A 72,089-nucleotide genomic window follows, 5' to 3' on the forward strand; every position below is an offset into this window, starting at 1 on the left:
ATCACAGTTCAGCAATTCACTAGTAGCTGAAAAACTCTGGTCTTCCATTCCAGAAGAAAGAGAAACTTCTGCAGATGAAGGTTCTTCAGCTTGCTGCTCTAGCCTGTTTGGTGTCTGCCACTGAGGAACCCTTACCGGTACAATGATGGGTTTTCGGGGGGTTTATGCAGGGGCAGAAGTGGTGAATTTGCCACTTTTTAACCAGACAATCAACATGATTCTATGAAAGTATTGGTGCCCCACTTTTGTACTGTAATATAGTCCCATGTTTTTGTTTTTTTTTTAAATATTTGTTTTAGTTTCAAGGTTACAGTGACCTCACTTGGGCTTCCTATGTTGCCTAATTGCATTTTTATTGGATTGGGGATAAAAAAATCACTTTTTAAAAAATGTCATGATTTTTCTTAATTTCATATACACTTTACCATATATCTTTCTGTTTTTTCCATCACTCCCTGGGATTAAAGGATCAATTCTTGGGATTAAAGGCATCTGTCACCAGGTCTGGCTGTTTCCAATGTGGCCTTGAACTCACAGAGATCCAGAGGGATTTCTGTCTCTGAAATGCTAGGATTAAATGTCTGAGTGCCACCATTTTCTAGCCTCTGTATCTAGTGGGTGTCTGTTCTCTGATCCAAGATATGTTTATTAGGATGCACAATATTTTGAGGAATATAATAATACCACATTCTCATGAAGAAAAATTCTTTCTTTCCAGGGCCAAATGAATTTGTAGTTTTGATACATTTTGTCTTGAAAACCACAATTCTATTCCATGTGGTGAGATGTTCTGTATGTCAAATGTATTGCTCTGATTGGTTAATAAATAAAACACTGATTAGCCAGTAGCCAGGCAGGAAGTATAGGTGGGACAAGAAGAGAGGAAAATTCTGGGAAGTGGAAGGCTGAGGCAGAGAGACACTGCCAGCTGCTGCCATGACAAGCAACATGTAAAGATACCAGTAAGCCACAAGCCACAAGGCAACTTATAGATGAATAGAAATGGGTTAATTTAAGATATAAGAACAGTTAACAAGAAGCCTGCCATGTCCATACAGTTTGTAAGCAATATAAGTCTCTGTATGTTTAGTTGTTTGGGTATGAGCAGCTGTGGGACTGGCAGGTGAAATAGATTTGTCCTGACTATCGGCCAGGCAGGAAAACTCTAGCAACAATTGCAAGCCAAATATATTAATGATTTGGGGAACCTGCATTGGCTGACCACAACACTTGGTATGTAAATCTGACATAATGTTTTTCCTGATTGTTAATTGTAACACAGCGGTATCCCTGCATTTTATTGCATTGATGCACTGCTGTGTTTTCAAACATATTCCCAATTGTGTGAAACTTGAGTTGAAATGTACAGGGTAAATTTTTTTCACATAATTAGTAGTCTTGATTTTTAAATCAGCATCTTAGATATAATGAGGTAGAAATTTACTTGTATATCTGCAGGAAGAATGTTTGATGCGACTTCAGAATAGTTTATCTGACAGGTATCATCATTAGGGAGGGTGGGATGAGATAGCAGGATTTCCCAAATGATAACAATTTGATGAATTCAACATTTAGGTGTGATTATAAGGAACATCCCTTCTGAGTTTTTCTCCATTTAATGCAGCAACAGGAACAAGTATCACTGAAGAAATGTGGAAAGACTATATGAACTGGATGTTTTACTATGAGATCCCTATTGAAAATGTTAAAAATATCTATGAAGAAGGTAAGTCACAGTTTCTGTAAATTGGCCTGAAATTAGAGCAAATCCCAAAGATTCTTGTTTTCACTTCAGCAATGTAAAATATTTACAGAAAATATGAAAGAAATCCAATTATCTTTTTAACTTTTTTTTTGTTGTACCTCATAGATGAATGCCCTAAATTGGAGCCTTGATCTCATGTGCAGAAACAGGATATTTTATGCTGATCTTGATCATTGAACTAAAAATTTGAGAGTGATTCAATCAAGTAAACACAAACTATTCATATTTGTCACTTTGGAACTTCTGCATACCCTCTTGTTACCAAAAATCATTACTGGCTTAATGTGTGATTAAATGTATTGATTTCACATATTAGAAAATATTTTCAATAAAGTACCTATCGTGCATTATACAGTGGATTCTACCAGGAGTTGAAATAGTGTCTCATCACCTCATAGTGAATGGGAATTTTGAAAATTAGCGGCTAGAAATTTATAAAGCTTGTAGGGATATCAGGTGTTTTATTTTTCTGTGTGTGTGTGTGTGTTTCAGAAAAGTTTCAAATATATCTTAAAGGAATACACAGTGTACATTGTCCCTGTGATGATGATTACTCATATATATACTTTTGAACTGTATAGAAATCAAATATATACATGAATATATAAATTATATATGAGTGTTTCAGTAATAATTGAAAATATTGTTTTTATTAAACTTAATGGTAGAATTGTTTCATAATGTGCTTGTGAATATGCATATGCATAAATGCATGCTGAACCAAATAGTTGAAAAAGAGCAGAGGGGACATATGGAGAATATGGAGGGAGAAAAACTGATATAATTATATTTTAATATTGAAAATGAAAGAAGTAAAAATCAGTTGTCACTACTTGCAAAAGAAGGTCTTGAAACATCAAATGTATATCATCCCTCACACCACTATATAGAGAATGACGGAGAGTGTGCTTTTAACCATAGCAACAGCCCAAAGTCCACTTGTCAGTCAGGTGCAGGAAGACCCTGTCTCAAAAAATATGGTGTACGGTGATGGTAAAACAAACAAACAAAAAAACTTCTTTCACACACTTCAATGCTTGGATACATATATATCTCTACAAACAACACACATGGTCTAAGGTACACACATACAGGAGTCAGGATGTCATTAGTACACACCGGATGCTGCTTTTGGAGCTGGCATGCCCAATACTGTGAAGAAATTCTGAGAATTTTATCAATTGTTTAAACAAGTTCATTGCAAGTAGGTTTTCTCATACCATATTCTATGAATACCATTTTCTCTCCCTGAACTACTCCCAGAGCCTCCATACATTTCCATCCACCCCAATCCACACCCTTTCTGTTTCTTCCTCTTTAGAATACATATCAATGTTTTATTAAAAACATAAAGAACCTCTTACACCAGAGTGTTCTCTGGATGTGAGTTGTTATAAGACACATAGGGTTTTGATTGAGGCTGACATAAGAGAGGGGAAATGACAACATCATTAGCCATGGTAGCTTGAAAGGGGGTAGTGGGTAGGGTGTGTGTGTGCATCACACAGGGCCCACAACACCTGTTGTCATGAATAGAAAAATTTTCCCTACTTCTATGCCTTTCAGTGCTAAGGATAATAATTCATCTAATTTTTTTCCTAAGTGGTGTTGATTTAAAATAATATTTTACTCTATAAAAACTACAGGAAAATAAAGAGCTCTGAGAGGAGAAGAATTATCTGCCTCAGGAATGAGATCTCTCATTGATTATCCACTACCAGGTATTAAGCCCTGAAATCTTATACATCCAAACAACACAAAACAGACTCAACATGCAACTTTTATACATTTATGTAGACATACATGTTTATGTATATAACAATAATAATTCAAGAAGTCTGTGACTGTGAAAAGGAGCAAAGGGCGAATGAGGGGTTGGAAAGAGTAGAGTGTGGGCGGTCAATGTAACTATATTTGAATATGTTTTGTATATAGTTATACAAATTGTATTTATACTTTATATTATACATAATATGTATTTGTATGACTAATATATATAATTGTTAATTGTTCAATTATTTATGCAAATATATAGTTAAATAAAGTTTGATATTTATATATTAATTTAAATATATATTAAATATGTTATATATCTGTGTATTAACATATAATTGTACTATGGTGGTAGGAATAGACCCCACAGGCTCATAGATTTGAATACTTAATCATTAGGGAAAGATGCTATTTGAGACAGATTAGAGTCCTTCCTTTGTTGCAGTACATGTGTCCTTGTTGGAGGAAGTGTGTCACTGGGGATGTGTTTTGGGATTTCAAATGCTCAAGCTAGGCTCAGGGTGTCTACCTGATACCTGAGAATCAGGATATAGAAATTTTCTCTCCTTCTCCAACACTATGGCTGCAAGTGGCCAATCTTCCCACCATGCTGATAATGGACAAAACCTTAGAAACTGTGAGCAAGTCCCAATGAAATTCTTTCCTTTATGAAATTTGGCATGGTCATGGTATCCCTTCAGAGCAATAGAACTTTGACTAAGACATGAACCATAAGTGTTTTTTCCTTAGAATTAAGAACAGTCTAACAAACAAAAACAGAAAAGGGTTTTGTTGTTTGTTTGTTAAAGGAAGTTGTCAAAGTAAATTAAGCTGAAATGGAAAGTCTAGAAAGTTCCAGATATAAAAAATGTAGGTCACCAGTGAAAAAATATTTGAGGTAGCAATCTAATGATCATGAGGTCATCCAAATATGTAGACAGCTGTAGAATGTGGGTGTGCTTCAGTTTGTGAGTCCAGCTCCAAGAATCCTTCCTATCATATATAAAACTCCTGATTTGATATTCACCCTGAAAATGTGTAACTGTGTTTGGAATCATTTTACCACACTGTTATTCTTCTCTTTGCTAATGTTGAGAATTCTTGTATGAAAGAAACAAATCCCTGACAAAAAGGAAGGGCAGTTGCCTTTCCTTTCCTTCAGTAACACCAGCCCTAGTCAATGCATCTAGTTTGGCCAGTAGAGAACGCAATTCCCCCATTCATGAGCAATGCATGGCTCTACTCACCAATTCCTACAAAAGGAAATAATCAACCTGGTTGACAGTTTGGGAACAGATGAGTCAATGCCATTTAGAACTTTGGAAATTCCAGCCTCACTCTGATCTTTTAAAACATTGTATAGCTTGAATCCAATCTGAAAGTAAAACAAATGAAAAGTAAATCAAAAACAAAAACAAAACAACAATAAAACAATAAAAAACAAAATCCAGAAATGAACTGGGTTTATTGTTGATTATAAATGGGTATAGGTGGATATTCCTGCTTAAAATTGTGGTTCCTGATTTAACCTAGAGTAACTAACATAAATGGATGTGCAGAATTTCCACCACACCATCGGTGCAGTATTTATCCCATCACGTCAGCCCAGGACTCTACCTCTGCAGCTCTAATGTGAGGGACAAACCCACATCAGTAAAAAACAGGCTGAGAACAGCAGCTGAAAGCAGAATCTTTGCTTTGCTGGACCTTGCCATGGCCTCTACATAGAAGCACTGATTAGAAGAATAGTCAGGGGGCTGCCTTGTTTACACTCTTGTGTCTTGGTTGGCTTTGTGGATTCAGGTTGCCAAGGCAAATGTTCACTGAGGAGACTAATTATTATGACATGGCTGCAGGACAAGATTAAGGCAGGAGGTACAGAGATTAACTTTTCTCTGAAGGCAACAGATATTGGGATAAATTGCCTATAGCCAGATGGATAAGCCCACACATAAACACAAGTGGGAAACACTAATTGGATTTAGTGGGTGAGAAAACAAAACAAAACAAAACAAACACATAATGTTGAGACAAAGATGGGAGATATTTGGGAATCTGGAGGGCAAGGGCGAGGTTAGATATGACAAAGATACACTATATACCTTTTCAAAAATATAAAAACAATATATAATCCCCCTTTCATAAATTAGATATTGTCATGTATGTACAAATTTGCAAATTCCTCATAGACTCCTCAGTTTATTGTGATGAGATTTTTTCAAACTGGTTCTTCATTTTCTTTTCATATTCACAGGCTTTTCATTTTCACTGTTCTATTGCTGTGAAGAGACACCATGACCATGGCAAGTATTATAAGAGAACATGTTAACTTGGAGATTTGCTTCCAGTTTTTGAGACTTAGTCTGTTATCATCAAGGTAGAGAGCATGGCAGCAGGCCTGGATCTGGAGCAGTACCAAGAGCTACATCCTGATTCCTAGGCTATAAACTTAAATCTGGAACTCTTTCAGAGAACACATTGCACACAGGACATGGAGGCATCAAGCTGGACCTTACCAAGAAGCTTCTTCCCTAAGATCTGTCTCACATAGTATCCTAAGTTGCTATTTAAGTACTCAAGTGAGAAAAAGAACCAATATTCCTACCCAGCTCTAAAGCCAATGAGCCACCACAATGATCACAAAGGAAAAACAAAACACCTAAAGGTGCAATAGTGCCATTTATATTTTGGGTGAACAGGCAGCTGTCTTTTTTTAGTCTAGTTAATTGGATTTTTATATGTGAATAGTCTATTTACATAATTCCCATTCCCAACCCACTTCAGCTCCTCCTCTATCTCTCTACCCATCTCAAATTCATTGCCTCTTCTTTAATTGTTAATTTCAAATATATACTCACATAAATATATGTTAGTGTGTGACTAAATCTATAAATACAAGATTATCTGTCTACAATACAATCCTTACATCTAAGGCTCAGAAATTCTACAGAATTGAGTGCAGAATGATCATAGGAGAAAGATGACCAGGACACCTGCTCTGAGGTTGCATCTCTTCATATGTCAGGGAAGTTACATCAATGAAATCTCAACAATATGGATGCCTATACAAGACTTCATAATGTCTAGCCTAGTTGACATGTCAATGTAATTTTGGGAAATTTTTTAAGACTTTGCCTTACATGAAAAGGAGAGGTATCCAATTAGTGAGTGATGAAGAGGAGAGAGAGAGAGAGAGAGAGAGAGAGAGAGAGAGAGAGAGAGAGAGAATTACTTTTCCCCAACAATGAGCCACATAACTCTTTATCCTATAAAAAGTAGTCAGCCTTAAAAACAGATGTATGAACAACACTGAATAGGCACATTAATTGCATTTATGCAGTTAATCATGGGTTTGTGTTTGTGTGTGTATGTGTGTAGATAGATAGAATTGTAGATAATCGATAGATGATAAGTAGGTAGGTAGATAAATGAATAGATAGACATAAGATAGATGTTCCAAAGAAGATTGATTGAAGACATATAGGTGGGTAGATATATCAATATATAGATATACAGATAGACAGACTGATTATATATATGTATATTTTACAGATAGTTTTAACTGTCAAGTTGACACAAGCTAGATTTGTCTGAAGGATTGTGTATATTAGATTGGCATTTGTGCATGTCTTAATTATTATGGGAAGACCTAGTCCACTGAAAGCAAAGGCTCCCACTCCTTTCACTCAGCTTTAAATTTGTTAGCCTGTAGAGTCCCGTGGGTATATTCTTGTCCTATACACAAAAAGTCCACTTTAAATCTTAAATTATGGATGTCTGTCTATATTACAGGAAGCGTCTACAGCCCTAAGATTTTCTATGTGATTTTTCAAGATGTGAACCTTTTGAGCTACAAAAGGAACAATATGGACAAAATGTATCCATTGGTGCAAGTCCTGGCTAGGTTTTGTCTACTTGATACAAGCTCAAGTCATCTGGGAAGAGAGGACCGCAATTGAGGAGAATCCTCCATGAGATTGGCTGGCTGCAAAGCCTATGGGGCATTTCTTTGGTTGATAGTTGATGTGAGAGTTCATTAATTTTCAAATGTGTGTGAATGAATTCTTCTACTGCTTTTATCAGCTCAATTAAGATAATTATATACTACTGTTAATGTAAAAAATAAATGGTATTAATATGTAAGTGATTCTGTGAGCAGAAAAAGGGACATTGCTTACAAATAGTTAAAATTAATCAAACTTTGGGTTCTTATAAATCACTTTAAATATAATGAGCATGGAAATCTGAATTTTTTAATATCTCTCTACTGTTGGGAATAAATTATTCACAATTAGGAATTAGTCTTTTCCTATAGTATATGAAAGAATTCACTTATCCTATGATTTTATAAAACTGTTCCTCAATAATGTTGTCATGTCCACTAACATTGCTTTGAACATGATTGAATACCTTGAGTCAAACATGAAACACATTGAGGTCAAAGTGCATCATGTGCATCTTAGTGATAACATGGGAAATAGACCTTCTTAGCCTCTCAAACAGATCATGGAAGACATTCAGTCATTATTAAAAATATTTAGAAACCTAATATATTAACCTAGTCTATATGATGATGAAATAATTCAGCATGCATGAACATGTAATATAAAGGCACCAAAACTCACAATTATTGCCCCCAGAAAAAGATAATTAAAAATAGTTGGAAATTAATGTAATATAAAAGAAATGATGTTACTGTAAAAACATATTGCAATAAGAATAATACTGGCCAATTTGAATTCCATATTCTACAATTTTTCCTGCTAAAATTAAATACAGTATCATTTGATGATGAAAATCACCAGGTGCATTATAGCTGAGGAAATTTCACTATTAATCCCTTTTGGTTTAGAGAGTTCCACTTAACTTTTGTTCTTCTCACAAGTCCTTGATTTATTCTCTCAATTGTTACAGCGAGTTCCATTTGTTTCTGTAAAATTTTATTGAAAGAAAATAAATATAAAATTACAGAAATATTTTAAAGTTTCTTTTAATTTTGGTTTCAGTTGTTATTGTTACAGATGTCCACTTGAGACATGCATATATATGAATTATTCGTTGGAGGATAAAAGAAGAGTTTGTGAAATTCATGCATTTCAAAAAATTTACCTGATAGTCAAAAATGTAAGTATGGCTCCTAAATGGACCAATGTTATCTAAAGAAATATTGACTGTTTTGGACCAAAAAGAAACATTTCAACTTCCTGATAACCAATTACCATTTGTAGAATATTTAGTGTAGACTCTGCATTTTCCCGTGAATTTTAGTTCACAAATCTCAGCTCAACCTTGGCAATTACTGAGCTTTACATTATACAGTTTTGTGTGGAGTAGGTACATAATGAATTTTCTGCAGGTATCAGTGTTCTCTACCCTTGTGGTGAACTTTAATCCCCCAAATACTGGTTAGAAAAACAGAAAAAATACTTCTGGCCACATGTTCAGAAATTATTCTGACCTGCTCTGAAGATAAGCACATTGCATGGCACACAGTACAAAGGGAAAAATTTTTGGTGGTGGGCATGGTATGAAATCTCAGATCTCACACCCATTTCCTTACCTTCTCCAAAAAAAATACACATTATGTCTCAGGTAAGATTTACATGTGACGTACATGTCATTCATATTTCCCAGGAAGTTCTAGTATTGAGTTTCATTCACCTCAAACACCCTCAGATACTGGGGACCTAGTGATCAAACATCTGAGCCTGTGGGAACACTCACATTCCTGCCACCGCATTTCCTGTGAACTAAATGGGGACTCAAATGCCCTTTCTGTGATAGCATCAACTGTCATTAAACTTATTATTATGAGCAGCTATACATGTGAATGAACTTTTGTCAACTACTTTGAACATAAACATACAGATCACAGTTTGGTGCTCTGTCAGTATACATAAAGAACACTACTTTTCCCCTTGGGATTTAATATTCTGTCATCCATGGAATTTTCAGTGTGTTTATAGAACCAGGCCTGAATTATAATTGTGGAACAGGCCTAAGCACCAAACACAGAACATATGGCTGACACCATAACATGTGCTCCTCTATTGTATCTATATGCACTTCTTAGCAGGTGGTCAACATTGTGTTCTGTGGAGTTTCCAATAGAGTCAGACACTTAATGTCCATTCCTTAAAGTCCACATTCTACTCAACATTGTAAAATCTGTCTGTAGCTGAATGTATTTGTGTGTCCTTCCTGTCCTGCAGTCAGGACAAATCTCTCTCAACTGTAAGTCCTGCGGGCACTCAGACCTAAGTAAACACACAGAGTATTATATTATTTATAACTGCTGTATGACCATTAGCTAAAGCTTATTTACTGACTAGCTCTTACACTTAAATTAACCTATATGTGGCTTGGTACATTTTCTCAGTTCTGCCTTCACATCTTGCTTCCTCTGTGTCTGGCTAGTGACACCTGACCAGCCTTTCTATTCCCCAAATTCTCCTTTTCTGTTTATCCTGTCTATACTTCTTTCCTGACTACTGGCCAATCAGCATTGTATTTATCACCCAATTAGAGCAACACTTTTGCAGCATGCAGAGGGACATTACCCATCATCTGTCCCATAGCAAAGATGCTCCTCATGAATGTCCAGGTTTTTCCAAGTTCAGTTAAACTTTGCACCACTGGCAGCACTTCCATTCTCTTGGTATTTTGTCCCTTCTGGGTGTTAGAAGAGGTCAGTCAAAAAACCAGTTCAAATTGACAACACTTGCCTCTCTGTTTTGTTTCTTGCTATTACTTGTCAAACAAATAATAAAACCACTGTGCACTGTGTATATGATCATGATAGAACCTTTTCCAGATATCTTGGTTGGCAGTAAAATTTTCAAGTTGAAATTGTGATATTTTAACATTAGATCAGTTTGAAGAGAAAGTTAAATGAAAATTGATCTTTTATAGAGAGTATAAATGACAAACTGTCATGGTATCTCTGGAATATTTATTTACTCTTCTGCTCTAATTAGTGAAATTGAGTGAAGAGCATCATGTTCTCCACTGTTGGTGAAATTATAAAGGCCACTCCACGTAGTTAAAAGGGAGGATTATTTTGTGGGGTAACTTACAAATGAAGGGATAGGTTGTAGGGTCTGGCAAAGGTATGGCGCAGTCCGGTGGTGTTCTCTAGAGAACTCTGCTTGGTCTACCTCCAGCGTCCAGGGTCCCAGAACCAAGAAAGACCTCTCCTCTCGATCCTGGGTCTTCAACTTCCTCCCTCAGCCCCACCTTGTGGGCATGACCATTACTGAAGCCTCAATGGGGGTTGGAACTTCCAGGCCAATGATGGGATGGCTACCCACTACACTCCACAAATCCTTCTTAAATCCTTCAGTGACAGACTGTACTTATCCTTGCTTCCTAAAATAAAATACTGTCAAGTATTCATTTAGTAGCCAGTTTATGAATGCATAGAATGAACTTGCTTTTCTTAACAATCTATGAATAAATTCACAGAGTAGATTTATCTCTGTGATGAAGACATTTACTTAGTATTTAGGTGGCTCTGAAAATTGAGATACTGAGAGTATAATTTCAAAAATACAATCTGGGAACCTGACTTCGCCACTGTTCTCTTGCTGTGAAGAGACATCATGACCATGGAAACTCTTGTGAAAGAAAGTATTTAACTGGGAGCTTGCTGACAGTTTCACAGGTTTAGTTCATTATAGTCATGGTGAGGAATTTGGCAGCTCAATTCAGAAATGGTGCTGGAGAAGTAGTATAGAGTGCTACATCCTGATCTATAGGCAGAGAGAAGTGGGGAAGAGGGGGGAGAGGAGAGAGGGAAGAGAGAGAGAGAGATTGATTCTGGACTTGGCATAGTCTTTGAAACCACAATGCCCAACCCCAATGACAAGCATTCTTCAACAAGCCACACTTTTAATTCTTTCAAATAGTGCTACTCTTTTGTACATAAGCATTCAAAGATATGAGCCTTTGGTTGCCATTCTTATTCAAAACACAACAGATAATGTTGGAAGATTCCTTCTTCAGTGCATCACCCCACAGTGAGGATCCTGTGATAAAATGGGAAATAGATCCTCACCTGCAGAAAAGGTTGAGGTCCTAAACTAAGCAGTCAGTGTGAGATTGGGACCTGGGTTAGATCCCAGTATAAAAATTGATGGTGGGCAACTACCCAAAATTCTGGTACTAGGATTTTTGATGCACTTTTCTGTTCATCTTCACCAGCTACATTATGCTCAACATAAGATTTCTAAAATGAACAAAATACATTCAATGGAGTCAAAATTTGGGTAACCATGATTTCCCTTCCCTAAAGATTAGTCTGGTATAATGTCATGTCATTACATTATAACATCATTATTTTTTATGATTTGTACAACCACATAATATTTTTTCAAAAAGATCTATAAGAAATTCTGATCATTGGAACCTGGGAACTAAAACTGTCCCCAGTCTGTGATTCTATCTTACTTCTTTGTATATTCTAGAATTCATTCCTGGGATTTGTTGATTATCATTGAAATGAGCAGTGAAATTAGGCTAAACATGTTTATGAACTTCATACCAGCACCTATCAACATCCCACATTCTCTCTACCTTCACACAGACCTAAATCTCAACCATCCATACTACCTTAGCTTCCTCTGCTCCCTTCACAACTTGGTCACACAAAGCCAGCTGGTTGAATTTTGGTCAACTTGACACAAGCCATTGTCATTTGGGAAGAGAAAACCTCAATTTGATAAAATACCTTCACCAAATTGGCCTGTGAGAACACTTTACAAAATTTTTTTTTTTAATTGATGGCTGATGTAGGAGGGCCAAGCTCTTTGTGGAGAGCGCCACCCTGGGCTGTGACAGTCTTTGGTGCTATAAGAAGGTAAGCTTATCAAGCCATGAGGACCAAGTCAGTAAGCTTCAGATCCTACTTCCTGTTCTTTTCTAATCTTCCTAGATGATTGTAGATGATTGACAGCAGCATCCCTTTTCCTTCACAAATTGCTTCATAGACTAGGAATTATTTATTTAGTTAATTTTCACTTTTATTTCAAGGTACTATTTCTCTGTTTAGCTTTGGCTATCCTGGAACTCACTCTGTAGAGCATGCTGGCAAGGAACTCACAGAGATCTGCCTGATTCTGCCTCCCAAGTGGTATGATGAAAATTGTGTACCACCACTACCCGAATAGTATTTATTTTGACCTGTTTTTTAAATAATAATTTTTGCAGGGTTCTGTATAATTTTTTCACATGTTCTCATTAGTATCTGGACATTTCATTAGGATTTAGAAACTTGCATCAGAAATTCTCATACAATTAAATTGTTATGGAATCCTGAGCCCTGAGCAAGTTATCTGGGCTGACAGCAATCATTCTCTCTTTCTCTGTCTTTGTCTCTCTGTCTATCTACCTCTGTCTCTGTCTCTGTCTTTGTCTCTCTCTCTCCCTCACACACACACACACACACACACACACACACACACACACACACACACACCATGTTTTGATTTATCTGTCCTGTTAACTAATCTTACACTCACAGACTGTCTGTTACTGGTCATCTATATCTTTTCTTCCTACACCTGGGTGAGTGAGTCTGGCACTCACTCTCTACCCTAAAAAAAAAAAAAAAAAAAAAAAAAAAGCAAAATCCAGTATCTGAATTTACTCTTTCCAGGTTGTTAATATTTCATGATTCTGTTGGTAGCATTAACTGCCTTGGGAAATATTTAAATTTGGGTAATTAAACCCAATTTTTAAGACTGAAACAGAGACTCTGGGGTCAAGATTGAAAAGAGCTGTAATTCCAGGTTTCCAAGGAAAAATTCCATTCTCATTGTCTACCCTCTTTTTCTATTTCTGACTGGTTTAAACCAGGTTGGCTAATCCTCTCAAACTGTAGAAAAATAGATCTGTCATGTTGCTGGAGTCAGGGAAACCACACAGGATGAGGCCACCCATCTCTGAATATACCCAGGAGACAGTGGCAATATTGCCTATATATCCAATACTCTCTGTACCAGCCTAGGATATGTCTGGCAATTTGGGTGGGGGGATACATGAAATATAAGAGGAGGTGCATATACTAGTCAAGGTCCAAGCACAGAAACCAATGTTCTTATTAGATGTGGAAGGAGAGTGTGTAATTACAGGTTTTTTTTTCTTCAGATTTTGCCATTATTTTCCTTTTAACTATTCACCATTCTGATGGGACAATCTCCACAGGACACCCTGCCTTCTGGTGTTCCTTTGAAAGCATTATCCATGATTTTAGAAGCTATGTATACTAGCACAGTTGGTTTTTTCTTGTATGGATATTGTGTCAACGAGAACAACCATCTGTGCTGAAGGCAGACTATGTTCCCACTCATGGCAAATATATCATTTCAAGCCTTCAGGGGATGCTTTCCCAGGTGCCAAAGCATAGTGAGCAGTAGGAGATTTGTGTGGTGGGTGGTGCCTAGGAAAAGTAAAGCCTGAGGAAAGGAATAGGGAGAATATTAAGAATCTTGTGAATTGAGGTAGAGGAAAAGGGGGTAGTGGGGTCCAGATGAAACATGTACAATATGCTTTTTGTCAGTGCAAGGGCACTATAGAATAGAGATAGCTCACTATGGGAGCACTTTGGGAAGAAAACCTAGTCCTAGTGCCCTGTTGTATGTCCTGACAGCTGGGGATGCTGGAGAGTGCCTCTTCTGTAGAAGGTCCCAGAAGCTTCTCCAGATAAATGACAGTGACTCTTGAAGAACCAAGGAATCTCCATGACAGAGACAGTACATTTGATTTCAAATAATTTGGTTTCTATCTTAAGATGTTGATCATAGTTACTAGTGCTTTTCCAATCTCTTCTGAGGCAGTACTATGACCATAATAACCCAGAGAAAAGCAATATGTGAGATTTTATAGAGAATCTTCTGAGCTGAGATATATTTAAATTCATCATCTAAATATAGAATATTATCCCCAGAGAAATATAGATTGGTCAATGTGTTATGAGAGTAATCTAACCAATCACTCTGTAGGAAAGTCTGGTACAGATTTAAGAGATGAAACTCCTTAGATATCATCATTTCTTTTCTTAGATTCCCTGAGATCTCCCCCTGTGTCAGCTGTTCCTTGCTGACATTCAGAGGAACAAATTTCCTTCACTTGTTGGTACTCTTTTCTGCTTTCATAATTCAAACATAAATTGTGACTTGGATACAGACAACATCAAAAGGTCTATTTTTCTAAACCATCAGCTTTTTCCTCCCTTTCTTCCTTCCTTCCTTCCTTCCTTCCTTCCTTCCTTCCTTCCTTCCTTCTTTCTCTTTGTTTTTTTCATACTATCTCTTTTTCAGAGACAAGGTTTCACTATATAGCACTAGCTGTAGTGGAATTTACTTTGTACACCAAGCTGGCTTTAAAATTACAGAGGTCCTCCTGACTCTGCCTCCCAGAGGCTGGGATTAAAGGCCTGAGACAGCTCTCACTTTCCATTTGCATTCTTAAACTAGGTTTAAGAATAGAGTTTGGATCTGCTCCAGAATTCCCAACTGGACCAGAGGTGAGTGCCTGGGTTATAGTCAGAGAGGCAACCACCCCTGGGTCCCACCCCTGGGCACCATCCTGGGAGGACCTGCCCAACTTTGCCCCAGTTTTTGGCCAATTGTGGGGCCCTGTTGGAAGGCTCCCCTTTTCCAAGACTACAGGAAGAACCTGCAGTCTCAACACCCTGCACCCACACCCATTTGCCTGAGACCCTAGCCACTTCCTAAGACTCAGAGACCAGCCTCGAGCTCCCATCTGCCCAGGAACTCCCATCTGGACCAGAGGCCAGAGAGACCCTCAGGTTGACACTACAACCTCAACGCCTTGCGCCTACACCCATCTACTGAAGACCCCAGCCACTTCCAGAGACTTAGAGACCAGTGTCCAGTATTCCATCCTGTCCCATATCTCCCATCTGGATCAGAAAGCCCCCAGCTCCCATCTACCCTGGAATTCCCATCTGGACAAGAGGAGCTCCCATATGGACAAGATAAGGACATCCCAGGGACTTCCTGAGAATCAGAGTCCAGGCCCCAGCTGTATCCGGCCAGCAATCTCATCTGGACCAGAGCTCCCATATGGCCCAGAGCTTCCATCTGGACCAGAGAGAGGCTCCATAAATCTGTCAACTCTGTCTGGACCATGTAAACTGATAAGACCAAGAACGAACACAAGAGTAGATGGGCAGACACCAAGGAAGAAATACATACAACAAAATAAAGAGCAGTACAGCATCACCAAAACCTAGCCCTTCTCCAACAGCTAGACCTGAACATCACAGAATGGAAGAAGGAGAAGAAAACAACCTTATAAGTAACATCATGAAGAGGCTAGAGCCTTATATAGAAGAAATCAAAAACAAAGTGGAGGAAGAGACAAACGAAAAAAATGGGAAGAACGTTATAAAAAAAAAACGAGGGGAAAGGACAATTAAAGCAGAAGAAAACAATAAGTCCCAGAAAGAAAATCAGGAAAAAACAAGGGAAAAAGTCCAAGACCTGAACAGGGAAATAGAAAAAAAATGAAGACACTAGCAAAAGGAATGCTGGAAATAGAAAATCTGAGTAAACAAACAGGAACTTCAGAGGCAAGTATAACCAACAGAATGCAAGAGATGGAAGAGAGGATCTCTGGTGTTGAAGATACAGTAGAAGAAATAGAGTCATCAGTCAAAGAAAACACTAAAACCAAAGAAGTCATGACCTAAAATGTCCAAGAAAATTGGGACACCATGAAAAGACCAAACCTATAAATAATAGGGATAGAGGAAGGAGAAGAATACTAACTAAAAGGCACAGAAAATATATTTAACAAGATCATAGAAGAAAACTTTCCCACCTTAAAGAATGAAATGCCTATGAAAATATAAGAAGCCTATAGAACACCAAACAGACAAGATCCCAAAAAAAGTCCCCTCGCCACATAATAATTAAACAACTAAACATATAGAATAAAGAAAGAATATTAAGGGCAGCAAAGGAAAAAGGCCAAGTGACTTATAAGGGCAAACCCATCAGAATAATACCCGATTTCTCAATGGAGACTTTGAAAGCCAGAAGGACCTGGACAGATATAATGCAGACACTAAGAGACCATGGATGCCAGCCTAGATTAATATACCCAGCAAAACTTTCAATCATCATAGATGGAGTGAACAAGGCCTTCCAAGACAAAACCAGATTTAAACAATACTTATCCACAAACCCAGCCCTACAGAAAGAACTAGAAGGAAATTTCCAACCTAAGGAAGGCAGATACACCCATGAAAACATAGGCAATAGATAACACAACAGCAGTAAACCCCAAAGAAGAGAAGTACACACACACTACCACCAAAAAATAAAAATAATAACAGGAACAAACAATCACTGGTCATTAATAACCCTTAATATCAGTGGACTTAATTCACCTATAAAAAGACACAGACTAACAGAATGGATATGAAAATAGGACCCATCTTTCTGCTGCATACAAGAAACACACCTCAAATACAAAGACAGACACCTCCTAAGAATACAAGGCTGGGAATAGACTTTCTAACCAAATGGTCTTAAGAAGCAAGCTGGTGCAGCCATCCTAATATCCAGCAAAATAGACTTCAAACTAAAATCAATCAAAAGAGATGATAAAGGACATTACGTACTCATTGCAGGAAAGATCCACCAAGATGAAGTCTCAATTCTGCACATTTATGCGCCAAACACAAGGGCACACACATATGTAAAAGAAACATTACTAAATCTTAAATCACATATAAAACCCCATATATTAATAGTGGGAGACTTCAACACCCCACTTTCACCTCTGGACAGATCTGCCAAATTGAAACTTAACAGAGACATAATGGTCTTAACTGAAGTTATGGCTCAAATGGACTTAATTGATATCTACAGAACATTCCACCCGAAGAAAAAAGAATATACCTTCTTCTCAGCACCCCATGGAACCTTCTCTAAAATTGACTACATATTTGGCCACAAAGCAAATCTCAACAGATACAAAACAATTGGAATAACCTCCGGTGTTCTATTGGACCAACATGGTTTAAAGTTAGATTTCAACAACAGAAAAGCTACAGAAATCCTACAATCTCATGGAAACTGAATAATGCTCAACTGAATCACCAATAGGTTAAGGAAGAATAAAGAAAGAAAGTAAAGACTTCCTTGAGATCAATGAAAATGAATACACCACATACCCAAACTTATGGGACACTATGAAAGCAGTGCTAAGAGGGAAATTCATAGCACTAAATGCCCACATAAAGAAGCTGGAGAAATCTCATGCTAGTGACTTGACAGCATACCTGAAAGCCCTTGAACAGGAATAAGTAAAGTCTCCCAGGAGGAACAGATGCCAGGAAAATTATCAAATTGAGAGCTGAAATCAATAAAACAGAAATAAAGAGAACAATACAAAGGATTAATGAAACAAAGAGTTGGTTCTTTGAGAAGATCAACAAGATAGACAAGCCCTTATCCAAACTAACCAAAAGACAGAGGGAGAGCATCCAAATTAAAAAAATCAGAAATGAAAAGGGGGACATAACAACAGACAATGAGGAAATCCAGAGAATTATCAAGTCATACTTCAAACACCTCTACTCCACAAAACAGGAAAATCTAAAAGAAATGGATAATTTTCTGGATAGGTACCACATACCTAAGTTAAATCAAGAGCAGATAAACCATTTAAATAGTCCAATAACCCCTAAGGAAATAGAATCAGTCATTAAAAGTCTCCCAACAACAACAAAAAAAAATGCCCAGGACCAGATGTGTTCAGCTCAGAATTCTACCAGATCTTCAAAGAATACTTAATACCAATACTCTTTCAATTGTTCCGCACAATAGAAGCAGAAGGCATATTACCAAACTCCTTCTATGAGGCTACAATTACCCTGATTTCCAAACCAAACAAAGATGCAACAAAGAAAGAGAACTATAGACTGATCTCCCTCATGAACATTGATGCAAAAATACTCAATAAAATACTGTCAAACAGACTCCAAGAACACATCAAAACAATTATCGACCATGATCAAGTAGGCTTCATCCAAGGGATGCAAGGGTGGTTCAACATATGAAAGTCCGTCAATGTAATACACCTTATAAACAAAATTAAAAAAAAATGTGACCATCTCACTAGATGCAGAAAAGAAATTTGACAAAATCCAACACCCCTTCATGATAAAGGTCTTGGAGTGATCAGGAATACAGGGAGCATACCTAAACATAATAAAGGCAATCTACAGCAAGCCAACATCAAATTAAATGGAGAGAAACTCACAGCAATACCACCAAAATCAGGAACAAGGCAAGGCTGTCCCCTCTCCCCATTCTTAGTCACTATAGTACTTGAAGTTCTAGCCAGAACTATAAGACAACATAAGGATATTAAAGGGATACAAATTGGAAAGGAAGAAGTCAAGCTTTCCCTATTTGGAGATGACATGGTAGTATATATGAGTGACTCCAAAAATTCAACCAAGGACCTGATACAGCTAATAAAAACCTTCAGCAACATAGCAGGATATAAGATCAACTCAAAAAAATCAGTAGCCCTCCTATATACAGTAGACAAACAGGGTGAGAAGGAAATCAGAGATACATCACCCTTTATAATAGCCACAAATGATATAAAATACCTTGGGGTTACTCTAAGCATGTGAAGGACCTATATGACAAGAACTTTAAGTCCCTGAAAAAAGAAATTGAAGAAGATGTCAGAAAATGGAAAGATCTCCCATGCTCATGGATGGGCAGGATTAACATACTAAAAATGACGATCTTACCAAAAGCAATCTACAGATTCAACACAATCCCCACCAAATTACCAACACAATTCTTCACAGATCTGGAAAGAATAATACTCAACTTCATATGGAAAAACAAAACACCCAGAATAGCCAAAAGAATCCTATACAGTAAAACAAATAGCCAAAAGAATCCTGTACAATAAAACAACCTCTGGAGGCATCATGATCCCTGACCTGAAGCTCTACTATAGAGCTAACATAATAAAAACAGCTTGGTACTGGCATAAAAACCAACATGTGGACCAATGGAATCGAACTGAAGACCCTGACATTAAGCCGCACACCTATGAACATATAATTTTTGACAGAGAAGCCAAAAATGTACAATGGGAAAAAGAAAGCATCTTCAACAAATGGTGCTGGCATAACTGGATGTCAATGTGTAGAAGGCTGCAAATAGATCTGTATCTGTCACCATGCACAAAACTTAAGTCCAAGTGGATCAAAGACCTCAACATAAATCCAGTTACTCTGAACCTGATAGAAGAGTAAGAAGGAAGTAGTCTTGAATGCATTGGCACTGGAGATCACTTTCTAAATATAACACCAGTAGCACAGACACTGAGAGAAACAATCAATCAGTGGTACCTGTTGAAACTGAGAAGCTTTTGTAGAGCAAAGGACACTGTCAACAAGACAAAGCGACAGCCTACAGAATGGGAAAAGGTCTTCACCAACCCTACATCTGACAGAGGGCTGATATCTAGAATATATAAAGAACTCAAGAAATTAGACATCAAAATGCCCAACAGTCCAATTAAGAAATGGGCTATAGAACTAAACAGAGAATTCTCCACAGAGGAAGTTCAAATGGCTGAAAGACATTTAAGGAATTGCTCAACATCCCTAATTATCTGGGGAAATGCAAATCAAAACGACTCTGAGATACCACCTTGTAACTGTCAGAATGGCTAAGTTCAAAAGCACAGAAGACAGCTCATGCTGGAGAGGCTGTGGAGCAAGGGGAACTCTCCTCCACTGCTGGTGGGAATGCAAGTTTGTACAGCCACTTTGGAAATCAATATGGCACTTCCTTAGAAAATTGGGAATCTATCTCCCCTAAGACCCAGCTGTACCATTCTTGGGCATATACCCAAGGAATGCTCAATCATACCACAAGGGCATTTGCTCAGTTATGTTCATATCAGCATTGTTTATAATAGCCAGAACCTGGAAACAACCTAGATGCCCTTCAACTGAAGAATGGATAAAGAAAATATGGTACATGTACACAATGGAATACTACTCAGCAGAGAAATACAATGACATCATGAGGTTTGCAGGGAAATGGATGGATCTAGAAAAACATCATCCTGAGTGAGGTAACCCAGACTCAGAAGGACAAACATGGTATGTACTCACTCATAGGAGGATACTAGATGTAAAACAAAGAGGACTAGACTGCTACACAACTCCAGGGAGGCTACCTAGAAAACGGGACCCTAGGAAAGACACAGGGATCACCCAATGACAGAGAAATGGATGAAATCTACATGAAAAATCTGGAGGAGAGTGAGGCAAGGTTTGAGGGAAGGGTGGCTTGTTGGGCAGGAGATCCCAGCTGGATCAGGAAAAGAAAGGGAGAACAAGGAATGTTAGACCATGATGGGTGAGGACCACATGAGAACAGTAGTTGGCAAAGTGCTGGAGAGGTCCCCTTAGGTCCACAGTGATGCATCCTCTGTAGACTGCTGGCAGTGGTTGAGAGAAAGCCTGATCTGCCCTAGTCTGGTGATCAGATGACCAAACACCCTGATGGTTGGGCTGGAACTCTCATCTAGTGACTGATGGAAGTGGATGCATAGATCCTCAGCCAGGCCCCAGATGGAGCTCTGTTTGTCCAGTTGTCGAGAAGGAGGAGGGACTGTGGGAGCATGAATTGTTGAGCCCAGGATTGGAGAAAGCACAGGGATGAAAGGCCAGAGGAAAGGAAGCACATGAATTGTGAACCAAAGGCTGTGGAGCCGCCAGCTGGATCAGGCCCTCTGGATAAGTGAGACAGTTGAGTGGCTTGGACTGTTTGGGAGGCATCCAGGCTGTGGGACCAGGACCTGTCCTTAGTGCATGAGCTGGCTGTTTGGAACCTGGGACTTGCACAGGGACACTTTGCTCAGCCTGGAAGGAGGAGACTGGACCTGCCTATACAGAATCCAAGTTTAAATGAGTCCCCAGGGGAGTCTTGGCCCTGGAGGAGATGGGAATGGAGGGGAGGGGAAGGGACGAATGTGGGAATGGGTGCAGGAGTGGGGAGGACAGTTGAACCCATGGCTGATATGTAAAATTAAAACACAAATATAATTTAAAAAAGGGGGGAGGGGAGAAAACACACACTGGAGAGAAACCTTAACAAAAAAAAAAGAAACTTTAACAAAACAAACAAACAACAAAACAACAACAACAAAAAAGAATAGAGTTTGATTTTTACTTTTCTACAGAGGACTGCAAAACAGTGAACATCCAAATAACATCTTTTGTGAATTAACTTTTTTTCAGCATCTTCACTTCAGTCTGTATTCCTACTATATTGCGTGACGTCAGCAGCACCTCTGGTGGTCTGTTCATAAGAAGGTCCTTCAGATATTATGATCTCATGGAGGGGATGGTACATTTCCTGAATTGTTTCAGAATATTTTAAGTTGAATAGAAACATGTGATTCTTCTCTAGTTATTAGGTGACAAGGTATAATATATATTTGACCTGCTTTTTAATAATCTTATTAATTTCTTTTTCAGAAACCATTTAAATTCTTCCTCACTCCCAGGAACTACAGTTGGATTAGAAACAGCAACATTCTGCTTTTCTCTCTCAAATTTCTCTGTTATGCAAATATTTGACCAAGGAAGTAATTCAAAGGTCTTTTTTAGCCCAAGGTGCATGCTAATTAGTTTAGATTCAGAAGTCTGGCTTCAGGTACCCTGAGGTGTCAGGATTGCTTGATTACTTAAGGCAACTTGCAGGCTGACCAATGCAACATTGCACCATTGGCTGTAATCAGAGTCTGACTTCACAAAAATAAAAATAAAAATCTGAGACTTATTAGCTGTTACGGAGAGACCTAAATTTTAACAGAACTAAAAGGAGCTTCATTATCCTATGACCTTTGTAACTGATAACTTTTTGTTGTCTACACATTTCCCTCTCTAACATATTGTTTTAGTTAATATTACAGACTTTTAATATAAGTTCATAAAAATATTTTGTTTTTGTTCAATAGATGTGATTCTTATATTTTTATTGCTTTGCATACATTTGTGTTAATAAGCAGCAATGCTTCTGTGATATATAAGCAAAAATAGTAAATGGGAGTTTTAGGAGAATCCTGAGGGGTTTTTTTGGTAACATTTATTTTTAAGTTGAGAAAAACAAGATTGGATACACATAGGCATTTTAAATGAATGAAAGTCACAGTCATGAGCATTGGTTATATTCAAGTATGAATAATTATCCTCTGTCAAGAATTAAATAAATTGTCTCCATATCTTAGTGTTTTAGTGCTCACAACAAAATGAATACAGACACATCTGTGGGACTCATTTTCAATCTGAATATCTGCTATTGATATCAATTTAAACTTTTTATAACCAAGAAGTTAGTTTATTGAACTTGATAATAATTTTAGTCAGACACATTGAATTTTTCATATTAAAATGGGAAGTAACAGGTAACACTTAGATCTTAGTCATATATAAATCAGGAAATATGATCAGACAACATTCTTGAGACATTTCATGCCACCTGTGCTCTTTCCTGTGTATAATGTCATCAAATTAGCTTGTCATGATCATAGAATTAGAATTCTTGGGAGCATTATATTCCTGAATTGCACTCCTTGACATACTCAGAAACATTAGACTCCACTAAATTCTCATCTCCATAGTTTAAATAAAGCAATGCAAGACATCTGCAAACACTGACAACCAGACTTTCTGAAAATTAAAAACAAACAAACTAAATAAAAGGATCTGTGAAAGCAGGCTCAGGGCACATTGTGATAACCTAAAGGCTTTTCAAGCATCTTTAGTTTATCATTTCACTGGCAGCTGAAAAACTCTGAAGAAACTCCAGAAGAAAGAGAAACATCTATAAGATGAAAGTTCTGCTTGCTGCTCTTTCCTGTTTGGTGTCTGCAACCAAGGAACCCTTACCAGTACAAGGATGTGCTTTCATGGGGTTTATGCAGGGACAGAAGTGGCTGTGGTGAATTTGCCACTTTTTAACCAGATGATCAATGTGATTCTATGAAAGTATTGGTGCCCCACTTTTGTACTGTAATATAGTCCCATGTCTTTAAAAAGCTGTTTATTTTAATTTTAAGGTTATAATTACCTCATATGAACTTCCTAAATTTTTTCCTAGGTTAAGGGGGTGAAAAATTACCTTTTAAAAATGCTAATGATTTTTTTCTTAATTTCATATGCACTTTGGCATAATTAACCATGTAATAATCCATGATAGCATAATATATTTCTCTGTCCATAAGTATTCAGGTGTGAATTTTGATAGACATAATAGAAAATTTACATCAATCTAATATCTGCATGACAAACATACTGTGTGTCATGTATTTGAGGCATGGATTTCTTTATTTTAGAGCCGTCCTTCTATGGTCAATGTGTGGGATAATATTGATGTGAATTATAATCCAGTTACGTATCCAATAAAAAGAATCGATTATTTTTTGAAGTTTGAGTGTGTGTGTGTGTGTGTGTGTGTGTGTGTGTGTTTGTGCCTATAATTGCATGTTGATGAGTGCTACAACAATGTTATCAAAATGAGAGGAAAAACTACCCAACTGGGAGGGTTTAATTCCTTTGTCCTTGGACCACAGAGAATTCTCTGTGGAAAATGGATCCTAATGCGTTGTCATACAAAGACATTTTATTATCCAAATATGCATTGAATGCATTTTATAAATGGATTTTATTATGTTTTCTTTAGATTATTCATGTTCAATGAAGCTGCTTTATAATATAAAACTATAATCTGTATTTTATACTTTTTCTCAATCATATCTTACATTATATGAAACTATTATCCGTTATTAAGTATATGTATATGTTTTCAAATAATAGGTCAAGCATTTTTATTGTATAAACAGAAATACAAATAATGCTGTTATCACATTATATATGTGATAAAATGTCAAATCTATATAATAATACTGTATCATTCTTTAGTTAAAAATCTATAATTTACTTAGTTTTTCTACCCAATGTATTTTCTTAACATTTTTACTAATTTATTTTGTTATTTTATCTGTGTGGGTTTTTGGTCTGCATGTTGTATTATGTATTTTCAGCACCCAAGAAGGCCATATGATATCCCTCAGAAATGAAGTTACAGAAGTCTTAAATCATCATCTTAGATATAGTGGGATGGAAATTTATTTATTTTTCAGCAGAAAGAATGCTTGACCCAACTTCATATTTATTTGTCTGACTGGCATCATCATTAGGGAGGGTAGGAAAAAGCAGGATTTACCATCTGATGATAATTTGATGAATTCAGACTTTTAATTTTGATTATAACAAATATCTCTTCTGATTTTTCCTTAATGAAATGCAGCAACAGGAACACATATCACTGAAGAAATGAGGAAAGACTACGTGAACCTGACACATTACTGTGAAATCCCTATCAGGAATATTAAAAATGTCTATGAAGCAGGTAAGTCAATTTCTATAAACAGATCTGAAATTAGAGTAAATCACAAAGAACCTTGTTTCCTTTCACCAATGTAAAACCCCTGCAGAAAATATGAAGGAAACCCAATAGTATTCTTAACTTTCCCCCTTTTTTTGTTGCACCTCACAGATGCATGTCTTAACTGGGAGCGTTGACCCTGTGAGTTGATACATGGTATCATTCACTGTTCTTGACTCATTGGAATTAAATTTTGAGGTCGATTTAATCATGTAAACACCAAATATTCATAGTTGTCATTCTGGAACATCTGCACACACTCCTGTTATTGAAAATCACCACTGGCTTCATGTATGATTAAATGCCTTGATTTCACATATTGCAAAAATGTTTTCAATAAAGTACCTAATGTGCATTATGTAGTGGATTCTACCAGGAGTTTAAATAGTGGATGCCTTCAGAAAATTTCAAAAATATATTAAAGAAACACACAGTGTACAATGTCCCTGAGATGATGGATTCTCATATGCACATATCTGAAATGGCTCTATTTCAAATCATGGTAAAATATTTCCCCCAAAAGAAATCAAGTATATACATGAACATTTATATATATACTTGTATATGCCAGCAACAGCAATATTCAAACTACTGTTTTTATTACATTAATGGTAGAATTGTTTTACAAAATGTGCTCATGGATATGCACACATATCAATGCATGCTGGACCAATTAATTGAAAAAGAGCATAGGGGACATATGGGATTACTTGGAGGGGGGGAAATGAGTCTTTTATGGGTCTGATTTGTTTTTAGACACATAGGACTTAGGTTGAGGCTGAAATAAGACAGGAAAAATGACAACCTTAGCCATGGTAATTTGAACATGGGTAGTGGGTAGGGTATGTGCATGTATCTCATGGGGCCTACCCCACAGGTTGTCATGAGTAGAAACATCATCCCCACCCATATGACATTCATTAGTGGGGTTAATACACACATTGATCTCCAAGATATTTCTTTCTGAGTTGGGTTGATTTAAAATCACATTTTAATATACAAAGAACTACAGGCAAATAGTCCTGAGAGTGAAAGAATTTTCTGTCTCAGAAATGCGATCTCTCAGTGGTTATCTAGTACCAGGTGATCATCTCTGAAATAAATATACACCCAACAACACAACAGAGACTCAGTATGTATCTTTTATACATTTACATAGACATATATGTTTATAAATATAACAATAATAATGAAAGAATGCTGTGAATGTGAAAAGTAGTAATGGGGTATGGGAAGTAGGAAAGATGAGAATGTATGGGTCAATGATGGAACTATATTTGAATATGCAACTGTTCAAGTGAGATTAAAACAACCAATAGTCCTACCCAGCTGTAAAGCCAATGAGCCACCACAATAACCACAATGGCAAAAAAGCCCTAAAGGTGCAATAGTGCCACATCTTATCAGGAAACCAACAACTGCCTAACTGCTCTTATTATCTAGTTAATGGGACTTTTATATGTGAATAGTCTATTTACATAAATCCCATCCTCAACCCACTTTAGCCTCTACTCTGTTTCCCTACTCAGCCTAATATTCATTGCCTTTCTTTAATTGTTATTGTCACATACATACACACATAAAAATAAGTATTTTTGTGTATGTTACTAAATGCATAAATACAAGTGACCTTGGAATTCCCATCCAAAATAATACATCTACAACACAATCCCTAAATCTAAGGCTTAGGAAATCACACAGCATAGAAAGCAGAATCATCATAGGATCATATGAGAAAGACAACCAAGACACCTCTTTGAGGTTGCATCTTCTTCATATGACAGAGAAGTTGCACCAATGAAATCTCAACAATATGGTTGCCTAAACAAGATCTTCATAACGTCAGACCTAGTTAACATGCCAGTAAGTATGGGCTGAAATTTCATACAGGATCACCTTAAATCAAGAAGGGAGATAGACAATTGGTGATTGGAGAGAGATAGAAAGAATTACTTTTTTCACTGCAATGAGCCCCATAGTTCTCTATCCAATTAAAAGTGGTCAGCCTTAAAATCAAATGTATGTGCAACACTAAATGGACTCAGTATGTTGCATTATGCACTTAATTGTTATGTGTATAGATAGGTAGAATGTTAACAATAGATAGATGACAAGTATGTAGTTGGATTAATGGATAGATAGACACAGATAGATGTTCCATAGAAGATTGACTGATAGATGACATATATATCACAGATAGCTTTAACTGTCAACATGACACAAGCTAGATTTGTCTGTAAATAGTCTCACTGATGTGTTGTGTATATTGTGTTGGCCTTTGGGCATGTCTTAATTATCATGGGAAGACCTAGTCCATTGAGTGCAAAGGCTCCCAGTCCTGGCACTCAGTTTCAAATTTGTTAGCCAATAGTGTCTAGTTGAAGGTGTCAATTTCGTACACACAATAACTCCATTTAAAATGTTAAATTATGGATGTTTCTATTTTAGGAAGTGTCTATAGCCCAAAGTTTCCTATGAGATTTTCAATCTGTGAACCTTGTGAGTTACCATAATGACAATATCAGCAAAACATATCCATTGGTGCATATCCTGGTTAGGTTTTTGTCTTCTTGACACAAGCTCAAGTCATCTGGCAAGAGAGATCTTCAACTTAAGAGAATTCTCCATCAGATTGGCCTGTGGGAAAGACTGTGGGGCATTTTCTTCATTGATGGTAGATGTGAGAGACCATTAAGTTTGAAATATATATGAATGTATTACTTTACTGTCTTATCAGCCCAAATACATCAATTATATAGTCATATTTTATTTGTATGTCAGAGGTAATAGCAAGCCATTTAGTAGAAGTCTGGCAGTGGTAGCACATGACCTTAATCCTGATCACATGGCAGACAGAATATCTGTGTGTTCAAGGATACAGCCAGCATGGAGACACACATCTTTAATCTCATTACCAACAATAGAGACCTGGAGGTTTAGAACCAATGAAAAGGCAGAACAGAAAGTTAATTAAAAATACAGACACACAGAAAGTAGGTCTCTTTTCTCAGGGGAAGGACAGCAATAGCTGGGAAGCTAAAGGCTAGTCACTAGTGCTCTGAACTCTTGGACATTTCACTCTTTATTTGGCTCTGTGTTTCTTATTTAATAAGACTGTTTAGAATTACATCTACACCAGTCTTCCATACATTAGTTCAAACAGAGAAATTGAAAGAGGCTTCTTAGGAAGATCCGTGAGACATAAAAGATCTAGAGGCAATAATTTTAACCAGTTGAGGTGAAGTTCCTTTGACATGTTAGTAAGAATAGATTTTAAAGACTATTTGGTGAGCTCCACCTTTCCTGAGTACTGAGGATGGAATGGGATATGAAAATACCAGGAAATGTTAAGAGCCTTAGCTAGTGTCTGGGGAACATGGGAGGTGAACTCCAGACCATTGTCAGACTAAAGGGAGGCAGGAATCCCAAACTGAGGAACACTTTCTCAGAGGAGATCTGCAGCTGTCTGAGCCTGCTTATTAGAAACAGTACATGCCTCCACCCAATTTGAAAATGAGTCCACCATCACAAGGAGATATTTAATTTTCCTGATGGTGGGCATATGGGTAAAATTGAGCTGCTGGTCAGTCCCTGGAAGGGAACCTCTATCCTGGTGGGTGGGAAAAGGCTGATTTCTGTACTTGGTATTGGGGTCTGATTTTTGGAAATTTCACAAGAGGCAGTAATAGTTCTTAAGAATTATAAGTCCTCAGAGGGGAGATGCAGGTAGGCTTTTACAAATTGAGACAGAGCAAGACTATTAGAGTGAAAGAAATTGGATGGAATTTTTCCTAGTGTCAGGAGTTCCCTGTGAGGGTGTGAGCTGCACTGTATGGATTCCCTGCAGTGGGTAGGGTGATACTTGGTCCTGGAAAGCCACTGTCCTGGCTGCCTGGTCAAACCAGTTATTTCCCTAAGAGATGATGGAGCTATCAGTCTTATAAGACTGCAAGTGGATAATTCCTACAACCTTGATGATGTATGAAGCCTTTAGCATGGCCATTATTTGGCCTTAGATAGATATGGTCCCCCCTTTGCTGTGAGGAAGCCATGCTCTCTTCAAATAGCAGGATGGGAAAGGAGGATGTGAAAACCATATTTGGAGTCTGTGTGAACATTTAGAGATTGCCCCTGTGTCAATTGGAAGGCACAGGTGAGAGCTATCAGCTCAGCCTATTGGTTAGTGTTGTGTGCAGGCAATGCCTGTGCTTCTATTACCTCAATATCTAACACTATAGTGTAGCCACATTTTGGGTCCCCTCATATAAGAAGGAGCTGCCATCTGTGTACCAGATATAAGAAGCCTAAGGCAATGTGCCCTCCTGTATATTGAAGGGTGAGGTAAAAGTTCCTCCAAGGTTTCAGTGCAGGAATGAGAAGGAGAATAGTTGTTAGCATTAGGTTGAGGGAGGAGGCTTGAAATATTAATGGGTGGACAGGTCAGGAAAGTAAGTGCAGCATCTTTTAGTAATGCCATGTGGAAAGAAAGAACCTGGGAGGGAGGTAAAATTTGTAAGCCTTTATAAGTTAAGAGATATCACAAGTTATGGTGAGAGAAGACCGTAATAGGTGACCCAAAGACTAGCTTTTTTGATTCCTAAATAAGGCGCTCAGCAGATGCTAAAACATGAATGCCCTTCCCTGAGTGGTAAGATCTAGTTTCTTTGACAGATATGCTGCAGGTGAAAAGGAGGGTCCCAACTGATGCCCTAGGGTTCCAAGGGCAAATCCTTCCTTCTCTGCCACATAGAGGGAGATGGAATGGGTTAGGTCTGGGAGATGAAGTGCTGGGGCCTGGAGGAGAGCCTGTTGGAGTTTCTGGAAAGGTTTAGTAATGGGGTAAAGGAGGGGCTTGTGTGGGGGCAAACAAGGAGAGAAAAAGATGGAACCCAAGATTCTAGGAAGCCAGCTATTCCTAGGAAAGACAGAAACTTCTGTTTAGTAGATGGGACTGCAAGAGACTGGATTAGATCCTTTCTATCTACAGTAATAGTCTTGTGGGTTGTAGTAATGGTTAGACCCAAATAAGTGATCTGGGGAGTAGATAGCTGAATTTCAGAAAGGGATACCCTATAACCTTGGCTATATAAGAAATTTGGGGGAACAGAGGTGTTAGTTGGGCTAATTTGTAAGGACTGGGTGTAGAGTAGAATGTCATATACTGTATTAATTTAGAGCCAGGGAGAGACAGACAGAGCAGGCCAGGGCCCAGAGCCTGACCAAATAGGTGTGGAATGTCCCTGATTCCTTGTTGGAGAATAGTCCAGGTTAGCTGTGTGGACAGATTGGTGTCAGGATCAGTCCAGGTGAAAGCAAAGATATATTGAGACTGAGGACTGAGATGGATAGAAAAGAAGGCATCCTTGAGGTCTAGACCTGAGAAGTGAGAGGTTCCTGAAGGGAAGGTGGACAGGAAAGTATAAGGGTTAGGCACTACTGCATGAAGAGGGACCACTGCAGAATTAATGAGCCAGAGGTCTTGAAACAGGTGTTATGTTCCATTAGACATTAACTGAAAGTATTGGGGTCTTAGAAGGCAAAGAGATTGGGCAAAGAAGCTTTTTTACTGAGAAGGTCAGAAATGATAGGCTTCAGCCCTCTTAGGCTCTGGGGTGAGGGAGGGTACTGAACTTGGGTAATATATTTGGTAGGATCCTGTAACTGAATAGTGATAGGCAGATGGTGCTTAGCGATAGAAGTGTTCTGAGTGTCCATGACTTTTGGGCCCACCTGAGAGGCCGACAAGAGAAAGGAACTGTTAGAGTTAATAGGGTGGGTGGGAAGGAGAAGAAGAAGCAGAGCTGCTGGCGAGTCTGGGATGAGACAGATGTGGGGAGCAAATGAAATGGATACTCCTACTTCAGCTAGAGAATCCCTTCCCATTAGAGGCACAGAGCAGCTTGGCACCACTAAGAATGTGTGTGTAAGAGAGATGCCTCAGAAAATACAATTAAGTGGTGGGGTCTGATGAGGTAAGTAAGGCTGTCTCCCTACCCCAGACAATAAGAAGAAGAGAAGGAGAAGCAGGGGCCCAATACTTCCTAGGACTGAGTAGGTAGCTCCAGTGTCCAGAAGGAAGATGATGGGTTGCCCAGATATTATTACTACACTGGGTTCCCTTTATGAGATGGGAGGGGCTGGGGTGGGACCCAGGCAGCTTCAGTTGTCACTGAAGGCCAAGCCGAGAAAGTCAGCAGGAGGGTGGTCCTGATCTGGTGTTCCCATGCTGCTAGGTTGGTTGGGAGTCAGTTAACCAGTGGCCCTTTTGGCAGCATTTTGTACAAGGCCTTCTTGGTGCTCCCCATTGGGAGTTTGTGCAAGCTTGGTCCCAATGACTATCTTTCCCACACTTGAAACTGGGACCCAGGAACTTTTGGGGAGCCTGTCGGACAGCATGACCTAGAATCTGGCAGTTTCTTTTTTAGGCTTTTTCATCTCTTCCTTGGTACATCTTAAATGCCATTGCTAACACTTCTGCCTGTGGGGGCAGAGGGCCCTTCTCCAAGCATTTAAGTTTTTCCCTTATGTTGGGGAAGCTTTGTTAAACAAATGAGTCATAAAGATCTGCTTGCCCTCTGGGCTTTCAGAACCTAGGCTAGTATATTGAAGACGGGACTTAGTAGGCCTTTCTAAGAAATGAGGCAGATTTTCATCCTTATCTTGTGTTAGGGACCAAGATGTCAGGAACCAAACATGAACCATGGAAAAATACTAGCTAGGCCAGAGAACAAGTCATAAGTCCACTGCCCTTCCCCAGAGCAGTAACAGCTGTCTACTAACTGGAGGCTCCCAAAGATAAGAACATTCCACAGTCAGGTGCCATGACAACCCAATGTAAAGAGCATTCCATGGTCAGGCAGCCTAGCAACAGAACAAATGGCCCCTGACCAGTGACCTTAGCTGACATCTTGCAGCTGCACAACCTGCATGTCTCCCACATCTTGCACCCCTTCCACATCCCCTCCCCTTCCCTCCTTCCTGCCCCCTCCCTTCCTATGCTATATAAGCCTTACGGAGAAAAATAAAATCTGCAGCTTGATCAGAATCCTGTCTTGCTGTCATCTTTCCTGTCCCCTGTTTCTTTCATTTGCTCCCACAGGTGGGTTGCCCCCGTTGAAACCCCGCTGGCTGGGGCAATCTTGAATTATCATTTTTAGTTTTTCAGAGTTTACTGGTTTTAGGACAATCTTACAGATACCTGCCAGGAAGCAGGTAATAAACCTAAACCTGGCTAGCGACCGGCCCTGGGTGTTATAATCCCAATGTAGGTCATAATCAGTAACTGGAGGGTTGGTGGTGTTAGTTTGGTGAATCTCATCTGCATGTATCCTAGCCAGCTCTCAAACTTGCCTGTACTCCTTAGGAAGTAGGTTATTAGCAAGTATCATATATACATTATGAAAGGTGAGACTATAAGATTGGGTAATATATTAAAATTGTTTAATAAAGGACGCAGAATTAGAGGTATAAGAACAAAGTTTCTTTTATATCTGAGAGTGTTCTACAAGAGAGAATAGGACATGGATCTTAGGCAGTCCATCCACTCCGGCCACCTTTCACAAAGGGAGAATGGTTGATGGTTTTGAATGGTTGGGGTCAGGCCTTTAGCAGTCCTAGAGCAGGTAGCAAGAGGTGTAAAGGTTGCAGCCAGAGCAAAGCCTTTGGAAACACCTCCTTTTGAATAGGAGGAGGAAACCAGAGGAGGAGCTGAAGGGATAGGTCCCCTGGGAGCAGGAGTGGGAGTGGGAAGTTGGATAGGTAGAGGTTCATTTGCAGGATCTAGAGTTAGAGGTTCCAGAGTCAGATATTTGTCCAGTTCAGGCATAGCTAATAGTATATGGGCAGGAGAGAAGGAATTGAGAGGACAAGGTTTAGAGCTTAGATAGAAAAAAGTTATATTTTAAGGCAACCCCTTCCATTTGCCTGTTCACTGGCAGAAGTTAGATAATTCCTGTAAAATATTAGAGTCTAAGGAACCACTCAGTGGCCATTGTTTGTTATTTTCTAGGGCATATTTGGGTCATCTCTTAGTACAGAGACAAACAAGCTTAGGGATCTATAAGCAAGGGATTAAGCTGAGAGGTTTTAAAGCTTCCAGAAGACATCCTGGGGAGAGGTGGGTCTGATAGGATTGGAAGCCTTACTTCTCAAGTCTGCACCAGAGAGGCAAACAAACAAACAAACGAATGAATGAGCAAATAAATAAATAAGGGTGATCCCAAACCAAGGCTCCAGGAGTCTCTAAGGTTCAGGATGCATCTGTAAACAGGCACATGCCATCAGATATCTCATCAGACATAAGGCAGGGGCCTAAGGCATGTGAAGGCAAGGAGGACTCCCAGGAATCTGACAGTATTTACTGCTTGGTCAAGCCAGAAAAATGTGTTGGCCCTACACAGCCTGAGGACACACCGAGGATGGGGATCCTGTTGTGGGATGTTCAAGTATGTCAAATGTGTTGCTCTGATTGGTTAAAATAAAACACTGCTTGGCTACTAGCCAGGCAGGAAGTATAGGTGGGACAAACAGAGAAGAGAATTCTGGAAAGTGAAAGGTGCAGTAGAGAGAAGCTGCCAGCCACCACCATGACAAGGGAGATGTAAGACACTGGCAAGCCACGAGCCATGTGGCAATTTATAGATCAATAGAAACGGCTTAATTTAAGACAAAAAATAGATAACAAGAATCCTGCCACAGTCATACAGTTTATAAGTAATATAAGCATCTGAGTGATTATTTTATACATGGGTTGTGGGACTGCAGGGGCTTGGTGGCACCTAGAGAGAAGCTCTCCAACTACAGGGTCCGACCATGGGAATTATATCTCAAACTGCAGATGTAGGAGATGGCTAGAAATTTTCACCTGGTATAGGGAACAACTGTATTCAGTGAAGATGGTGGTCAGGGGTACCCCCAGTCTCAGGGACACTGGTAGGTTGCTGAACACTCAACAGTCATCCCAATGAGTCCAGGAGATTGTTTACACTGGCTGAAAAGTGAGGGATTCACCAATCGAAGTAGCAGGTAGTGTGTGCTGGTTCCAGCAGCCAGGCAAATGGACAGTGGGCTTTCGTCAACAGAGCAGATTCCCCTCATACAGATTCCCAGGTGCATAGTGCCAGGAAGACCTGTTGTTCATGGCATCTATGATGGTTTTTAGCAGCGCTCTTACCCTGAGAGAAAAAGTCACAAAACATGACAGAATCTAGTAATAAGAGTTTTATTAAAGGGGGAGAAGGGAATAGATGTGACCAGGCCTGTTGAAAGGACACATGAGGAAACGAGGTGGGGAGACACTGGGCCCTATTTTTAAGGACCATCCCAAACATGCACAAACAGGCCCACGTGGCTACTTCATGCATGCACATAGATCATGTGGTCATGCTGTGCACTATTTATGTGACAATGCTGTGCATGAGTTACATAGGACTTATGACCTGGAAACTACTGGGTGGAAATGACCAAGCGTCTGCAGCAGGGGCATTTGTGATCATGGGGGAGTTGCAGGAATTCCTATCAGCAGGTACATTATAAAAATTCTGCCTGTATCAGTGTCTGCTACCCTGGTGGTGAACTTTAATCCCACAGAGATGTTAGAAAGACAGAAAAATACATCTGGCCACATGTTTGGAAATGATTCCGACTGCTCTGAAGCCTAGTACATTGCACAGCAAGGAATCCAACTGGCACATTTTTGGTGATGGGCAAGGTATGAAATCTCAGATCCCACACTCACTGTCTTACTTCCTCCAGAAAAGAAAAAACAAAACAACAACAACAATAACAACAACAAAAACCACTTTCTTTCTCTGGTAAGAGTTACATGTGACATATTTTTCATTGGCATTTCACAGGAGGTCCTGGCATTGATATTCACTCATTCCCAAACAACCCCAGATACTGTTGACCAAGTGAGGATTCTGTATTAAAATGGGAAACAGATCCTCACCTTCAGAAACGATTGCAGTCCCAAAACAAAACTGTCAATGTGACATTGGAACCTGGGTTCAATTTCCAGCATAAAAAATGATGATGCACATCTACCTGGAAATCTAGTACCAGGATTTTTGATGCACTCTTCTTTTCTTGAAGACTTGAGGCTCACAACCATGGTGAGCATGTTTCTATACAAAACAGAAACCTATATGCATAAAATAAATTACTTAACTAACTAATTAATAACATTGAAAATATTTTAGTTTTAAAAGAAAAAGAGGAGTCAGAAAAAAAATGCTGAGAAGATAAGTGAGAATACAGAAAATAACATCACTTAAAATTCTTCAAAGGGATCCCAGTAGATCCCCAAAGCTGACAGAGGTGCAAAGCAGAAGCCTGCACCATACAATATCCATTATGGACACAAATCTGTCAAACCCAGTTCTTTGAGTTTACCTTGATCAAGAATTTAAGGTTGATCCAGCACAGGGGACAGACTTTACTCAAAAGAGTTTTTAACATAGATTAAACATAAGGGTTCTTTGAAAGTGAAGTACTTAAGGGCACTACCAAGTCTTTGCGAGCTGTGAAGCCTACATGAATGTGAGGTGACCCACAAGACTGTGAGTGTTAGTTCCAGTATCATGGCGGAGGGGCCTGTTATATAAAAAAGATAATGTTGAAAGAAAGCTTAAAGGATTGCTTGGTGCCCACAGAGATATGAAGGGGTGCTGGATGCACTGAAGTTCCAGTTACAAATGGTTGTGAGTTATCATGTGGATGCTGGGACTTGAACTCAGGTCCTCTGTAAGAGCAGTAGGTGCTCTTAGCCATTGGGCCATCTCTTCAGCCCCTAAACCAAATTTTCTTGATTCATCATTTCTGGGATGGGTTTTATGCATTTCTTAAGTTGCAGAGTCAGAGGATTTTATATTTTCAATTATCATTCTTTGGGTGCTGTCAACTACCTCCTCTTTATAAATCATCCTTAAAATACCTTGATGGTATTTTTAGGAAACATTATCATCTTTTCATTTTGCTTTCAGACTGTTGAGACAAGATCCTCAAGGAATTAGAATTTCTCTAGACATCTGTGCTCCTGCCATAGCCAAAGTCTGTGTTGAGGTCTGTGATTCCTCTTAACATTGTGTAACTAGACTGCTGATGGTCTGAATAGTCACATGAGGCCAGGTTGAAACACAGAGACTATGTTGCTGCTGGGCCCATCTAGATCTGAGAGGCCTACACTACCACCTGAGGTCATGGTGTCCTCTGGCTCCCAACTGCTGCCACTGGCCCTATCTGAGTCTGTGGTCCTAGAGCAGCTGGAGTCTGGGTGGGTGTACCTTACCTGTGTTACCCTAGTGGCCCATGTAAACTACGTGTTGAAACATGTTGAAGTTCAAGGGCCCTGCTGAGCTGAAGATGGGGCCCCACAACGACAATTCCATGTGGAAAATAATATCACTAAGCTGACAAACATCATCTACAGATCAGCTTTGGACTACAAAGTGCTTAGAGCAATTCTGAGATGGCTAGCTGAGATGAACCAATTTCAAAGACTACTTGAATAAGGACTTAAGATAAACCCTGAACTTTGGCATTATGGATAACAAAGACTATAGTTACTGTTCCTAGAATTTGTCAATTAACCCAAAATTTTTCTTTTCAGAATAAAGATAACTTCGCCCATACCCAGCAGGAAGCAATTTTAAGAAACGACACCCACATTCCCAAAGGGGTGGTGTGGGGTGGGTGGTTTTTTGGTCTTTTTATGGATATTGGGTCTGGGATAGTTTTCATTGTTTAGAAGGGTTGGTTACAAGTTATTGTTAAGGGTTAGGAAAAGGGCCAGGCAAAAGGTGCTTGTTAAAAAAAAGAAAAAGAAAAATGAAAAAGACAATTACTGGTTTTAAATACTTTACATTCGATTGGATTGTTTTATATTGTATATAAATTATTATTATTGAGATTGAGATTGTTAGAATATACCATACATGTATTTCTAATCTTGCTTGAGATACTGTATTTATACCATTCATTTAACAATGTAATGCAATTTGCTAATCCTTGAATGTTAGTATTACCAACTATTAGGATATATAGAAATGAAAATTAGTGGTTACACATTACAATTGAACTTGTAGTTATATTAGGTGTGTTTTCAAGATCAAACAGATATATTTTAGATAGACAGGTCATCTTCAAACCCTTCAGAGATCTACAGAATATGGCATTTAAAATGTTTTAATAACTTAAGAAATTTTCTTTTTTGCTATGACTATGAGACATGTCGGCTCCTGGCAGTACCAATCTGCTTCAGAGAAAATATGGGCATTGAAGAAACTGCATATGGAGTTAAGTTTCATTGTGGCAAAAGTTAGCCACTGGACAACAAAGTATCCTCGAATCAACTGCTGACAAACAGGACAGACAGGACATGAAACCAAGGACTACCGATTCTTGCCAAAACAAGCATGGTTGTGGCTTTAACCAAAGGCATCTTCTGAAGCCAGGACAATATGGCACCATCCCTGAAGTGAGTGAACTTTGCAATCTGTAAAAGGTACCATGCCCTTTTCTTCAAAGGAAGCTGAACAGGGAGTGGGCCAATGGCTTCTGATGTACAATGGAACAGCAGATGAAATAGTTATTCTTGAAGAATAACTAAGCTCACCCCTCTCAATAGTAGACCGGCGTTTAATAGAGGGATGTGGAGAAGAACAGGATGCCAAGATGAAGGCACATATACACAGCCAAGAAAAATGGACAGCTGAATTAAAGAAACATCAATAATTTCCAGAATTTAAAATCCTGAATCATGACATGACACTAATGGAAATCAAGTGTTTCTGGTACATGGACTGCTCTCACCAAATGTGAGGTCAAACTGTTGACCTTGTATAAATCCTAGTTCACAAAAGAGTACGCTAAGCCTATAGGCTGAAGATAATGCTGCAACACTGTGAAGAAACCTCAGGTGACTCTCCAGGCAGCTGGCTGTTTCTGTCAACTCACATTTTTTCTTTTTTTGGAAGCTGCTTGCATGCACTTCCTGTTTTTATTTATTTTATTTTATTATTTTTTAATAAATATTTTTTTATTATTATGTGTTTTAAATTTTATACATCAATCATGGGTTTCCCTGACCTCCCCCCTCCCTCCCTCACCCCTGCCTTCCCCCCTAGTCCCTCCCCTCCATTCCCATGTCCTCCAGGATCAAAGCACCCCTAGGGATTTATTTAAACCTGGTAGATTCAGTAAAGGCAGGTCCTGTCACCTCCTTCTAGACTGGGCAAAGTGTCCATGTGTAAGCCCAAGGTTTCAAACAGACAGCTCATGCACTAAGGACAGATCCTGGTCCCACAGACTGGATGCCTCCCAAACAGATCAAGCTATTCAATGGTGTCACTTATCCAGAGGGCCTGATCCAGCTGGGGGCTCCACAGCCTTTGGTTCATAATTCATGTGCTTCCGTTCATTTGGCTATTTGTCCTGTCCTTTTTGCAATCTTGGATTCAATAATACATGCTCTTGAAGACCCTCCTCTTTCTCGACAGTTGGACACCTGGAGCTCTACCTGCAGCCTTGCTGAGGACCTCTGCATCCACTTCCATCAGTTATTGGATGAGAGTTCCAAGATGACTGTTAGGGTGTTTGGCCATCTGATCACCAAACTAGGTCAGATCAGGCTTTCTCTCAACCATTGCCAGCAGACAACAGAGGATATATCATTGTGGATTTCTGGGGACCTCTCGAGCACTCTGCCTATTCCTGTTCTCATGTGGTCTTCATTTATCATGGTCTGTTATTCCTCATAATCCCTTTCTATTCTTGATCCTGCTGGGATCCCCTGCTCCCCTAAGCTTTCCTTCCCTCAAATCTTGCCCTTCATTACTCCCACTGTCGTCCAGGTTGTTCAAGTAGATCTCATCCATTTTTCTGACATTGGGTGATCCTTGGTTCTTTCCTAGGGTCCTGTTTTCTAGGTAGCCTCCCTGGAGTTGTGTAGCACTCTAGTCATCTTTGTTTTCCATCTAGTATCCTCCTATGAGTGAGTACATAGCCTGTTTGTCCTTCTGAGTCTGGGTTACCTCACGCAGGATATTTTTTTCTAGATCCATCCATTTGCCTGCAAACCTCATGAAGTCATTGTTTTTCTCTGAAGTAGTACTCCATTGTGTATATGTACCATATTTTCTTTATTCATTCTTCAGTTGAAGGGCATCTAGGTTGTTTCCAGGTTCTGGCTATTACAAACGAAGCTGATACGAACATAGCTGAGCAAATGCCCTTGTGGTATGATTGAGCATTCCTTGGCTATATGCCCAAGAGTGCTACAGCTGGGTCTTGGGGGAGAAGGATTCCCAATTTTCTAAGAAAACACCATATTGATTTCCAAAGTGTCTGTACAAGCTTGCATTTCTACCAGCAGTGGAGGAGAGTTCCCCTTGCTCCACATCCTCTCCAGCATAAGCTGTATTCTGTGCTTTTGATCTTAGCCATTCTGACAGGTGTAAGGTGGTATCTCAGAGTTGTTTTGATTTGCATTTCCCGGATAATTAGGGATGTTGAGCAATTCCTTAAATGTCTTTCAGCCTGTTGAACTTCCTCTGTGGAGAATTCTCTGTTCAGTTCTATAGCTCATTTCTTAATTGGACTGTTGGGCATTTTGATGCCTAATTTCTTAAGTTCTTTATATATTCTGGATATCAGCCCTCTGTCAGATGTGGGGTTGGTGAAGACCGTAACCCATTCTGTAGGCTGTAGCTTTGTCTTGTTGACCATGTCCTTTGCTCTACAAAAGCTTCTCAGTTTCAACAGGTCCCATTGATTGATTGTTTCTCTCAGTGTCTGTGCTACTGGTGTTATATTTAGAAAGTGATCTCCAGTTCCAATGTGTTCAAGAGTACGTCCTACTTTCTCTACTATCAGGTTCAGAGAAGGAAGATTTATGTTGAGGTCTTTGATCCACTTGGATTTAAGTTTTGTGCATGGTGACAGATATGGATCTATTTGCAGCCTTCTACACATTGACATCCAGTTATGCCAGCACCATTTGTTGAAGATGCTTTCTTCTTTCCATTGTACATTTTGGCTTCTCTATCAAAAATTATATGTTCATAGGTGTGTGGGTTAATGTCAGGGTCTTCAATTTGATTCCATTGGTCCACATGTCAGTTTTTATGCCAGTACCAAGCTGTTTTTATTACAGTAGCTCTATATTAGAGCTTGAGGTCGGGGATTGTGATGCCTCCAGAGGTTGTTTTATTGTACAGGATTATTTTGGCTATCCTGGGTTTTTTGTTTTTCCATATGAAGTTGAGTATTATACTTTCCAGATCTGTGAAGAATTGTGTTTGTAATTTGATGGGAATTGCGTTGAATCTGTAGATTGCTTTTGGTAAGATCGCCATTTTTACTATGTTAATCCTGCCTATCTATGAGCAAGGGAGATCTTTCCATTTTCTGACATCTTTTTCAATTTCTTTTTTCAGGAACTTAAAGTTCTAGTCATATAGGTCCTTCACATGCTTAGTTGGAGTAACCCCAAGGTATTTTATAACATTTGTGGCTATTATAAAGGATGATGTATCTCTGATTTCCTTTTCAGCTTGTTTGTGTACTGTATATAGAAGGGCTACTGATATTTTTTTGAGTTGATCTTGTATCCTGCTATGTTGCTGAAGGTTTTTACTAGCTGTATCAGGTCTTTGGTTAAATTTGGGGGGTCACTCATGTACACTAACATGTCATCTGAAAATAGGGAGAGCTTGATTTCTTCCTTTCCAATTTGTATCGACTTAATCTCTTTATGTTGTCTTATAACTCTGGCTAGAACTTCAAGTACTATATTGAATAAGTTTGGGGAGAGGGGACAGCCTTGCGTTGTTCTTGATTTTAGTGGTATTGCTTTGAGTTTCTCACTGTTTAATTTGATGTTGGCTGTTGGCTTGCTGTAGATTGCCTTTATTATGTTTAGGTATGTTCCCTGTATTCCTGATCGCTCCAAGACCTTTATCATGAAGGGGTGTTGGATTTTGTCAAATGCCTTTTCTGCATCTAGTGAGATGATCATGTTTTTTTTTCCCTTGAGTTTGTTTATATGCTGTATTACATTGACAGACTTTTGTATTTTGAACCACCCTTACATCCCTGGGATGAAGCCTACTTGATAATAGTGGATAATTGTTTTGATGAGTTCTTGGAGTCTGTTTGCCAGAATTTTATTGAGTATTTTTGCATCAATGTTCATGAGGGAGATCGGTCTGTATTTCTCTTTCTTTGTTGCATCTTTGTTTAGTTTGGGAATCAGGGTAATTGTAGCCTCATAGAAGGAGTTTGGTAATATGCCTTCTTCTTCTATTGTGTGGAATAATTTAAAGAGTATTGGTTTTAAGTCCTCTTTGAAAATCTTGTAGAATTCTGCAGTGAAACCATCAGGTCCAGGGCTTCTTTTGGTTGGGAGACCTTTAATGACTGATTCTATTTCTTTAGGGGTTATTGGACTATTTAAATGGTTTATCTGGTCTTGATTTAACTTAGGTATGTGGTACCTATCCAGAAAATTATCCATTTCTTTTAGATTTTCCAGTTTTGTGGAGTACAGGTTTTTGAAGTATGACCTGATGATTCTCTGGATTTCCTCATTGTCTGTTGTTATGTCCCCCTTTTCATTTCTGATTTTTTTAATTTGGATGCTCTCCCTCTGTCTTTTGGTTAGTTTGGATAAGGGCTTGTCTATCTTGTTGATCTTCTCAAAGCACCAACTCTTTGTTTTATTAATCCTTTGTATTATTCTCTTTATTTCTGTTTTATTGATTTCAGCTCTCCATTTGATAATTTTCTGGCATCTGTTCCTCTTGGGAGACTTTGCTTCTTCCTGTTCAAGGGCTTTCAGGTGTGCTGTCAGGTCACTAGCGTGAGATTTCTCCAGCTTCTTTATGTGGGCATCCAGTGCTATGAATTTCCCTCTTAGCACTACTTTCACAGTATCCCATAAGTTTGGGTATGTGGTGTATTCATTTTCATTGATCTCTACGAAGTCTTTAATTTCTTTCTTTATTTCTTCCTTAACTCATTGGTGATTCAGTTGAGCATTGTTCAGTTTCCATGAAATTGTAGGATTTCTTTAGGTTTGTTTTGTTTTGTTTTGTTTTGTTTTGTTTTGTTTTGTTTTGTTTTGTTTTGTTGCTGTTGTTGAAATCTAACTTTAAACTATGGTGGTCTGATAGAACACAGTGGGTTATTCCAATTGTTTTGTATCTGTTGAGATTTGCTTTGTGGCCAAGTAAGTGGTCGATTTTAGAGAAGGTTCCATGGGGTGCTGAGAAGAAGGTATATCTTTTTTGTTTGGGTGGAATGTTCTGTAGATATCAATTAAGTCCATTTGTGTCATAACATCAGTTAAATCCATTATGTCTCTCTTAGGTTTCAATTTGGCCGATCTGTCCAGAGGTGAAAGTGGGGTGTTGAAGTGTCCCACTATCAATGTGTGGGGTTTTATATGTGATTTAACTTTAGTAATGTTTCTTTTACATATGTGGGTGCCCTTGTGTTTGGGGCATAAATGTTCAGAATTAAAACTTCATCTTGGTGGATCTTTCCTGTGATGAGTATGTAATGTCCTTCATCATCTCTTTTGATTGATTTTAGTTTGAAGTCTATTTTGCTGGATATTAGGATGGCTGCACCAGCTTGCTTCTTAAGGCCATTTGATTCTAAAGTCTTTTCCCAGCCTTGTATTCTTAGGAGGTGTCTGTCTTTGAATTTGAGGTGTGTTTTTTGTATGCAGCAGAAAGATGGGTCCTGTTTTTGTATCCATTCTGTTAGTCTTTGTCTTTTTATAGGTGAATTAAGTACATTGATATTAAGGCATATTAGTGACCAGTGATTGTTCATTCCTGTTGTTATTTTTATTTTTTGGTGGTAGTGTGTGTGTACTTCTCTTCTTTGGAGTTTACTGCTGTGGTGTTATCTATTGCCTGTGTTGTCATGGGTGTATCTGCCTTCCTTATGTTGGCATTTTCCTTCTAGTGCTTTCTGTATGGCTGGGTTTGTGGATAAGTATTGTTTAAGTCTGGTTTTGTTTTGAAAGGTCTTGTTCACTCCATCTATGATGATTGAAAATTTGGCTGGGTATATTAGTCTAGGCTGGCACCCATGGTCTTTTAGTGTCTGCATTATATCTGTCCAGATCCTTCTGGCTTTCAAAGTCTCTATTGAGAAATCGGGTGTTATTCTGATGGGTTTGCCTTTATAAGTCACTTGGCCTTTTTCCTTTGCTGCCTTTAATATTCTTTCTTTATTCTGTATGTTTATTTGTTTAGTTATTATGTGGCGAGGGGACTTTTGGGGGGTTCTAGTCTGTTTGGTGTTCTATAGTCTTCTTGTATCTTCATAGGCATTTCCTTCTTTAAGTTGGGAAAGTTTTCTTCTATGATCTTGTTAAATATATTTTCTGTGCCTTTGAGTTGGTATTCTTCTCCTTCCTCTATCCCTATTATTCGTAGGTTTGGTCTTTTCATGGTGTCCCAAATTTCTTGAACATTCTGGGTCATGACTTTGTTGGTTTTAGTGTTTTCTTTGACTGATGAATCTATTTCTTCTACCGTATCTTCAACACCAGAGATCCTCTCTTCCAACTCTTGCATTTTGTTGGTTATACTTGCCTCTGAATTTCTTGTTTGTTTACTCATATTTTCTAATTCCAACATTCCTTCTGCTAATGTCTTCATTTTTTTCTATTTCCCTCTTCAGATCTTTGATTGTCTCCCTTGCTTTTTCATGATTTTCATTCAAGGATTTATTGTTTTCTTCTGCTTTAATTGTCCTTTCCTCTAGTTTTTTATAGCGTTCTTCCCATTTTTTGTTTGTCTGTTCCTCCACTTTATTTTTGATTTCTTGTATATAAGGCTCTAGCCTCTTCATGATGTTACTTATAAGGTTGTTTTCTTCTTCTTCTTCCATTCCATGATGTTGAGGTCTAGCTGTTGTAGAAGGGCTAGGTTCTGGTGATGCTGTATTGCTCTTTATTTTGTTGTATGTACTTCTGCCTTGACATCTGCCCATCTCCTCTTGTGTTTCTTCTTGGTCTTATCAGTGTACTTGGTCCAGAGAGAGTTGACAGATTTATGGAGCCTCTCTCTGGTCCAGATGGAAGCTCTGGCCCAGATGGGAGCACTGGTCCAGGTGAGAGTGCTAGCCAGATAGGAGCTGGGGGCCTGAACTCCGAGTCTTGGGAAGTCCCTTATGTCTCCTTATTTTGTCCATATGGGAGCTCCTCTTGTCCAGATGGGAGTTCCTCTGGTCTCTGGTCCAATTGGGAGTTCCAGGGCAGGATGGAAGCTGGGGGCTGGTCTCTGAGTCTCAGGAAGTGGCTGGGGTCTTGGGCAAATGGGTGTGGGGGCAGGGTGTGGAGACTGCAGGTTCTTCCTGCAGTCTTGGAAAAGGGGAGCCTTCCCGCAGGGCCCGCCAATTGGCAGGCAACTCGGGCCAAGTTGGTCAGGTCCTCCCGGAGTGGCCTGTGTCCAGTGGTGGGACCCAGGCGCAGTTGCCTCTCTGACTATAACTCAGGCATTCACCTCTGGTCCAGATGGGAGTTCTGGGTTTGACAGAAGCTGGGGGCTGGTCCCCTCTTTTTATTTTTTATTAGGTAGTATTATTTCTTTCTTGGGTCTCTGAGGGAGTTGAAGATCAGCTAGTTATAGTTATAATTATCATTGTTAAGGATTTCAGAAAAACTCACTAAGAGCTGTAAGTGTATAAATTTGAAAGATGTTCTCAGACAGTTCTGTTAGCAATATAAGTTAGGATAGAAAGTGAATCAGGTACATTTTGGACTTACCAAAATAGGATAGATAATGGAATTATTTTCTCTGAATTTGTCAAATGCAAATGGACTAGACATTGTTTAGGTATTTATTGTTTGTATATATGGTATATATAGTTATTGTACTTTTGTATATAGTTTTTCTTACATAAGTTATAACTTTTTATTTTTATTAAAATAGAAAAGGGAAATATAGTGATATTTTATTTGTATTGAAATGTGATTTTATTTATATGTTAATAAAGTTGCCTTGAGGTCAGAGCAAGCCAGAGCAGAAACTGGGTGGTAGTGGTGCACGCCTTTAATCCCAGCACTTGGGAGGCAGAGATCTCTGTATATTCAAGGACACAGCCAGCATGGCAGACACACACCTTTAATCTCAATAGCAACCCTAGAAGACCTGGAGGTCTGTACAAACAGGCAGTGATGAGGAGGTCATGTGGCTGGGTTTACAACCAATGAGAAAACAGAACAGAAAAAATATAAAAAAGATAGGACACAGAGAGGTAGCTCTCTTGCGGAGAGGAAGAACAGCAGAAGCAGTGAAGGGTAAGGTTTTCTGCTCTTGCTCTGACCTCCTCATGGTTTTTAACTCTGCAATTTGTTCTGTGTTTCTTATTTAAGGAGCTGGTTACATCTACACCCAACCATCACTGTCCCAGAATACCTAGCTCTTCCCAACACCCAACCTCCCTGCATTTTTCCAGCAGAAGACCCTGAACCACTACAGCCCTAGAATGACGGGCCCCAATGTCCACAGCATGGGAAAGTAGATACCCTCCCTAATAGGAGACTGGGCCCCCCACCCAGGAAGGTGATGAACCCATTACTACTGGCATTGCCCCTTACTTTAAAGAAGTGGTCCCAGGGGCCTGGACTGATCAATACAACTGCCACCCAGGCACATATCCCGGCTCTAGAGTTCGAATTCCATAATAACTACCCCATCTCTGACCTACTGAAGTGTGGAAAGAGACTGATTCTGTGAAACCTTCACTATAGGATCTCCATGACTTGGGACAACAGCAGGATAATGGAGAGGAGGAATGTATGTGGGGGTCCAGTGTTGATGGTGTACCGAAGATAGAGGCCTCAATCCTGACCAGCAACTCATTACACAATGAGTATTTGCAAGTAAAGCTGTTTTACCAAAAGGATATAATGCATGACACACATAGCAACTCCCAGATTTACTATGATGAAGGAAGAGTTAAAGGAGAGGTGGGAAAGACAGGGCGATGAAGTGTTTCTCCTTCTCTCCTTTTCACTATTGTCTTTTTTATTCTTAGTTTTAATATTTTTTAACTTTCCTTTGGTGAGGACAGTGCAAGAGTGAGTGGCAGATACAGGGGGACTTGGAGACGAGTAGAGTTGGGGTTCACGATATGGAATTCCCAAGGAATAAATAAAAAAGAAATTAAAAAAAATTCCTCAGACATCTCATAATGAGTAAGAAAAAGGATGGATCCCAGTGCCCACAAAGACAACATCCTGAATCCAATTTGACAGTGCACACACTTTTGACAACTTATCAGCCCACCATGTAGCAGAGACTGGACCTGAATTCATAATGTCACTTCAACTGTGACACCTTAGCTATGCATCTCATTCCTCTATTTACAACTAAACTTCATTCTTGGACCCTAAAGACAGACTTGGGGTGTGGAGGCTTTTAGCCCTCTTATACCTCTGTCTTGTACCCTGTCATTTTTGTGTTTTTTCAGATTTCAGATACTTGTTTGTTTTAGTGGCCTACTGCAGATACATGGCTGAGCTTGGCTTGTCAGTGTAAAAACTGTGTGTTTGCCACATAAAATATAATTTGTTTATAATTCATAGATGATTAATCATTCTACCAATGTGAACACAGATTTGTCCTTGACATCAGAGCCTAATACCAACCCATCTAAAGTCTTATGGGTTCTGGAAAGGATGAGAAAAATCTCTTATTTGAGTAAATTTATTTTGTTTTATTATTATGCTTTTTTCTTTATAGATGGGTTTTATTCAGTTTTAAAGTCAAGGTACTGATAGCATTTCTCTTGTAAAAGGGAAGGGGCAGACACTCCAGCAAAATACAGCATAAAAATGTGTATGAGAAGAAGCCTCTGTGAAAACCCTTGACTCTATGTTTCTGTGTTTCACCTTACTTTTCTATTGTCCTCTAACTCTTAGACAAAACCCAGAACACCCAATGCTATGATAATGTATAATATTCTTGGTGCAATAGTATTAGAATCTGCCAGTAAGGGAACATTCATGCTTCTCACTCAAAAAACACAAACACAACAGTAAGATGTTCATGAGCTGATGGTACTGACAAACTATCTGAGGTTGTAAATGAAAAAAAAAAAAGATTAGTGGATGAGGAGTCTGGTAGAAGAGATGTTAAAAATGACACATGTGACAGAGTTGAACTGTGTTTGTCTTCATTTGGATTTCTCAGTACTGTCCCAGGCTTTAGTGTAGAGAGCTGCGTGCAGCCACACCTTAAAGATGGCGCCAGCTTCCGCCTTCCACCTTCCTGACAGTGAGCGCTCTCTGTGATAAACAACTCCTTAATTGGCTAAGGCTGAGAATCTGGCTTGCTTACACGCACCTGGACCTATTGGTAGTGCCCACGTGGCATATCAGGGTTGGCTACCCAGTGATTACTTAAGGCTGTGAGCGGGGTTTCCCCGGGGTCAGAAGTCAGAAGATTGTTCAAGGTTCCTGAATAAACTGCTGAAAGAAGAGCTCGGTGTTGTGTCTTCCTTGCTGGTCGAGGCGGTCTAGGCACTTTAGAATGACAGTTTTCTGTGTGAATATTGAATATGTACCACAAAAGTAACATATGTGAAAGGTTGTGTCTTGGGAGACTTTTAGAAACTTTATCTACATTTACAGTATTTCACAATGCAAGATACCCTCTTGACTTCCACAAATATTACTCCTTTTAATTGTCAGGAGTTTCAAAAAATTCTTTCCCATTGCCTCCAAGATAAAAGAAATCTACACATTGCTCTAGGGGAGAGTAGCTTTTCCCATATATTATGAAGGTTAACATTAACACTAATCACTGCTTTGCCATTTTCAATTATATACATATACATAGAATTATAAGTATAATTATTCATTTAAATACATAACTTTAATTAACTAAAGAAAGATATTTAGTAAATTAAGATGTGACTAGGTTCTCTTGCCCTTTTTGTATTCAACTATACGATGTTTTTCAACAACAGTGTCCATGAAAGATAAAAGGGAGAAAATAAACACAAAAAAATAATTTGAACTCTTTAATATTTACAGTGACCTTTAATATTATCAAAAGTCTCAATCAATGTTTATTCTGAAGATTTTCACATTCATTTTTTCTTGTTGTTGTGTGGTGCATACTGATGTTATTTGTGAACACCAAGTGCTGGCTATTCTTCTTTGCAACACTGAGTTCCTTGACCAGCTTCTTAAGCCTCTGTTTCTGTGATTTGCTCAGGCTGTCTCCCTGTTCCCTACAACACACAGAACAGAAGGCAGAAGAGGTGGATGGTAAGATACTGGGTGACTCAGGATTGATCTAGTTAGGATGGGTCACATTGTGCTAACCCATGTAAACGTCCCACCTTCTGGACCCTCCCTCATCCATCACCAGTTACATTATGCTCAACCTAAGATATCTAAGGTAAACAGAACACATTTAATAGAATCAAAATTTGGGGAACCATGACTATCCCCTGCCTAAAGAGTAATATCATGCTGGGCGATAGTGGCACACGCCTTTAATCCCAGCACTCGGTAGGCAGAGGCAGGCAGATCTTTGTGAGCTCCAGGCCAGCCTGGTCTACAGAGTGAGATCCAGGAAAGGCACAAAGCTACATAGAGAAACCCAGTCTTGAAAAACCAAAAAAAAAAAAAGAGGAATATCATTCATGTAATAATAATGTGAGTTATTATTACTATTTATTCATGCTTTTCACATCAACATATCATTTTTTTTCTAATAGGCATATACAGAATTCTGATTATTGGAACCTGTGAACTAAAACTGTCCACAGTCTGGGATCCCATCTTACTTCTCTGTACATTCTAGAATTCATACCTGGAATTTGTTAATTATTATTGAAATGAGCAATGAAATTAGGCTTTACAGGTTTATGAACCTGATATCAGCACCCATTCACACCCCACCTTCTCTACCTACACCCACCTCTAAACCTCAACCTTACCCCAATACCTCATCCTTCTCTCCTCCCCTTATAACTTTGTCAAAAAAAAGACAGTTGTTGAATTGTGGTCAACTTAACATAAGCCATTGTCATCTGGAAAGAGCAAATCTCAACTGAGAAAATGCCTCCATCAAATTGGCCTGTGAGAAGACTTGTGGGGCATTTTCTTGATTGATGGTTAAATTGGGAGGGCTGAGCTCACTGTGAGCAGTGGCACCTCTGGGCTTATAGTCCTGGGTGCTATAGGAAGGAAAGCTGAACTAGCCATGAGGACCAAGTCAGTAGGCCTCAAATCCTACTCTTCTGTTCATTTCCAGGCTTCCTGGGTGATTGACCGCAGCACACCTTTTCCTTCCCAAATTGCTTCATAGCATAAGATTTATTTATTTATTTATTTATTTATTTATTTAGTTAGTTAGTTAGTTAGTTAGTTAGTTTTTCAAGACAGGAGGTCTCTGTTTAGCTTTGGCTATCCTGGAACTCACTCTGTAGAACAGACTAATATGGAACTCACAGAGATCTGCCTGCCTATGCTTCTTAGGCACTGGGATTAAAAGTGTTCACCACCACTGCCTGGCCAGGATTTATTTTGACATATCTTATATGATAATTTTCCCAGGAATGTGTGTAATTTATCCTAGCTTCACATGTTCCCATGAGTGTTTGGAAGTTTCATTAGGATTTTGAAACTTGCATCAGAAGTTATCATATGGTTAAATTGTTCTAGAATCCTGGCCCCTGGGTATATGGCCTGGGCTGACAGCACCCATTCTCTCTGTCTCTCTGTCTAGGTCTCTGTCTTTGTCTCTGTCTGTCTTTCTGTCTCTGTCTCTATCTCTCTTACACACACACACACACACACACACACACACACAGAGAGAGAGAGAGAGAGAGAGAGAGAGAGAGAGAGAGAGAGAGAGACACTATCCTTTTAAGTATTCTTATATTCACAATCTTTTTGGTAGAGGCCATCTATATCATTTCTTACTACAACAGTGTGAGTCTAGTACTCACAGTCTACCCTTAAAAACAAAGCAAAATTCTGCTTGTGAATTTGTTCTTTCCATGTTGCTAATATTTCCTGATTGTGTTGGGAGAATAAACTGCCTTGGGGAAATATTTGAATTGGGGTAATTAAACAAGATTTTGAAGACTGAAAAAGAGACTCAGGGGTTAAGATTGGAACGAGCAGAAAATCCAGGCTTCCAAGGAAAAACTCTATCCTCATTGTCTACCTACATTTTCTATTTCTGACTGGTTTCAACCAGATTACCCAATCCTCTAAAACTGTAGAAAACTAGAACAGTCAATGATGCTGAAGTCAGGGACACAACTCAGGCTGAGGACACTCTGCCTGGAGACATTGACAATATTGGCATGGATGTATATCCTATGTATCAGCCTAGGGTATGTTTGGTAATTTGAGGGATACAGAGGAAGTAGGGGGAGGAGATGTATTATCTAGGCAAGATCCAAGAACAAAAACCAATGTTCATATTAGCTAGGAAAGGAGAGGGTTAATTAAAGAAAATTTTCTTCAGCTTTTACCATTATTTTCTTTTTATCCATCTACCATTCTGATGGGACAGTCTCATGACCTTCTGTCTTCTCCTGTTCTTTTAAAAGCATTAACCATGCCTTCTAGAATCTATGTTCCTAGCACATTTGGCTTTTGTTTGTATAGATATTGTGTCAAAGAGAGCAATCTTCTGTGCTGAAGACAGGCCACATTGTTGCTCATAGCAAATATTTCATTTCCAGCCTTCAAGAAAGGCTTGCCCAGGTGCCAAAGCAGAGTGAGCAGTAGGAGATTTGTGTGGTAGGTGGTGCCTATGAAAAAAAGCCCAAGAAAAGTAATAGGCAAAAGTTCAGAATCTTGTGAAAAGAGATGGAGGGAATGGTGGGTAGTTGGGTCCAGACTAGACATGTACAAGTTGCTTTTGTTCAATGTAAGGGACACAGAACAGAGATTTCTCATCATGGGAGTCTGACACTGGGTAGCAATCTCTTTGTCCTAGTGCCCTCTCAGTGCTGATGGCTGAGGAAACTGGAGAGAGTATCTTCTGTAGAGGGTCCCAGAAGCCTTTCCAGGAAAATGACAACTGACTCCTGAAGAAGAACCTTGGAATCCCTTTGACAGTGACAGTACATTTGATTTCAAATAATTTGGTCTCTATCTTAAGCTGTCGATCATAGTTACTAGGGCTTTTTCAATCTCTTCTGAAGCAGTACTATGACCACAATAACCCAGACAAAAGCAATAGGTGAAATATTATAGACGGTCTTATTAGAATAAATGTGCTTAAATCCAAGATATATATAATATCATCCCCCCCCCAAATATAGACCTGCCTTTGTGTCATGACACTAATGTAATCAACCACTCTGCATCAAAGGCTGGTACAGATTTAAGAGATGAAACTCATTAGGAAACCTTATTTCTGTTCTTAGATTCACTGACGTCTCCCGCTCTGCCAGCCATTTCATGTAGCCCTGGCTATCCTGGAATTCACTTTGTACACAAATCTGGCTTTAATCTCATAGAGATCCTCCTGACTCTGCCTCCCAGATTCAGGGATCATTTTTTTTTAATGATGATCCTTCAGATGTTATGATCTCATGGAGAAGTTGGGCCATTTCCTGTATTGTGTTAGAATAATTTATGTCTGAATAGAAACATGTGATTCATCTCTAGTTATTAGGTAATGATGTATAATGTATATGTTTGAACTTTTTTTTAATAATCAGAAATCATTTAAAATCACCCCCTGCCCAGAGACAAGAGTTGAAAAACATTCTGGTTTTCTCTCTCAAAGTTCTATTATTGTAAAGATCTGACCAAGGAAGCCATTCAAAGGTCTCTTTCAGCCCATGGTTCATGTTACATACTTTCATTCATAAGTCTATCTTCTGGTACCCTAAGGATTGCTTGATTACTTAAATCAACTTGCAGGCTGACCAATGAAACATTGTAACATTTGCTAAATCACACTAAGACTTCCAGGAAATTGAAAATATTATATGCGACTTTTAAGTTCTTAATGAAAGACCTTACTTTTAACAAATCAAAACGAGCTTCACTATCCTATGTGCTTTGTAACTGATTTACTTTTACTTATCTCCATATTTCCCTCTCTAACATGTTGTATTAGGTTGATATTACAGATGTTTAACATTAATTGATGAAAAATAGGTTGTTATTGTTCAATAGGTGACATGCATATACTCTCCTTATTAGATTGCATAATTTTGTGTTAATAAGAAGCAATACTTTTTTAACAGATAAGTAAAAATAGTAAACAGGCTACCACTCTATGGGAGGATTAGGAGAACCATGAGGTTTGAAGGGATAAACAAATAAATACTACTTTTTAAATCTATTTAATATACATAGAATTTTACTATTTATTAATAACAATTTTGAATAAAATGCTAATGTGCTTGTTAATTTTTATGAAAAGAATTAATTGCAGTGATGGAGAGATGGGTCAGTGGTTAAGAGCCCTTGTTGCTTTTTTTGAGGTCCCAGTTTGGGTTCCCAGGAACCACATGGTGGCTCACAACCCTTTGCAAATTCAGTTCAGTTTCAGAGGATCCAACACCCGCTTCTGTACTCTCTGAGCATCAAGCACACACTGGATGCAAAGACATACATTCAGGTAAAACAAACAGACATAAAAAATAAAAATAAATAAGTAGCTCTTAAAAAGAAACCCAATAATAATTGGCTAAATTTTTGATACTGGAGGACTTAGAGCACATTCTGCAGTTGTCAAAGATGATGAATATTCAGAAAGTACAATTACTAGTGTTGAGTAACCACTTAGTATACATGTGTAGTATAAAGTAACAGGATATTTTAGAGCCATTTCAGAAATTATTGGAGTACCTGCTCTACTCTCAAACCAAAATTTGTTGGATGAGTATTTTACAGGTCCTTTGAGAATATTTTAAAATTATACTGATTATATGTATCCAAACTCCTCTGAAATCCAATTCTTTCCCTATCTTAAATGAACAGTTTTTAAAATGAAACTCAATCTCAAAAAATTATTTTATAAACAAACATTTGAACATAGTAGAATTCAAAGACACACTAATTTGTTACACATCAGAAAAATGTTAAAATTTTTATTTTCCATATTAAATAATTGTTTCTCTAACAGCAGAGAATGCTTTATATATGGTAAAAATGCAATTCATAACTATGATAAACTTGAACTTGAACCAAGATATTTAGGCTGTGTGTACTGACACTGCATGCCAGGTCAATCTATGGAGAATAGACTGTAGTTCTCTGGTCAGAACAAAGGCCACAGTATAGTCACATGGTTCACTATTCACAATCTGGGCAGGAAAACCTCAGATGCCCTACACACTTGATTTTTGGTTAGGTTTTGGTTGTTTCATATTCGAAAGAATTTCACTGTTGCCAAAGTCTTCCTGTGACTCCATGAAGAGTTGTAACACACTGTTTATGAAACTGAGTCTTTGTGGATATTGTAAATAAACCCACACTAGTGTCTTTTAATTAAGACATACTTGGAGATATTAAAGTCACTTTGTCTTCCTTCCTCCCTCCCTCCCTTATTCCCTCCCTCCCTCCCTCCCTCCCTCCCTTCCTTCCTTCCTTCCTTCCTTCCTTCCTTCCTTCCTTCCAGCACCTACAATTTCATTTTCTGGAATGCTAGGCGATTGAATAATTTCTTGTATGTTACATAATGAATATGTAAACTAAAGGTGACTATATGCAAGAGAATTGTGGTTCAAACAGAGTAGCTAGTTCTTTTTTTTTTTTTTTTTTTGGCCAGTATCTTGAATAAATAGATTTTAAAATAAACCATTATAATAACTAGCTGCTTTTAGGCCTATCATTATACACACAGCTCTTATTCTCCTTCAAAATCACTTCCCTATCCCGCAGACAGAGTTCAATACAGAAAGACAGAGATCATTACAATTAGTCAAAATGCAGAGATGAATTGCCCAGCCCAACCCAGTGGATACATCTAGATATAATCCCAGCATCAAAGGCTCAGGGAATATCTAAGAGCTTGACAGAGGGTTGTAAAATCCAGACTACCAGGAAGTCAGCTGTAAGATTGCCTCTTAGAAATGACAGGGAAGTTTTATATTACTTACTTTTTAGTGTGGTCACTGAAATGTTTAAATGTGTTGCCCTGATAAAATTTCTAGTGGATAATGTGGGTCTAGAGGTTGAAGGAAAAGCAGTGAAACAGTGTAACAATTACAGTCATATGATGCATGATTTCTGCCTTCTTGTTGCAAGCAAGGCTGCTTTTTATGGTCATACTTACCAAACTTTTTTCTCCTTGCAGATGATTCTGTTTATACTGTTGCCCAATACAGTAACTAAAAGTGTTCTTTAGCATTAAGAACAAGAAGATTCTGGTGCATTTTGTGGAGTTATATAAAATGCTTGCAAGTATTAACTTATAGTATTGTTGGTCATTCATGCTAATGAATCAACAATTCAACTATACATTAAATCTATACAGTAAAATTGTAGTGATGACTTTTTAATTATATAAATATGTACTGTAAATACATAATGATAAGTTGGTATCAGCTAATAAATTACATATACTTCAGCAGAAATAAGAAAAAAAAAGGTTATATGGAAGAAAATATCTAGATCAGAAGAAAGACTCCACAGAAGACTGAATCAGAAGACTGGAGATATGCCTGTCTGATAGTAGTAGAGAATTCTGGGTATTTTATCTAGACGAGATCGGGCGCGTTCAGGGTGGTATGGCCGTAGACGATATTTTATCTAGAAATCTCATGTTTACATAAAATCTTCATTTCTTGGAAAATTAGTAATACATTGCCTAAAATCATAAAAGAAAAGCATTATGCTCATTTTCTCAATGTAGACAGTCATGTATTTAAAGTAGAGCTTTTATTTGTATGTCCCTTTAGTGTCATATTCTGCTAGTTAGGTGTAACTTTTCAGATATTAGGTCTTTACAGCTTGTTTAGTATTGTTATGTAGTTCTCATGAGCAGAATTTAGGAAGCACTAGCATAAAAATCAAAGTTGGACATAGAAGACAGACCAGGAAATTGATTTATTCATCATTTATTTATCAAGTAGAAACTTATCTTATTAATTTAAGGTACACTATCTTGATGACAAGCATGACAAATGAACCTGTGTAGAAGTCTACTGCATCATCACCACATATAAAGAGTTAGCCACATTTCTGGACGCTCTCTGAGGCTGTCTCTTGTATAAAATAGAGAAGCCATTCAGGTGTGTGATCATGGTGAGAGTGAAGCAGAAATTGACAGTTTTGCTTGGCGATAAGACCAACTCAAGTTTGCAACCACTAAGTGTCCTTTGATCATTTGTCAAAAAGCCTTATTATAGCATGAAAAGAAATCCATTTGTACTTCAGGAACCAGTACAGATGTCCCTAGATATTAGGAAGAAAAGGAAGCCTGGCCTAATGCTGAGTCTAACATTCTCCAAGTGACAGTGTTCTTGCTGTCTGACGTACTTCAATTTTGTTTAGTGTTTTACAGATTTTTGATTTCATATTCTTCATTGTTCAAAAACCAGTACAAGATTCTTCCTTCCCCATAATGTCTGTCTCTCTACATGGTCTTAACATCTCTGAACGCAGCAAAGCAGGAAGTAGGTGTACCTGAAGTGGACACAGTACATTATCTGGACAGGACTTTGCAGCAGGTCACCTGACAGCTGCCAAGTCAAGTACAGGGAAGTGTGGGGGATTTAAGGACATAAAGTATCAAGTACCTTTTGCTGACCACATGCTTCAACTCAGGAGCAATGGTGGCTCACCAAAACTGTGAGGGAGCAGAGTCAGATTTCTTCCCCCACTCTCTTTCTGACTGACTCCATATGTGTCTCCAAGTTGCTTAGGCATCTCAAGTAGTCTGTTCTAAACAGATCTTGGGATCCCCCCCCCCAATGCATGATACTCTAGATATTCTTATCTTAGCAAATACCCAACCATATATTGCAATAAGAACCTTGAGTCACTGTTGACCCTTACTGCTTTTATTTTCCTAATTATAATCCATCACAAAAAGCAGTAACACTATATAACACAAATTTTAAGTGGTCTTGTTAATAGAAAACCCAGAGCCAAGTATTGGTGAAATGCTGAAAAATAAAAAAAAAAACAAAAAACAAAAAAAACAAAAACCAGAACCATCCACAGCTAACCTCTACTTGCCAGCTCCTCAGCTGAACTTGTTTCCTCAGACTGAAAATTTCTGTGTCCTCATTGGAACGAATTTCAGCTGAATTGCTGCAAAAAAGCCTTTAGTTCCTGGTCTTCATGCCTTATATACCTTTCTGCTTCCTGCCATCAATTCCTGGGATTAAAAGCATTTTCCTGCCCAAGAAAAGACATGAGATCTCAAGTGTGCCACCATGTCTGGCTCTGTTCCCAATGTGGCCTTGAACTCACAGATCCAGACAGAACTCTGCCTCACAAGTGATAGGATTAAGGGTATGTTTGCCACCAATGTACAGGTTCTATGTCTAATCTGATGGCTGTTCTGTTCTCTGATCTCCATATAAGTTTTATTTGTTACAGCACAAATACAATATCACCACATGATATTAATGTCAAATGCACCTGCCTCTCCCTCAATCACTGTCCTCCTCCAGCTGTCACTACCACTAATCTCTCCCAGGTCTGCTTCTGCTTCAGCTACATCTTTATCTCTAACCTCTTTATTCCATTGCAGTGAAAGTGAGTGATTTTTTAAAGATTTGATCATCTGCTTCTTTAGTGATAGCTATAACTTTAGGATTAAAAGCAAATGTTTTATCATGAATTTGTTGTAAAATATGCTAGAAAGTCCCAAGGTCTCCTCACAATATAATATATGGCAGTTCTTAAAGCACAAGTTGAGCAAGCACATCAGGAAAGATTTATAGTTCCTTTAAAGAGTCATGAGCACCCTGATGCAGGGAATCACTAGTGTACTACTAACTGTTATGAAATAAGAGCTTCACGCCTTGCACACAAAGGATTAATAGAAACTAATCAACTTAAAAAAGAAAAAAATGCATGGGACCAGAACAAGTGACTAAGCATGAAAACTTCATTGTTTTATTTGTGTCTTCAACTAATGATTTTGAAAGCTTTAAATTGCATTTTCACAGTGGGAGCAGAGAGCATAGACACATGAAATCATCCCATGTGAACTCGCAGGTTCAAGCACAGCAAGAGAATACTTCTCAGACAATCATGCATCTGATTTTCAGTTAAATTTGATTTTTTGTGATTAAACTACACAGAGTCACAATTGAAATTCAACATAGCCCTTTTCATCATTTAACCAGTACTCAGTTATTGCTTATTTTAAAATAACAAGATGTCTAAAGAATTGCTGTTGTTCTAATATATTTTTAAAATATTTATTTGGAAGGTGATTAGAGAAAAACAAGTTTTGATACACATAGACATTTTTGAATGAGTGAAAGTCTTGGGCCTGAGGATTACTTATATACAAAATAGGAGAAATTATCCTTCTGCAAGAATTAAATATAATATCTCCATATCTGAGTGCTTTAGTCTCCACAACAAAATGAATTCAGACTCATCTGTGGGACTCATTTTTAACCTGATTCTGTGATACAAATATTCAATTTAAATTTTTAAAAACACAGAAAATAGTTTATTGGACTTGAAAAATAATTTTAGCAAGACACATTCATATAGTTTTTCATATTAAAATGAGAATTAGCAAGCAATATATAGATCTTATTCGTATATAAATCAGAAAGTACTATCAGTCAAAGTTATTGAGACATTTCATGCTGACTGTGCTCTTTCCTGCATATAATGTTATCAAACTAGCTTGTCATCATGGGATTAGAATTCAGTGGAGTGTAACACTACTGAATTGCTCTCCTTGACATACACAAGAACATTACATTCCACTGAATTCTCATCCTGTGGGTTTAAATGAAGCAATGCCAGATACATGCAAACACTGACAACCACACTGTTCTAAAAATTAAAAACAAACAACTCAATAAAAGGTTCAGTGAAAGCGAGCTCATTGCACATCGTGCAAACCTAAATGCTGTGCGTCTGTCTTCAGTTCATCATTTCACTGGCAGCTGCACCACTCTGGTCTTCAGTTACAGAAGAAAGAGAAACTTCTACAAGATGAAGGTTCTTCTGCTTGCTGCTCTAGCCTGTCTGGTGTGTGCCACTGAGGAACCCTTACCGGTACAAGGATGGGCTTTGAGGGGGTTTATGCAAGGGCAGAAGTAGCTGTGGTGAATTTGCCACTTTTTGACCTAATGATTAATGTGATTTGATGAAAGTATTCTGCACAACCTTTTGTACTGTAATATAGTCTCACTTAAAAATTTCTATTTTGTTTTCAAGGTTCCAATGACCTCATTTGGGCCTCTTATATTATCTAATTGCATTTTTATTTGGTAAAGGAGGTAAAAAAAAATCACTTTTTAAAAAATGCCATGTTTGTTTTCTTAATATCATATGCACTTTAGCATAATTAACTATTTGTTCATAGTTGAAGATTAATATACAATTGTATAAAGTATTTCACTGTCCCTCAAAAATTTAGGGTTGAATTTTGATAAACATAATAGAAAATTTAAATCAATCTAATACCTGCATGACAAACTCATTGTGTGGCATGTATTTGAGGTATAGATCTCTCTTTGTTTTAGAGTCTTCCTACTGTGGACAATGTGTTGAAAAATACTGATATGAATTATATTATATAATGCTTCCAATAATAAAAGTTATTTTTAAGGTTTTTGTGTGTGTCTGTATGTGTGTGTTTGTGTGTGTGTGTGTGTGTGTGTGTGTGTGTGTGTGTGTGTTTACCTCCATTCCCAAATGCTGTGGCAAAGGTGTAGATATCAGAGGTAAAACCACCCAACAGACACCCAACATTGTTAACTCCTTTTTTGGATAACAGTGATTTCTCAGTGGATAATTGTTCATAATGCATTGGCATACAAAGATGTTTTATCATCCAAATATTCATTAGATGTATTTACATATGAATTTTATTATGTTTTCCTCTGGTTATTTATGTGCATTAAAGCTACTTGTAATATGAACATATAATCTATATTTTACACTAAATTTTTACATTATATTTTCCTCAATCATATTTAGCATTATATAAATTTATTACTTTTATTAAGTAAATATATCTATATGTTTTCAAATAATATTTCAGGCATTTTTGGTGAAGGAACTAAAATATACAATAATGCTGTTATCACATTACATATATAATCAATTTTTCTAACACTCTTAAAAATAATGTTCTATTTCTTTAGTAGAAAATCTATAATGTAGTTTTTCTAACCATTGTTCTATTTAAAATTTTGACTAATTTTATTTTGTAATTTTATGCATATATTTTGCTCTGCGTGTTTCTTTATGTACATGAAGCACCCAGAAAGGCCATTTGATATCCTCAGAAATGAAGTTACAGGAGGTGGTGTTCCAGCATGTGGTTCTGTGACTCAAACCCAGATCCTCTGGCTGGTGAATCAAATTCATATTAATTTTTAGTTTTCAGGGAATTTTACTACCATCTACCTAGCATCCAAAATTGATAGTGTGACGGGAGAAAATAGTGAATTCAGGATGCTGATGCGTGAAGTGAAGTTTTTTAAGAATTACACACTCATGAGCATGACGTTCTATGTCAGGTAAGCAAATTTAATTCAAGTAGAAGAAACAGTTTGTTGGGAGAAGACTCAAAGCATTGCCAATATGTTTCTGAAATGGGAAGATAATATGGATATAATAATAATTCAAGGAAAGCTGCAATTGAGGGTCACTGTGCTAAAAATGTTAAACTTTAGCCCTCAGCTCCTGATGTTTGAATTTTTCTATTAAAATAGTGAAAATACAAAGTCAGGGAGTAAAAAATACATTTATGAATAAAACTGATGTTTCCTGAAAGTGAAATATTGATGAATGTGAATATAAGTAAAGGAAAATATGAGATAGTAAATAACAAAAAAGCAGGGTTTGTAACCTCACCATGAAAAATGTTCCTCCTCTTGAAAATCATCCTGATAATTGGATATCTGCCATTTCATCATTGAGGTCACTGGCATAGCTTTTATGACATGGGAAATCCTATAGATTATGAGTCTAAAGGCCCAATTTTGGCTGCATATCTTTTTGGGTACTGAAATTCCTTCTATACCTTAAATGAATCACCAATCAAAAATACTATTAATGAAAATATTTACAAACCTTGGAATAGCATCTACCATGCCTCACTTTCAGTAAGGTTATTCTTGAGACAGAAGCACATGTGGGATCATAAATGTTAAATAATGAGTGGTTATTACTTATTATATTGTATTTAGGAAAAATGGAAAGTGCCAACTACACACAATTTGGCCAGAGAAATCTCCATTTAAGCTTTGTACTACGCTATGTGAGTACCTCTGATTGAGAAGTGGTGGTGTTACTTAAATTTTCTGTAACCAATCTGATCTTTACAGGAGCATCTTTAGCACATACTGATCTTTTGTGTCTCATGTTACAGCATTTTATGACTTTGGAAAATGCTTCAAAAATAGGAAGAATGAGTTTATTGTTGGGACCTGGTTTTTGCATGATTCCATTAATCATTTTCCCCATATCTACACTTTGCATGCAGGCGAGGGGGGCAGATTCAGAAGTAAGTATATTCTCCATTATCTGCCTTCCATAATCATGAAGAAAAAATGCACATATGAATCTCTCCATGTGGTACAAAAACAAATTAACAAACAAAAAATAATTAAATACAGGTTTTTCTTAATTTGTTCAAGTACAGGCACGCACATGACTTTTGTATTTTATGTTAGAAGTTATGAAAATGTTTCCCTAATTTAATAATTTGATGCAAAAATGGAAATATATTTTGTAGTATCAGTGTATCAATACTGGGATTATTATGAATAAATTGTTTGAAAAATGTTCTTTTAGAAATAATACAATTAAAAATTAATCTTAGATGTATACAAGCAACATTATATGAACTGAAAGAGTTACAGTCTTGAATAAATATATATTACATTTATCTTTTGAGTTATTGTTATTTGCATAATATAATATATAATTTATATATAATATATTATATAATAGAATATAATCATGTGATGATAATGACTGAAAAATGACATGAATTTGAAAGAGATTCTTGAGGGACATACACACAAATATAACGAGGAAAGGGGAGTTGTAAAATGATGTAACAATATTAAATTCTCAAAATAAATAATAAATAAGTAAAAGGGAGAATCTACATTGTGTTCTCATGAAAAAAATTATTTCTTCCAGTCCCAAGTATGGTTTTTGTTTTGATACATTTTGTCTCAAATACCACCATTGTATTGGAAGCTAATTATGTCAATCATTTGAGGAACACACAGGTTCTCACTGCAGCACTGGGTATGTAAATATCATATGGAGAACTTTTTTTTCTGTTTGTTAATTACAATATAGCTCTGTCCCTGATGTTTTTTGCATAATGCACTGGTGTAGAAAGGTGTTTGCTTATGTGTTTTCAAATATAGTCCCAATTGTGTAAAATTTATGTTGAATTGTACAGGAAATAATATTAGTAATAATTTTAATAGTCTTGATTTTTAAATCATCATCTTAGATATAATGGGATGGAAATTTATGTATTGATCTGGAGAATGAATGTTTGACATGACTTCATAATGATTTTTCTGACTGACATCATCATTAGGGAGGGTGAGAAAAGGTAGCAGGATGATGAACTCAGATTATAACAAACATCTCTTCTGATTTTTCCTCCATGAAATGCAGCAAAGGGACCAAATATCACCAACGAAATGTGGAAAGAATATGTGAACCTGACACGTTACTATGAAATTCCTATTGGAAATATTAAAAATATCTATGAAGCAGGTAAGTTGGTTTCTGTAAACTGATCTGAAATTACAGCAAATCACAAAGATTCTTGTTTTCATCTCAGCAATGTAACATCCTTACAGAAAATATGAAGGAAATCTATCTATATTATTAACTTTTCTCCTTTTTTGTTGCACCTCACAGATGCTTGCCCTAAATGGGAGCGTTGATTCCCAGAGTCGAAACATGGTATTATTCGCTGTTCTTGATTCATTGGATTTAATTTTGAGGTTGAATCAATTGTGTAAACACATAGTATTCATAGTTGTTATTCTGGAACTTCTGTACATCCTCCTGTTATTGAAAATCTTTATTGACTTCATATATGATTAAATGCCTTGATTTCACATATTGCTAAAGTGTTTTCAATAAAGTATCTAATATGCACCATGCAGTGGATTCTACCAGGAGCTGAGATAGTGGCTGCCTTCATCACTCTGCTGTGAATGAGAGTAGTTTGTGAATTTTGAAACCTAACAGCTAGAAATTTATAAAGTTCCTAGGAATATCAGGTATTTTATTTTTTTTCTCTGTGTTTTTTTCCTTGGAAAATTTAGAAAAAAATCTTAAAGGAATACACAGTTTTCATTGTCCCAGAGATGGTGGATTCTCATATGTACCCATTTAAACAGGCTTTATTTCAAATAATTGTTGAATTTCCTCACAAAACATTCAAATATGTATGAATATGAATCTATATGCATGTAGCAGCAATTATTGAAAATATTTTTATTAAAATTAATGATAGAATTGTTTCACAAAATGTGGTCATGAATATGCACATACATAAATGCATGCTGCACCAATTGATTGAAAAAAATCAAGAGGGGACATATGGGAGGGAGGACTTGGGGGGAGGAAAAACTGATATAAGTATATCATAGTATTGAAAATTAAATAAATAAAAAACAGTTGCCCCTAGACACAAAAGGTCTTGAAGCATGAGTTGTGTATTATCTGTCATAGCACTACATAGAGAAGGATGGAGATCCTGCTTGTAACCATCGCAATAGGTATGATACCACCTGTCAGTCAGGTGCAGGGAGGTCCTGTCTCAAGAACAGAGTGTAGAGTGATGGAAGAAAAACCATTTTAACATTTAAATGCTTGCATATTCGCATATATCCATGAAAACAACATGCATGGTTTAATGCACACACATACAGGAGTTAGGATGTCATCAGTAGACTTGTGATGTTGCCCCATGCTCTGAGGAAATACAGAGAATTTCATCAATTGTTTAAAAATTCATATAATATATTCCAATTACTGTTTCTTCTACCCTAACTCCTCTCAGATCCTCCCTACTTCCCCACCCACTGAAATCCACACCCTTTCTGTTTCTTCCTTATTAGAATACAAATTAATGTTTAATTAAGTACATAACACCTCATACACCAGAGTGTTCTGTGGGTTTGAGTTGTAAGACACACAAGATTTTGGTTGAGGGTGAAATAAGAGAGAGAAAATGACAACAGCATTAGCCACGGTAACTTGAAAGAAGGAGGAGGGTGAGATGTGTGTGTGTGTGTGTGTGTATCTCATAGGGCCTGCCCCATCTGTTTTCATGAATAGAAACATTGTCCCTATCTTTATGGCATTCCGTGCTGGGGTAGATAATGCACACAGACACTCCAAGATGTTTTTTAATTGGTGTTGATTTAAAATCATATTTTAGTATACAAAGAGCTACAGACATATAAAAGCCTTAAGAGTAGAAGATTTGTAGTCCGGTTATCCTATTCTTTTCATCTAGTATCCGCTTAGGAGTGAGTACATACTGTGTTTGTCCTTCTGAGTCTGGGTTACCTCACTCAGGATGATATTTTTCTAGTTCCATCCACTTGTCTTCAAATTTCATGGCCATTTTTTTTTAAACCACCAAATAGTATTCTATTGTGTATACATGCCACATTTTCCTTATCATTCTTTGGTTAAAGGGCATCTAGGTTGTTTCCAGGTTCTGGCCATTACAAAAAAAGTGTTGCTATGAACATAGTTGAGCATGTGTTCTTGTGGTATGATTGAGCATTCCTTAAGAATATTCCCAAGAGTAGTATTACTGGTCCTGAGGTAGATTGTCTGCCAATTTTCTGAGAAACTGCCTACAGCTCCAGAGAGGTTAGCTAAGAAGGAGAACTCCAAGAGGGACACATTGAGTGCCCTGGGAAAGGGAAATGGATGAGATCTCCTTGAATAGATTGGGAATGAGGGGTTATGGAGGGTAGGTGATGGGGGATGAGAACCTAATGGAATGAGATGGCTGAGCTGGAGAGGGAGGGGAGTGCCATGAAAGAGATACTACAATAGAGGAAGATACCAAGAGGAAAGGGAGACACCAGGTGCTAGAGAAGTTCTCAATCCGTAAGGATGACCCCACCTCAGACTACTAGCTATAATGGAGAGGGTACCTGAACTAGCCCACCAGGTAATCAGATTAGTGAATACCCTAATTGTCATCATAGCACCTTCACTCAATTTTCAGTCTGACACACAGGTAGGGCAAAGGCAGGACTCAGCCTATCTCCCCTTGGGGCTGAGCAGGATGGTGAGTGTTGATGGCCCAGACCTCCCCATTCTACTGGAGAGAAACACACTGAGCCAGGAGCCTTGTCAAAACAGGAACTCGCTTTATTGCATCAGGACTGAATTTATAGAGGTTGGGGTGATGAGGGTGGGGGAGTAATGAGGTGAGGATAGCAGGCCAATGAGATGATGCCATCTCCGCAGTTACTAGGCAGAGGCAATTCTAGGCCAGGTAGTGCTGAGTCACTCATATGTGGAACTCATATCCCAGGACAGGTCCCCAAACTCAAGCTAGGCTTGGAAAGTTACACTGGGCCTCAAGACTGGGCCTTAAATGGCCCAGCAGCTCCCCATTTTGTTTTTTGTAAGACATGGCTCCTGTCTTGGGTCATATACCACTTTGAGATCTTACCTATCTTTGAGTACTATGTATGGTGAATGGGGGAGAGGGCATCGCTCCATGACCTGTCTTAGGTCTTTTCAGCCTGCCCGAGAGCTTACCCATCATTGGTTGAGTGGAGAGAAGAAGAAGGTCTCTCATAGAAGGATAATCAGCCATGGGAGGGACCAGACTCCTGAGTGGCTAATCTTTGGTAGCAAACCTCAACTTAATTTATCTTAATCACCTCTAACCTCCGGTGGATAAGTTGTGTGAACTCATTGAACACACAAGGCCCAATGGTAAGAAGGAGAATAAGGAGCAGGAAGGGTCCAAGGAGGGAAAGTAGGTAGGGTAGGGATCCATGAAGGCCTGTCCACAGAGGACTGTCTTGAAACTCCTGCCGTCTCCTCTCCAGGTCTTCCTGGAGCATCTTTATCTCATATCCTGGACAATCTCCGAATTGTTAGCATAGAAGCAGCATTTTTTCCTGTAACAACAAAGACCCCCCCTTTTCTGCACTTAGCAGATCTAACCCCCTCCCATTTTGGAGGACTACCTCAGCCAGAGAGTCTAACTGACTCTGCAGGTCAAGAATGGTGCTGGGGATGGCCTTTACATCATCAGTTAACTGAATGGATAATTTCCTAAAAAGATGTGAAGACAGGACTATCCCCATAGTTCCTGTGGCCATGTCTGCAGTTACTCTCAGGCCAACAAGGAGAGGTATCATTTGAATGGCCCTCTTGGACCTTACTCCTATGTAGTCCAAAGAAGGTACTGAAACACTCTCATCACCAGGGACAATATCCACATCTGGCATAAGTATGGCAAGGGTGCAAAGGCCTGTCCATGTCCCAGGGAGAAAGCTAAATACCATCTCTCCTCCACACACAAAAACCATTCCCATGGGGGGACATACCAGCTTAGAGGTGGGTCTAGTGCAGTTGCCAGCACAAAAGAAAGAGACCTGGCCCACACCAATGGCATCTGTACCATTTTGTGGCAGAGCCCAGAGTCAGGAATTAGTGGGCAAAATATGGGGTGGGGGCTACCCCTTAATAAGTGGGGTAGGGGAACAGCCTGGTGGGAGGATGGTAGAGGAAACATCAGTTTCAAAAAACATAAAGTTGAAAGGGGAAACATTAATAGGCAATGTCAATGATCACAGTGGCCCTAGGTGGAGAGAGAGTCAACATTTTTCTGCAAGGGAGGGGTTGGTCTGATTGATAAGGAGAAAGAAGTCTCCAGGATGTTCTTGGTATTAGCATTCCGTTTCTGATCCAGGAGGGCTAAGGTGTGGTAGAAGAGCTCAGGGAACTCAGCTTTAAGCAATTGTTCTACTCTCTTTTGGATCTGTAATTTCCGCAACTGGTCCTGTGCTCCCCCTGCTGTCAGAGTAACCAATGGGAGCCTCCAATTTGTAGCAAACATGGTCACCAGGGTGGCTGAAATAGTGTTCAGTTCTCCATTGGGTGCCTTTCAAAGCAGAATGTAGCAGGAGAGTTTCTCTCCAGCTCCCACCAAGCCCTGGCAGTCCCATAACCCACTTATAAAATAAACACACAGATTCTTGTATTATTTAAATTGTTTTGCCTAATGTCTCAGACTTCTAGCTATCTAGTTCTTGCATCTTAGTTTAATCCATCCCTAAAAATCTATACCTTGCCACATGGTTCATGGCTTACCAGTATCTTACATGTTGGTACTCATGGCAGCATCTGGCAGTGTCTCCTGACTCAGTCTTTCTGTTCCCTGAATTCTCTTCTCTGCTTGTCCCACATATACTTCTTGTCTGGACAATCAGCATTTCATTTATACAGAGCAATATCTACAGCACTTCCCCTTTTCTTTTTTTTTTTTTTTTCAGAAAGGAAGGTTTTAACTTTTACATAGTAAAATTACAGATAACAAAACAATTATCAAGCAAGACTTACAGTTATGTCTAGTCTATTTATAATATCTAGTCTATTTATAATATCTAGTCTATTTGTATTTGACAAAATTAAAGAAGATATTCTATCTATCCTATATTTGTGAGTCTAAGGTTTTATATCTACCTTATCTTTTATCATAACTAAGAAAAATTATAACTATCTAGTCTTCAACTACATCAAAGACCTCCGAAGGATATAGTATTACCTGAGAAATGGGAGACAAACACAAGCAACTTTCAGGACTCTTGTGAGAGTAGACAGAGAGAGCTGGCAGCCTGGACAGTCATCCAAAATTCTTTTGTAAAGTTGGGGCATCTGTCTTTAGCCCACAGGTCTAGAGTCTCTCAGTCACTTCTCTGTGTCCTGTAGACTGTCCTCTGCAAAGCAGGAATCTGAAGGACCATTTTGCCAAGCAAAGTTCAGTGGTCACCTTCCTCTGGGTCCTTCATGTCCAGTCGATCAAACATTCCAGGCAAGAACAGTTTCTTGCCCAAATGGCTATTTTTGTCAAGAAGATAAACTCCATATAGAGTGTCTTCAATGCTCATCCTCCTCTCTGAAGTAAATCAGTGCTGCCAGGAGCAGACATGTCTCATTTTCCAGAAGGTCTAAATGTTTTAAAGCATTTTAAATGCTATATTCTGTAGGTTTTTGAAGTATTTGAAGACTACCTATCTATCAGAACTATATCTATGTATACCTAGAAAACTAAACTAACATGGCTACAAGTATGATTATCATAGATGACTAATTATTAATCTATTTCTTAATTATCCATTACAATTTTAAATGAGCTGTACAAACATAATACCTTAAACAAGAGTAGAAATATACACACAGTATAACAAAATTAACTTTAAATTTGGATCAATGAACTAAAATCTATGTAAAACATTTCAAACAAGTTTTTGCTCTTTAAAAGTAGGTTCAACAATCTGCCCTTTCATCCTATCATATCTATATCCCCTTTTCTTCTTTTGAAATACATTGTATCTATAATGAATCTATATTTTTTTTAAAGCAATATGCTCTGGTTTAGAGAAGGAGTGAGCCAATTTCATCTCTTAAGCCAGCTTGGTATATTTAGGAATTTGGGTGTAGCTTCTCATACTACTTCCTGCTGGATGGCAGCACTGTATCTTATGGGGACACAAAAAAAAATTTTAGGATTATGGAGTAGTCTGTGAGGGTGTATCATCTGAGCCAGTTGCCTTGAAACCGTTCTGGATGTTGGATCATCTGGGCCATGGTGCCATCAGAGACCTTTCAGGTGGTCTTGGTTGGTCAAACCTGATGTATCTTAATCTGGAACAAATCCATAGCCTCTGGCTTTCTGTGGAAACAAAAGCAGAGCCTGTTTTCCAAAGCAACATATCCTTAGATCCAAATTTTGATGCCAAGGTACCTTTAAAACATACATATTGGCTTAACTCCACAGATTTTTTTTTTTACAATCAAATCTTTCTGCAGTTAAGATTATCAAATACAACATAATCCAGATTCTCTGTGTGATATCCATCTTTATGTGGCTTATTTTTTTATTTAATTTTATTGTCTCTTTAAAGACTTTATTATTTAATATTACCTATTTTTTATTTAACTGTATATATTCCTTTTTCTCTCTTTCAAGCCTATGTACATTTTTACACACATTGTAAACTATTGTACCTGAATCTGATTTATTGTGAACCTATTGATTTAAACTGCAGCATTTCTAAGACTGAGATGTTGCTGTGGCTGCTGGCTCTGCTCACCTCAGCTTCCCAACACAGTGGTGGTACATTTATCGCTAGCTCTGGGAGCCATCAACTCTTAGAAACAGTGGGTCTGTGCTTCTATCAAAGCAGCATGTAGCCCAGAAACCTCTTTTATTTTTAACTAGCAAAAACTATATCCAACACACAGCATAGTGTGCAGCTTGGAGATACCTCCGTGTAACACAGCTTAGGTCAAGCCCACAGGCCATGAACCCACCATAGAGTAGCTCAAACTTGCAGGCTGCCACTAACTTGAGAGAGACAACTAGGAAGCTGTTTTTAACTCTGGTTTAGAATCTTTTTTTCTCAGATTTTAGGTCAAAACTTTTGCCAACCTGTTGGGCCCATTTGTAGCTGGAGAGTTTCTCTCCAGCTCCTTCCTGGCCCTGACAGTCCTGTAGCCCACTTATAAAATAAACACACAGACTCTTATATTATTTAAACTAGCCTAATGGCTCAAGCTTCTAGCTATCTAGTTCTTACATCTTTATTTAACCCATTTCTATAAATCTTGCCACATAGCTCATGGCTTACCAGTATCTTGCATGTTGGTACTCATGGCAGCATCTGGCAGCATCTCCTGACTCAGCCCTTCTGCTCCCAGAATTTTCTTCTCTACTTGTCCCACCTATACTTCCTGTCTGGCTACTGGCCAATCAGCATTTTATTTATACAGAGCAATATCCACAGCAGCAGAACCAAAAGTACCTAAATGGCCAATGTCATTTCTGGTGGCAATCTAGTAAGCCTTATTATCAGTCTTTCTAATGCATTTATACACCACAGTGTAGCAGGTTGCATGCATGGATTGGTAAAAGGAGGTGCAGGGGCAGGGCCCAAGTTTGTCATCCACCTTCGGTATAATTGTAGGCTTTAACACACATTCCCACTTGTTGGACCTAGAAACAAGGGACCCAGAGGTATCAATAAAGTATAGGCAATTTTATTACCGTAATCTGACTGACTGATGGGAGACCTACTTATATATGAAATCTCAAATGTTCCCCCATTGCAGTCACAGGGATTCCCCATCATCTTGTTAAGATGGCTCTGGCATCATGCAGGTGACCAAATCTTTCATCATTGGTCTGGACAATTAACAACAGCATCACATCACGACAGGTAACAGCATCTACACCTTTGGTTGTTTCTGAGGAAGAAGCAAAAAGACTATCCTCCAAAGTGGAACACTCCCTGGAGCCATCGTTATCATTGTCCCCTTGTTGGGGTAAATATTTGAGGTCTCTGGATGGTACCTGGATGGGTCTCTTTTCATTTTGGGGAAAGACACATCCAAACCCTCTTCCTATAGTGAGGAGTAGGTCTGACCCTCTTCAGGCCCCAGTTAAGAGGTCCCTTCACTTGACCCAAATGGTAATGTAAGTAACCGAGGAGGACTAATGTTTTTGAAAATAATGCAAAAATTTATCTTCCTTAGAACAATTTAAAATATATAAGGCTAATAATGCCTCTCTTAGTTGATAATGTTAGGGTAGAGACTCCCCTCTTTTTTTGTAATTGGGACTTAAGTGCTTAGTTGAATCTTTCCATGATGTCCTGACCCCTAGGATTACAGGGGATGCCCGTAGAATGAGAAATTTTCCAGGTGTGTAGGAAATTTATAAAGGCTTTGCCAATAAAGCATGGGCCATTATCTTTTTGGATTTGGCTAGGTAAACCGAGGGTGGCAAAGCATTGAAGCATATGACTAATAGTGTGCTTGGATTTTTCCCCAGCATGAGCAGATGTCTAACAGGCACGGGAGAAGGTATCTATGGAAAGAAAAACATTTAAGCTTTCTAAATGGAGAATAATGTGTGACGTCAATCTGCCAGAGATGATTGGGGCAAAGCCCTTGGGGATTGCTCCCCATCTTTTGGAGGGGAGAAATCTGAAGGAAAGGCTGACAAGACTTTCAGGTCTGGACAGGTTTTTTTTGAGATCTTTAATCTGTACCTGAGGAAACTAATGTTTCAGGCCTCTCCAATTAACATGGTTAAGTAGCTGGAAATCTGTGGCCTCAGTAACAGTATTACATTGAGGCATAGAAGCCAGATGGTCAGCCAGATTATTTGCTTTGGAAAGAAGTCCGGGCAAAATTTGGTGGCTAATATGTTAAATAAATGGAATTGAGTCTCTCCTTAAGTAAGGAGTGAGACTGAATCATAAGAGGAGAAATGGGGTTAGAATCTAATTTAATAAGGGCTTCAACCAGGTTGGGCAAAAGATTTAAACATAAAGGTTTTCACAGAATAGATTAAATGACTCTGATATGGAATCTAATGCCATAACAACAGAAAACAGTTCCTTAAACTGTGCAAACCCCTCTATCTCTATAGAGATTTTTATCAGTATAGGTTTCTCTCCTTGTTCAAGGGGTGAGAATACAACTAAGGAGGTCCCCAAACATCCCCCATCAGTAAATACTGTAAGAAAATCAGGGTTTAGGAAGGAGGTGGAAATGACAGGAGAAGGAACTCACCCATTCATAAGGGCCATAATGGCAATCAACTTTCCCTGGAAACTCTTCAAGGGCTATGGCAATTCTGCTATTATTATTTATTTTTTTGAAGCCACATAAAGTCAGTAATTTTAAATGGAACAATAATGGATTGAGGTTCTGTGCCAAATATCCTGACAGAAATGTCCTTGCCCTTAATAATACAAGGTTGGTCTGTGAGTAAACCCAGGGGGCTCCACCCAGTGAGAGGTGAACCACATGAATGGGCTCCCTCTCTTGTGCTAACAGCAAAGTGCATAAGGTTTCCCCAGAGAAAATACACAGGGAGACAGGCAGGTCAGCGTCAAATGTCCTTAGGGCTGCTGTATCAGTGGATTGTTTAACCTGCTGTAGGATTTGTAAATGATGGGAAGATAAGGTAATCAGGGATGAAAGGTCAGGGCCCTTAAGGAGTTTATTTAAAGAGGTTAACTGCTCTGTGTGCACAGAGATCCATAGCCTTGGCCAATTTATCTCTCCCAGCATCTTTTGAAGCTGAGTTAAGGTATAGGTTTCTTGAATAAGAAGTAACTGGAGTTTAGCTGGGGTAACTCTATCAAGAGACAGGAGAGCGCCCAGAATATTAAAGAGGGAATGGACTGTACTTTATCTGGAACCACCCTAAAATTATGATTTTTTTTGTTGTTTTTGTTTTTGTTTTCTCCTTTTTTATTTATTATATTTGTGTTTTAATTTCACACATCAGCCATGGGTTCTCCCATCCTCCCCCTTCCCGCCCCCGCCCTCACCTTCCCCCCAGCCCCACCCCTCCATTCCCATCTCCTCCAGGGCCAAGACTCCCCTGGGGATTCAATTCAACCTGGTGTATTCAGTACAGGCAGGTCCAGTCCCCTCCTTCCAAATTATGATCTTTTCAAATGGTAAGGCAATTAGTAGTGAGGTCCTGAAGGTCCATCAAAGTGGGGCTTCCTAGAATAATATCACCCTTGTAAATCCACAATAAAATGTCAGGGCATCCCATTAGGGAGGAAAAAAATATGTG

This window comes from Onychomys torridus, chromosome 3 (genome assembly GCF_903995425.1).
Source record: "Onychomys torridus chromosome 3, mOncTor1.1, whole genome shotgun sequence".
Classification (NCBI taxonomy): domain Eukaryota; kingdom Metazoa; phylum Chordata; class Mammalia; order Rodentia; family Cricetidae; genus Onychomys; species Onychomys torridus.